Source organism: Brassica napus, chromosome C2 (genome assembly GCF_020379485.1).
Source record: "Brassica napus cultivar Da-Ae chromosome C2, Da-Ae, whole genome shotgun sequence".
NCBI classification, from domain to species: Eukaryota; Viridiplantae; Streptophyta; class Magnoliopsida; order Brassicales; family Brassicaceae; genus Brassica; species Brassica napus.
The window spans coordinates 7,931,968-7,989,130 of record NC_063445.1 but is presented as its reverse complement, the minus strand read 5'-3'; the positions used below and the strand labels follow the sequence as shown (position 1 = coordinate 7,989,130).

Sequence of the window (57,163 nt, the reverse complement as noted above, 5' to 3'; positions counted from 1 at the left end):
CTTAAACTTAGAGGACGGTCTTTGAGTGGGCCTATGTGTTGCTTCTGAGGAATGGTCTTTGTTCAGATGACATGTTGAATTAGATTCTTGCTCGCGTAGTTCGTCGTTGTTACACTTTTGTCTTTGGATCTCTCATTCAGATGCGTCAATATTGTATCGATGCTTCTACGCATGTTCGCGATACCAAGCTAATAGATAAAGTTTTCGACTATCTTTTGCTTCTACGTTTTTAACATAATTTTCATGGAACCAATTCCATAGGTTATACATTCTATTAATCATTCTTTGTAAACTTCGACATTCATTTCCATGAAATAATGTTTACCTTCTTAGAAAAAAAAATTTTCAAATCCTTCAGAAGTATTATGTAATATGTATGCATTAGGCTTACTACAATTAGGGTTGCAAAAACCATTGGGCCGGGATACAGTACTAATGTTTAAAGTAATCCTTAGATTCCAATGGTTCTGACAAAATATATATTTTTCTCGAAATTTTCATTTTTGGATAAAAAGAGTGGAACACATTCAAAAAAAAATTCACTAATCATGGGAATTAAACAAAGCTGGATAATATACGAATGATAAGTGGTGGGACTTTACACCACATTAGGACAATAATTTGATGGGACTAAACCAATAAATTGGCTCACCATTGAATATGATTGGCGCTGGTCTCTACTTTTGATTCAGAAAATTGATGATTGGATACCCGATTTTAATCTTAAAAAATAAAAATTAAGTTCAACGATTTTAGCCTATTAGAAGAACAAAAAGAGAAAATATTAGGGGGTGTTATTGAATTAGTAAATTCCTTGGAGTTTAAAGGAATTCAAATTTTAAGTGAAATCCATTATTATTGGATTGAGAATTTGTTTGCTGGAATTAGAATCACCTGTTATTCAATATCCACTGAGATTTTATTAGAATCTAGTTTGAATGGAATTTAATGTACTTTTTAATAGAAAACATGAAGAAACAAATCATCGCGTTTTTATCAGGATTTCAAAAATAAAATTTTTCTGCAAATAAAAAAATACAGTCGTCGGTAAAAGCCTATATTTTCCTCTCCTTCTCCTCCTTCTCTCATGACCACTGTAATCGTTTCGCCCAATTCCTAAACAGTCACCGTTTTCTCTCTTTCTCCTCCATCACTCCAATCCTTATCCCAATCGCAGGTCTTTCTCTCTGGGTCCGTGCAGTTTCTTTTCTTAGAGTTAGGCTTTTGGCCAGAGAAATGTTCTTGGTAAAGCTTCATCCTTTTCAGACGATATTGTGTAGGCCAATCTGGAGTACTTATTCAACACACCGAGTCAACTGAGTCGATGCCTTCAGCAATGGCTAATGTAGAATATAAATGATGATGTTTTGGGGAACGATCCAACAGCAATGCGTTCGGAACTTCGGATAGAGAGATGGCTGAGATGTTTGTTCCTTCATGGACAATGGAGAATCAGATCCATTGTGATGAGAGAGAGAGTGAAGTGATTCTTGGAGATGACTATCTCATTCATATTTATGAAAACAATGTAACTTCAAGCTCTGGTGGAGTGCACAGTGCACACCTTAAAACACTGAAAAGTGAAAAAGACAAGACAATGGAGATTCATCCTATTAGAGTTGCTGTGAGGAGTCGTAAAGTTTTAATATCTACACATCATAGATGTTTTTTTTGGTGGGAAGAAACTTTTTTTTTTGTTCTCACATTCCACTAAAATCCATTCGAGAAACCAAAATATACGACAACCAACACCAATAAAATCAATCGTGTATCAAAAAGTTAAACTATAATTCTCTCTAAATACTTCCAGTTACGGTTAAGTTCAATTCCATAACTTTCTCAATCCAATAACACCCCCTTAGAGAAAAGTGAGAGACTTTAATTATACAATAGGTTGTGTAGTTGTGTTTTTACTATGGATATATGGTCAACCTCTTGGAGCGTAATCAAATTACATCACAATTCATGAGCGTTTTTTTTTTTCCTTTGAAAAAAGGCTTATGTTTATTTCTGTATAGTCTTCAAATTTATCAACACATAGGCGACGTTATGATTTTGAATTTCTATTCCCTAGTACTCCTAGTCTGCTTCTAAGAAAACAATATTTTAAAATAAAACTAGATCTTGATTCGCGTTTTGAAAGCGCGGAAATATATTTTTTTGTTGACAAACTTGTTAATCATTTTGGATGTTCTCGATCGTATTTTTAGATATATTTTACATTCCATGCAATATTTAGTAGTTAATATGGTAAACTATAAAAAATAGTCAAATAATGGAAATAGACACGAAGAAAATGATGTATTTAATATATTTAGTTTTAATATGTGTAAACACACAAAAATACATCTAGGAGCAGAGGTAGTATATTTTCTTTAGAGTGTCTTACAAAGTTTTGCTAGATTATAAATTTTCTAATGTATTCGACTACAAACATTGATTAAACTTTTCTCAGAGAGTGAGACACTTGCTCAATTTTTTGAGTTTTTTCTTTTGACCGGATAACTGTTCACTTATTGTGAAGCTATGATCGTATATATCGCAGTATATGGCTTTTTATAAAATATTTTGAAATTTATTTTCAGGTTGCATTTGACATTTACAATTATAACACAACTTACATGTGTTAAAAAAACACAACTTACTATTAAATTTTGTTTAATATTCTAAAGATCGTGGGTCATTGGGAAAATATACACGTTAATATAAAATAGATACAAACGTAAACGCAATAGGAGCCTAAATGAAATGGAAGCGTACATTGAAAAGTATCCTACAACATCTTATTATCTTAATATAATCCAAAAGGTTAATTTAGTTGTTATTACTTCTTTTTTTTTTGTCACTAAGTTGTTATTACTTCTAACTACTAAAATTCAAGAAATTGGTCTTCCGACCACAATGACAACATTAAGTGAATCAACCGTATGTGTATTATAGTAACAAACATTTCAATTACCACAACCATCTAAAAACTTTTATCAGACATAAATGCTTTACCCTCAACTATGAGACTGTCATTGCATAGGAAAAAAAAACAATGATAATGGCCCAACTAACTCTGGCATATATACGTGTATGCAGTGACTTGCAAATTGTTAAGATCAAAATAGTGACGTACAAAAGGATGGACAAATTCAAGTAAATTCTGACACGTCTTTCAAAGAGAAACTTTAGGCTCACATATGGTCTGCAAACGTTAAAACGAAAAGAAACTATTTTTAAAACAAAATGGAGTGGTGTACGTGTAGCATCAAATGAAAATACCAATTCGCTTACAAGCTATGTTCCGTTTTGAGAGAGGGCAACAATTTGCTATGGATCAAATTTCCAAGGCTTTTCCTCTCATTATTTGGATTAGTAATTGAATTTGGAGAATGAAATAAGAACATAAGAGGTATACCGAGATCACGTTGAACAGAGACATATATAAAATAACAAAGTCACGTGTTACATGCAAATATATACTATATATTTTACATTTATTTAATATGTTGCGCATTCTCAAAGACATTATAATAACAGAGAAATATGGCGAAACAATGCCATGCAGACTAGAATTAAGTTATTTGAAGATCCATTTTTTTTCGTTTATATACACATCGTTCCACCTTCAATAATTCATGTTGCCACACAAAAAAAAAGTGAAAAAAGTAAATAGAAGTTCTGAAAAGAGAAAAAGGAACCCATAAAGCCATTAACACAAAGAGTTGGTACTGTCAGATCCCCGCCAAATTCTTGGTCAGTAGACAAGCATAAAAGTGAAAACAAAAAACTTGAAAATATCTTTAAGAAAACTATTTAAATAATCTAACAAGAGCGTCCATTTCAAACAACGCCGTTCTTTATTATCCTACAACCTTTTCTTTGGTACTCACTAAGATAAGTTTAGGAGCTCATTCCAATCCAAAAACCGGAGTTTGCAAGACGGAGAGATTTGACTTGGCAGTTTGGTAAGAATTTGGAGTGTTGTTACTTATCCAATTTATGTTCCCACCATATCCTGCGTTACCGTCATCTACCGCTGAGGGCAGAGGAATTGCTGAGACAGGACTTGATGCAGCTGAATGATTGTTATACCCTTCTGACTCAACAAACCCACCACCAAAGTTGTTTCCTTCGTCTTGCATTACCGGCATTATAGGAAATCCCGAAGAGAAGTTGTGAAGATCTGACCCAAAGGTTGCTACTGGTCGGGTCTCGGTTTTCAGGTTTGGCGGGAATCCAAAAACGTTAGACCAGTAATGAGCAGCTGGGTCTTGTTTGATCGGTATTCCGATGTGGAAAAAAGTTCCTTCATGGTCATGGACCGGTGTTGCCACGTTGAAGGTGAGTGATGGTGTGGTCAGAGATGGAGGATCAGACGGAGATATATCAACTTGTTTGTCAAGGGCTGGGGTTACCGGAGATGGTTTAGAGTTTAGTCCACCCACGGGAAGGTTACAGCTAGCGATCGACTTGACATCATAGCGGCTGATATCAAAGTTTGTTACTGCATTTAGCCCACGGAACTTAATAGCCGCTATATCATAAGCCTCTGCAGCCTCCTCTTGAGTGCCTGAAGATGCGAGTTAGATTATAGCTACACCAACCTTTTTTTTTATCAGACTCATGAATATACTGAAATGGGACTCACTGAATGTGCCAAGGTAAAGGTCTTTGTTTCCTGCAACCCTTCCAATTCGTGCCTGCCATCGACCATGCTGATGATGTCTGCATTATTGTTATAATAAAATCTAATTATCTTATGAATATATCAATTAAATTGGTGGAACTGATTATACATGAAGAACGAAAATCTACAGATTATAATTTAAACGGACCTAGTAACACCTCTGTACATGGAGGCACCCCTAGAGAACCCACTGCTTTTCCTTTAATTGAATAAAAAAGTACCTTGGTTACAAAATATATCTAATTTTCTTTTAACAATAATAAGAAAAACATATCTCAAATGAATTGTTACCGTCTCAGAGAAGCAACAAACTCTTGTCGAGTCATGTGTTTCATCTCTTCAAGTTCAAGCTCATAATTCGATATCTAATTACAAGTATTTCTTGAGAAACTTAGCAAAACATATAATACAATATCAAAAATTCCTATAAATCTATAAAAATATGAGAGATTTACTGGGAAATTCGTAGTAGTTGTAGGACCCCAATACTTAAGAGCTGCAAGATCATAAGCTCTAGCAGCTTTGTCTTCCTTGTCATAACCACCTGAACATAACATAAAATATGTTTTCAAATTTATATAATCTTGAATGAGAATGATAACATTTCAGAAGAGAATTTAATTGAAAAGGGTGAAAAGCGGTATATATATCTGATGACGAAATAAATTAGTCATGAGAATTTAATGAAACTCACCTAAATAAACTGCAGAACATTTAAGAATCATTACAAATTTCAGATCGTCCACGGTTGGGTAATGATTCCAAGTCAAAGATGCAATGCAAACACACAAAATTAAAAGCGATCTTAGATTCTGGCCTTGACATCATAGGTAAAAAGTAAAAGTACATATTCGAAAAACAGCGCATTATAGTAAACATCAACTTAGCGCATTATAGACAAAAGTGTACCTTGTCTTCCTTTTCTGCTTTGGCCTTCTCTTCGGCAACTGTTATCCCATAGATGAGCTTCGTATCTTCCAGTCCATCTATGCCTGTTACATTACTTCACTAGTTAGTTAAACATAATCATTGTAATAAAGTCATGCATTTACGCATTTTAGCACATACTTACGTACGAAGAATGTTAGATTATCGTTCATTATTTAAAGACCGCAAATAATTGGTCAAACGCACCTTGTGACCCCTCTATAAATCGAAGTACGTTGTCCGAAACTCTCTACATTCTTCTTTGGCGTCGGGGAAACCTCTGTGGCAGTTGGAGAGTTTTGTTGTTTTTGTCCGCTAGATACTTCCGATGAGTGTCCACCTGAATAGTTCCCGAGAAAGCTAGCAGCTATGGATTTGAGCTCATAGTCATAGATCTCGGCGGCCGACGGAGGATGACGTGGCTGCTCTACGTTCGAAGAGAAGACAACGTCGCCGAGAGATTGACCTTGTTGCATTTGTCCTGTCGTCGTTGAGGCTCCACCGCCGAGGAAATTCTCGAGTTTTGGACCGCCAGGGTACATGGAAAGAACCGCTGTGGCATCGCCGCTGGAAGCTCCGGGTGACTCATCTTGCCGGTGAACTGAAAATTGATTTCATTTACGAGGGTATTGTTGTAAATAATGTTCTACTTTGAAGGGGACAAAATCTAGGGAAAGATTATATACAAAATAAATAGGTATTAATTTTTTTTCTTTTGTGAGGTAGATCTAATAGACTGGAGGAGATATTAGATTTGATTTGACTCATCCACACATAACAAAAAGGTAAAACAGATAAATATAAGGAGTGGGTTAGATATGCAACAACGTCTAAATAAGTAAAAAGAGTTCTATTTAATCAAAAAGGGTAAGAAACTGGTCTAAGTGCAATGGAACACAAAGTTGGTCTGTCCTAATTCACACAAACTTTTAAAAGACAATAAACACAAAACAAAACCCTGTTTAGATTGAGATAGAGGGAGGACCTGGAGTTGGGGAGAAAGCTTGAAAGAGAGAGAGGTGAGAAGGGTGAGGATGATCAGATGTGGAGGTGGCGAGATTAGGGTTTGAGGAAGAGTTGAAGTTATTGTTGTTGGAGAGAGAAAATGAGAGCCAATTCTGGTGGGAAGAAGATGAAGAAGAAGGAGACAAAGAAGAATCATAGCTAGAAGAAGATTTGTTGTTATTGTTCTTCATCTTTGGAAATAGAGTTTTTTTCTTCCTCGGGGACTCGTGAAGTTTTTTGGATGTGTGAGAGAGAAAAATAAAGAGATAATCTCTGCTGATTTCACGACTTTGGAAATAGTGGAAGGTTTCTCGTCTTTTAACACTTCCCTCTAGCTAGGGTTTGAGACTTGAGAGATAGATAGGGAAAGAGAGAGGACAAGACACAGATATAGAGGTCAAGTTGAGAGAGACGAGTGAGGAAATTTATGAGAGAGAAAGCACGAGCGTCGAGACTATGTGCTCTATATTCGGAAGCTAAAAACTAATATTTTTTTTTATAAATCTTTTGGTTAGGAAATCACATGCAGAGACCACGTATCATATAAAAATTTCGCACGTATGATGTTTCCAATTAATATACTAGTTATAGTATCAACACAAAAACACATACTTTATATCTACACATCTTGCAATTAAAATGAAAAAGATTTCGATCTTCACAACATAACGTTTTCACTAAAAGGAATATCGGTACATATTTTAGATTGATAAAACATTAGAAAATGAGTCCCTTAGTGTTGTCACCAAAAGCTGCAATTAGAAGAGTCATTGAGTCACATATCTATACATCATAACAATATAATGTAATGATAAAATTAAAATGTTAGTAATGAGGCAAAGAGAGAGAGAGAGAGAGGAAGACAGCAAAAGGGCAAGTGGAAGCTTTTGATGGGATGAACTGGGCGGCGACTGATCTCACGTCACTTTCCATCTTTTAATTTTCAATTTTAGTCGTTTTCATTTATTTTATTTCTCTTTTGTGTTTCGTTAAAATTTGTGTCGTGGAAGTGGAAGGACGAACGGTCTACGTATTAACATACACATACGGTGAATGTTTGAGAAAATGTATAATTAATTATTATATATATTAATAAATGTATGCAAGTTGGGAAGCACTTCCAAAATAAATTTCAGATGTTATTTTATTTTTAAAACGGAGCATTATTATTATCGATCAAAAAAAGAAAAAAACGGAGCATTATTACAATTTCATCTTTATCAAGATCAAGCAGTCATTATATACGCATAGAAAACCAAATAATTTAAGGAATTTAAATAAGAAGATAATATTTTGCGATTTTATCAACCGATAATTCAAAACTAGTAATCTTGATGAAAATTTGATAGATTAATGAGGTTTAGTAATCTTAGCTAAATATTTTAATAATTTTGAGTCAGTTTATTTTATCCAAAATTAGTATAATGATATTTTCTCATGCGATTTGCAATATCTTCTCATGACAACAACACATAGACTTATGTAATGAATGGGTGACATCGGAAGTGCGGTTTTCTGTGCGGTTTTTGCAAAAACAGAATTGTGTCACAAATCACAAATATATACAATTTGCGGGACGTAATTACTCAAAAACGCACTTCGCAAAAACGCACAATAATTTTTTTTTGTTTCTTCTCTTTTCCTCAAAACCGCAAATGTTGGAGTTGAGTGTCAATTATGGTGCGGTCGGTATGGTCATGTGCGTTTTTTTTGTTTTTTGTTTTACTTATTATTTTATTTATTATTGATCATTGTATTTGCCCCTTTCTAATATTATTACCAATTGTCTAAATAGTGCTTATGTTTATTTATCCGTTGATAAAATTCTATAATAATTTTTTTTTCAAAATATTCTAACTAATATAATTATAGATGTAAGTTATACCGCATAAGCCTAAAAACTAAACAAAAAGTTTTTTTGTTTATTCAACATTTTTATAATAACGCACCTCTAGGGGAGTTTGTTCAGTTAATATTTTTTTTCTATTCCAAAACGTATGTATTTTTATTATTAATATCTAATTTTAAAAGTGGAATCTATTAGGCATGGGCATTTTTTAATATCTTATTTTATTAAAACCGCACTTATCAAACGCATTTCACTTTAAAACATTTTTATTTCTAATATATTTATTATGTTAATACATTAATTATATTATTTAATATATTATATAATCTATATCATTATTATTTTATCTATTAAATAATCATTCAATAATACCGCAAATGTGTATTGTCACCTATCAAACAATATTCCGCACTGTTTTTTACTTAAAACCACAGTTGTCCCGTACCGCACTTTAATTCCACATGAACCGCAATTGTACCGTCCCGTATTTCAATTCCGCATCGCTTTTATTACCAAATCCGCCGTCACCATTCAAAGCCTATGACTAAGCGAGAGTATCACGATTACAACACTAACATTAAATTTGAATTTGAATTATTACAATATAGATATAACCTTTGTAAAAACGGTACTATAATATAATCGAAACATTTAAAAATGTCTTACATAAGTATAAAATTTTATTATTTAATTAATTTTTGTTCGTTTTAGAAAATAATAAAATTTTACATTTTCTGAAAAAGTATTTTTATAGTTAGAATAATTTTTTAAAATTTATTGTAAATAAAGCATCTTCGTTAGCAAAAATATATGACACATTAGCAAAATTAAACGATGTTGCAGTTAATATGATAGCTGGTGTATATTTTCGCTAAAAAAATAAACAACATATATGTTATTTGAAAATTTTGAAATACATATTTATTTTCTATGGATACGTTAGAAACGAATTGAATATACTGTGATATATTGGATATGAATTAATGACCGTTTTTTCTTTTGTTTTGATAACAAATAACATTGATTCATTGATAACAAATAAAAAAGTGTAAACAACGACCATGTTCAAAGTTTTCTTGTCTATAGCTATAGAAATCAAGTCACACGATATCAATGCCTCACGAACACAAGCTATGAACTCAACTTATATAAGAAACTCTTTTTATTAATCTCTCAAGGAAAACTATCTCAAAAACCTTAAGCTCTCGATCTCATAAGTTATGCAACATACTTTGCATCTCCTTATATATAATTCAATCTTTCCTAAACTCATTAGGTTTAACATATTAATATATTTCCTAATCTATAACTCTATACGATTAGGTAGCTTGACTCTCAAGCTAAATTTGAGTTTAGTCCAACATTCTCTCTTTTAAACTCAAAGTTCTTCATCTCAACATTCTTCATGCCAATGTAGTCTTTCATCTCCTTGACCAAACTCGATCCAAAGCTTTATTTAGTATGTCTGCCTTCTGCTTATCTCCTTGTACATACTCAACTTCCACTTGCCCGTTTTCCACGCATTCTCGAATAAAATGATATCTTCTATGTATATGCTTACTTTTCCCATGAAACACTGGATTTCTTGTCAAAAAAATTGCAGATTGATTATCAATACGAATTACCACCTTCTCACTTTGCTGGCCGGTTACTTCACTCAACAGATCTTGGAGCCATATTGCTTGTCTTGTTGCTTCCGTGCCCGCCATGAATTCAACTTCACATGATGATAAGGCGACTGTCTCTTGTTTCTGCGAGCACCACGTAATGGGAATTTCTCCTATGTAAAATATGTGACCAGTTGTGCTCTTCCCATCGTCTGGATCGATGTTGTAACTGTTGTCACTATAACCCACAAGCTTGGGTATCTTCATCTTTGAGCTCTTGAGCACTAACCCGTACGTGATGCTTCCTTGGAGATAGCGTAAGACGTGTTTCATCGCGATTCCATGTGATTCCCTCGGATTCTGCATATAACGACTCAAAACACCAACACTGAATGATAGATCAGGTCTCGTGTGCAACAAATAACGCACGCACCTAATGTTTTTTCTATATGTTGTTGCGTCGATCTCTCCTTCATGCTCTGCTTTTGACATCTTTAATCCCAGTTCCATCGGCGTATGGACGGGATTTCATCTGATCATCTCGGCATCCTCCAAAATCTTAGACGCATAACGTCTTTGATTCAGATGAATTTCGTTCTCGTACTGACATACCTCCATTCCTAGATAGTATGTAAGCTTCCCAAGGTCACTCATGTCAAATTTACTTGACATATTCTTCTTAAACTTATCGATCATCTTCTTATTGGTTCCGGTCACAAAGAGATCGTCTACATATACCGCGACTATAAGAAGATCTCCGTTAAGTGCTTTGCGATACACTAATGCCTCCTTGGCGCACTTTCTGAATCCAAGCTCGCAGAGTATCTCATTCAACTTGTTGTTCCATGCCCTTGGTGCTTGTCTCAATCCGTACAAAGGTTTGTTCAGCTTATAGACCTTATTCTCACATCATTTTATCTCATAATCTTCAGGTTGCGTAACATAAACGGTTTCCTTTAATTTTCCATGAAGGAATGCGGTCTTAACGTCTAGGTGATGCACTTCCCATCCATTGGTTGCAGCTAGATTGATAAGGAGTCATATTGTTTCGATCCTTGCTACACGAGCAAACACCTCATCGAAATCAATTCCATGACGTTGTACATATCTTTTTACAATGACCCGAGCTTTGAATTTGTTTATGCTTCCGTCAGAGTTACGTTTGATCTTAAAAAACCCACTTAAGACCTATTGGTTTCGCCCCACATGGAAGATCGACTAGAATCCATGTTTTATTCTTCTCAATGGATTTGATCTCTTCTTCACATGCTTTCGTCCACTCTCTGGATTCCTTTGCTTCTCCAAAGTTTCTAGGCTCGCCGTTTAGATATAATAGTATCTCCTCTCCAAGTTTTTGAGCCAGAAGGATGTAGTCCTCGAGGTACTTTGGTCTCGACTTTTGTCTCTCTGATCTTTGCAAATTTTGTGTCTCTGTTATTTCTCCTTCGATCTCTTCTTCTTCTTGGCCGGTCTCTACTTCTTCATCATCATGGATCGCTTCTACATTCTCGCTGTTGACCAACGTCGACGCTGGTGACGCTCCGTACTCAAACATACCATGATTTCCATGTCTGCCAAAAATAATGGAGAAGCTTCCATCGTTGTTCTTTTCTGAACTTTCTTTGCTCCAGTCCCATCCTTTTGTTTCATCAAAAACGACATCACGACTCACCTTTATCCTTTTCGTTGTTGGATCAAATAAACAGTATGCTTTCGATCCAGGCTCTGTTCCTAGATGTACTAACGTAAGTGATCTATCGTCAAGTTTCTTCAGCTTCGTTCCCTCGATCTTTGCGTACCCGAATCACCCAAAAGCTCTTAGGATATTAGGTCTCCTGCTCCGATAGAGCTCATATGGCGTTATCTCTTTCAATGCTCGAGTAGCCACACGGTTCAGAAGATAAGTAGAATGGCGTATTGCTTCTCCCCACAAGTAATTTGGCATATGAATATGTTTAAGTATACTCATTCCCATCTCCATTAAAGTTTTATTCCTTCCCTCAACTACTCTGTTCTGTTGAGGTGTATATGGTGCAGTGAGATGCCGTTTTATACTCGTGTTCTCGCAGTAAGCATTGAATTCTGTTGATACGAACTCGCCTCCTCTATCAGTTCTCAGTGTTTGAACCTTCTCTCCGGTTTCTTGTTCCACAAGAATTCTCAGTTTCTTGAATTCGCTAAAAGCCTCGCTCTTCTCTTTCAACAACATTGTCCACATATACCTGGTGTGATCGTCAATAACCACAAAAACATACTTATTCCCGCTCAAAGTGCTTGGTGTTATTGGTCTGCAAAGGTCTCCATGTAGGAGCTCTAATGTCTTAGTGGCTCGATACATTGTAGCTTTAGGGAAGGCTTGTCGTGCTTGCTTTCGGAGCAGACACGATCCGCATACTTCCCTCTCAATATGCACACTTGGAAGGCCAAGAACAACTTCTTTTTGTATCGTTGATCGTAACGTCTCGAAGTTCACATGTCCTAGGCGTGCATGCCATTTACTTGACTCAACTTTGTTGGTTAGAAGTAGGCATGGCGTGCGTGTGATCCCCATACAGACTTTGTATAGCCTGTTCCTCGACCTCTTAGTCGTGACTAGTAGTTTCCCGTGTTGGTCATGCATTTAAGTTGCTCCCCTCGCATTCTTATATCACAACCTGCTTCTGTAGCTTGTCCCAAGCTGATAATGTTACTTTTTAAATCTGGGATATAGTAAACATCCGTCATTCGTCTTGATTTTCCTTTCATATCAGTGAAAGAAATCGTTCATTTGCCTTTGATGTCTATATGAGAGTCATCACCAAAACGCACCTACCCCGTAATAGTATTATCAAGTTTAGAAAAGTATCTTCGATCTCCCGTCATATGATTGCTAGCCCCGTTATCAAGATACCAGATATTGTTTCCTCCGGAATTTGTTTCATACTTCTCTGGCAAAACGTTCTTCTCGTTCAAGAAGACCACTTCATGCATCATAAGTTTATCGGCCTCTTGTGTCTCAGTGTTGTCTCCTTCGTGAGTCTCCTGCAACTTGAGTAACCTGTCGGGACACAACGCTGCGAAGTGGCCAATTTTATCGCAAATAAAACACGTGATTCGTGATGCATCTCTCTCACTATAACGCCCGCGTCCTCTTCCTCTATAGTAGCCACGGCCTCTGTGACCCCTACCTTTATATGACTCTGAGTTATAGTCACGATTATAGCCGCGGTTGTAGTCTCGACTGTTCTGCTCTGAGCGGTTTCCTTGATCTTATTGCTGGCGATTTGTTTGATTCTCATAATTAACATACATGAGTTTTCTCTGACCTTCTTCGGTCTCTTCTTCTTCAAAAATCCTCTCCTCATACGCCTTTAATCTTCCTAGGATGTCTTCAAAACTCGTAGTGTTAAGATCAAGTACTTGCTCGAGAGATGCAACAATATGGATATACTTCTTCCTCGGCAAACTCATGAGAAATTTCTTGACAATTTTTGCTTCTTCAATGGTAACTCCTAGAGCAGCCGACTTGGAAGCTAGTTCCGACAATTTCCCACCAAAGCCATCAATATTCTCTGTCTCCTTCATCTTATGACGATCAAACTCAGTCATCAGAGTTTGTAGTCTGGCTTCCTTTACTCGTTCCGCTCCTACATGTCTCGTCTTTATGGCCTCCCATACTTGCTTAGCTTTGTCAAGTTCTCCGGCCTGCAGGATGAGAGTTTCCGGTATCGACTGGAATAACAGAGCTAGCGCCATATCGTTCTTCTCTCTATTTGTTGTCACATCCTCAACTGCCTCCCAAACCTTATGAACTTTTAGGGTAATCTTCATTCTCATAGCCTATACGGTGTAGTTGGTTGAGTTAAGCATTGGACACTTGATTGACGAGGACCCTCCTCCTTCTCTTACTTTTCCCGTCACGGGGATAAGATCACTCATGATTCCTTGTGGCTCTGATACCAAATATAGAAATCAAGTCACACGATATCAATGCCACATGAACACAAGCTATGAACTCAACTTGTATAAGAAAATCTTCTTATTAACCTCATAAGGAAAACTATCTCAAAAACATTAAGCTTTCAATCTCATAAGTTATGCAACATACTTTGCATCTCCTTATATATAATTCAATCTTTCCTAAACTCATTAGGTTTAACATATCAATATATTTCCTAATCTATAATTCTATAGGATTAGGTAGTTTGACTCTCAAGCTAACTTTGAGCTTAGTCCAACAAGTGCCTCCTAAAATTTCATCGATGAAACAATGATCCTAACTGAACAACTCTATTTTTTTAGCTGGTTTCTACGGGCTCTGATTTGTTTGCTACTTGTTATTGTCTCATTAACTTTGCAAGTTCCTTTTAGTACTGAGACTATTAGATCATTAGCATCAAGGATATCTTGATGAGTTTCTGAACATTTTAATAATCAAATAAATAGAAAATAGAAAAGATACGGAGATAAAAAGAAAAGAGCATGAAAGAAAGGTTTCTGGTACGAGAGACCAAAAATAAAACTTGAGAAACTTTCGTAAAATATGTCTTATGATCATTATTTGTTTTGTTTTATTTATGTTTATAATTTAATTGTGAAATAAATAATATATTAATATTATATTTTTAAATTTTTTGATAGAGACCATGACCATTGCAGATGCTCTTAAGGTTGTTGACAAAAAAAAGACCGTTAAGGTTGGTATTCTATTTTTTTTTTCTCTGGTGATTTATTAAACAAGAACAAGAAATACAAGAAAAGGTCCAAAAAAAACAAACATAAAAGCTAAGGGCCAAAACACGAAGACCCAACTAGATAAAAAAGCCTAAGAGGTTCACAAACATTACAACTTGCAGCCAGCAAGAGGAACCGTCGAGGAAGGGATGAAGAGTCACCCACCATGTGTTCAATCGACACACGATTTGAGAACACGCGTCAAGGAAAACAGTCACCGTCTTCCCCCGGTGCCAGAGAGAGGCGCACAACGACGGAACTCCACAACCAGTAGAGACGAGTCGGGAAAGAAGCCACTCAAACAGAGCAACACTCACCAAGATCTGAATCGTTAGCCTAGACTGACGAATCAAACGTTCCGTAAAAGAAATTAACCATCTTCAATCGAGCCTATCAACTTCAATTATCAATCAAAGGATTAGCCCAAGAGTCGGTTGAAACGAAGAACAACGCGAAACGTCGATCAAACTTAACCGGAGAAAAAACTCCGGGAGAAAGCCGGCGAAGATGATGCTACGGAAGTCATCACTTCCCGGAGGCAAAAGCCGGCGAAGACGGTGCAAAAGTGCCACCGCTTCCCAGAGCCAGAGCCCAAAGATCGGGAGTCTATGCAGGAAGAAACCATCGGCAATCAGAAAGAAGATCGCTCTCTCTCTCCCCTGTAAAAGATTTTAGAGAGAGAACAGAGATGAGAGAGAAAGCCGTCCTTACCCAACCTCGCAAATCTTTTGAGTCCAGTCCTTGGTATTCTATTTAATTAAGCTGAAAAATCATTAGAAAAAATTAATGCAAGGAAGATGGAATAATTGGTGATGGTCCAAAAAGATGACGCGTGTCCCATGTTCTGTATCCAATTATTACAAACTCTGGCTGAGTTCCTAATCTTTTCGTCATTCTTTGACCACTCCAATACCATTTCATTTCTTTTATCTTAATTTCTAGATTATTTAATTTACTTAAAGCGAAAAGAGAGACACAACTCGAGCGTCTTGTGGACTCACTGTTCATGTCAATGCTTTGGCGCCATTTCCATCCTTTTGATTACAATTTGCTTTGTTCTTTTTATTTGTAATGATGTTGTATTCTTCCTTTTGATGATATTGTATTCATAACGTAATACGTATATCGAATTGAAGAGATTACATTAGTTTTAAAAGTAACTACTTCCGGAATACTTTGCTAATCACACCCAACTTTTGGAGTGATGATCTACAAACAATATGCTCATAAAGTAGTATAAGCATGTCGGTGAGGCTTGAATCTCCGGCGACTAAGAATCAAAGCTGCGCGGAATTGAAACCAATCTAATGGAGCAGTATTGCGGACAAACCGATATCTACCAAAGCGTGGTTTCATGTGGCAATGCTTCTTTGGTTAAGTTTATGCTCTCATTTTCTGATTACTTTATTATTAGTTTAATCGTCTGTTAGCATTTGGAATATTTTCTGTCAGAAATTTTAAAATATAGTATAAAATTTAACATTTAAACCAAAAAATCAAAAGATCTAGTCGGCACTGGATATTAACGTGTATGTGATTTTATAAGGAAAAACGGTCATAATCTACTGAAATATAATAACATATTCAATATATATATGGGAGAATTGCCAAGTGTGACTCAAAACTTGGAGTCAAACCCAAAACAATACCCCAACTTGGGTCAAAGGCAAAAGTAACCTAAAAGGCTATTGAAATTACAACTATCCCCTTGTGACCAAACAAAAAAACGAAATTTTTTTTACGTTTCTACCCCTCGCAAGTCGTCTGTTTAGACGACTTGAAAATAAGTCGTCCAGACGACTTAACTGAAAGTCGTCTGGACAGTTAGTCTTAAACATAATTTAAAAATTTTGTAAAAAATATTTTGATAAGTGAAAAATGGGAATTATGTAATTAACATATGTCTTAGGAGGTATAAATTAAGATATAACAAATTTCAATTGTTTTCAGCATAGATGAGTGAAAGTAGTGAGTCATGATATTCTTTAGTTTATGTTTCATCAACATATGTTGTAGTATTGTATGTGTTCTTAGGGTTAGATTTTGGAAAGCATTAAAACCGTTTTTGAAAATTTTTAAAATTACTTATGCGTGTTCATTTCTGTGTATAGTAAACACTATTTAAGTATAATTTGATTTTATAACGTGGTTAGTTAGTTAATCTAGTCATTTTAGTTTAGGGGTTCATTTTAGGGTCTAGGACGACTTAATATTTTGTCGTCTGAAAACAGACGACTAAATATTAAGTCGTCTGTTGTACATTATCAGCCAGAATAAGTCGTCTAAACCGGACCAAACCTTAAAGTTTACCAATGTACTTTTAAAGCTAACCGGATTATTTACCCAATATATAAGGTGATTTTTATTTTTTTTGTTTCATTTTTCACGAAATTCAGAAACCCTAACAGTTCTCTCTCAAAGGCGATTTCGAATTCCCACGATTTCCGAACAAACCATCGTTCTCAACGTCAGCTATCTATCTCACTTCATTCTCACCGTTGTCGCCGCAGCTTCTTCTAACCCTAGCGCCGCCGATTCCTCTAAACCCTAGCGCCGCCGATTCCTCTAAACCCTAGCGCCGCCGCTTCCACTATTTCCGAACAAACCGTCGCCCTCGCCACCGTGGTCACCAACGTTCTCACCGCCGCTTCCTCTAAACACTAGCGCCGCCGCTTCTTCTAAACCCTAGCGCCGCCGCTTCTTCTCTGTAAACCTTAGCGCCGTTTCTCTGTAAACCCTAACGCCGCTAAGTCATCAATCTCGAGGAAAAGATGAACATAAAACGTTGTCTCTATCAATTTACTCATTCTCACCGTTTCACGTTTATTTTTTCAGATCTATAACCGCAATGACGAGTACTCCAACTCCTTCTGCGACTGGAAGACTTGTAAGTAATTTAAGTCGTCTACTAAGTCGTCTGGACTTATATTGTTGTCTTTGATTATTTTGCAGACAAAAAGGATGGATATTCCAGAACTCCCCCGTAGGTTATACACATCAGGGGAAGAGCCAGAAGCCCACAATAGCATTTCGTATCATACGGATAACAGCAAGTTGCATACTGCTCTTAGGAAAGCTCTTACTGATGACGAATTTGAAGAGCTCAAGGAGTCGAGTTTGGGAGTTTTCATCAAGTTCAAGGAGCAGGGATTTGGTTGGGCTTCAAGGCTGGTTCACTACATGCTCAGTTTCAAGCTGGACATTAAGAAGAAGTATGAGATGTGGTCTCTCGTTGGTCCAGAACCTTTGAGGTTTTCACTGTTAGAGTTTGAAAACCTCACTGGTCTAAACTGCGAGTACATCGAGGACCTTGAGACACCAAAATGTGACGTTACCCCAGAGATGGTTTCTTTCTGGGGGATGCTGGGAGTTCATCTGGAAGCTGGGCCAACTACTGATCAGATAATAGCAGCACTGAAGAGATGCGGGGATTGGTCCAGGGAAGATCGCAAGCGGCTCGCGTACCTCTCCATCTTCACTGGATTCATTGAAGGGAGAAAGTTTTCAACCGCTACACGATCTACTCTGGCAAGGCTAGTGATGGATTTAGAACGGTTTGAGAATTATCCATGGGGGAGAGTCGCGTTTAAGGTGCTGATGGACTCTTTGTGGAACAAAGAAATTGCTGGCTGTTACACCGTGGATGGGTTTATACAAGTTCTTCAAGTCTGGACGTACACAGCTATGCCGGAATTGGGTGCTAGTATTGGTGGTCCCAGAGCAGACAGTCCGTCTCCACCGATACTGGCTTACGAGGGCAGCAGAGGCCGCAGATCAATGAAAGCTGCTATCTTGAGTCAGGTATTTACTTCAATCCAAAAGACTGCGCAGACGACTTATTATAAGTCGTCTGGAAGGTCGTCCAGCTTGACGACTTATCGGACGACTTATAATAAGTCGTCTGGAAAGTCTTCCCAGCTGGACGACTTATCGGACGACTTAATTAAGTCGTCTGGAAAGTCTTCCATCTGGACGACTTATTAGACGACTTATAATAAGGCGTCTGGAAAGTCTTCCCAGCTGGACGACTTATCGGACGACTTAATTAAGTCGTCTGGAAAGTCTTCCATCTGGACGACTTATTAGACGACTTATTATAAGTCGTCTGGAAGGTCTTCCATCTGGACGACTTATTAGACGACTTATAATAAGGCGTCTGGAAAGTCTTCCCAGCTGGACGACTTATCGGACGACTTAATTAAGTCGTCTGGAAAGTCTTCCATCTGGACGACTTATTAGACGACTTATTATAAGTCGTCTGGAAGGTCTTCCAGCTGGACGACTTAGTAGACGACTTATAATTAAGTCGTCTATTTAGTATTTTTTTTCAAATATCTAACTCGATTCTTCTATTTACTGCAGACCCGCGTGATCAACTTTGTTGAGAAGGACATTAGTGAAATGTGGCCAAAATGGGACTCTGAGGTTGAGGACCTGCCCGCGGAGAACATCATTAAAGTCATGTATGAGCGGAGACCGTGGAAGTGGACCATGGATTGCTGGGAAGTCACTGGTACTAAGGTCAATACAAAACCTAAGGTTGTGACTCCATCGAAGAAGGCCAAAGAGATGGTTGTGTTGGAGGAGGAGGAGGAGGAGGAAGACAATCCAAGACCTCGGAAGAAAGCTCGTAAAGAGGCTCCTGAAGAGGCTAGAGAAGAGGCTAGAGAAGAGGCTAGAGGGGTGACCAGAGAGGAGTTGGAAATTATGTTCAAGGGCGTAGCTGAGGCTATGAAAAAAGGGTTTAATAAGTGCATGAGGGAGTTTAGGAAGTTGTCTGATAGATTGGAAGCTGTGGAGAAGAAGGTTGGTGTCACCAATCAGGCTACCCCTCCACCTCTAACCAATCAGGCTACCCCTCAAGATAAACAGCCTACCCCTCTTGCCAAAGAAACCGGGGGTAGAAACAAACAGGCTACCCCTCATGCCAATGAAACCGTGGTTAGTAACCAGCCTCCTCCTCATCAAACCAAACAGCAGCCTCCTCCTCCTCAAAAGAAACAGCAGCAGCCTCCTCCTCTTCAAAAGAAACAGCCTCCTCCTCAAAAGAAACAGCCTCCTCAAATCAAAGATGTTAGTATCAAATCCAGGGTTAACTAGTTGTCCAGACGACTGTAAAAGTTGTCTGGACGACTAGTTGACCCTGGACGACTTAAACGTAAGTTGTCTGGACGACTAGTTGACCACGGAAGACTTAATTTTAAGTCGTCCAGGGTCAACTAGTCGTCCAGACAACTTTTATTTAAGTCGTCCAGGGTCAACTAGTCGTCCAGACAACTTTTATTTAAGTCGTCCAGGGTTAACTTGTGTGCAACTTTTATTGCAGAGATGGTTGCCGGAGGATACAGCAACCGAGGCGAACTCGGTAAATAAAGCAGATGGTGTCACCTCCAAAGAGATTGTTGCTGTCACTTCCACCGATCACCAACCGAGCCTCGCTTCCACAGATCAACAACCGAGCCTCGCTTCCACCGAGCCAAGCGATCCAGTTTCACAACCGAGCCTGGTTGTATTGGACAAGCGTGCAAAGAGTAAACGAGCGAAGAAACCTGCTCCTACTGTGAGATCTCCTTATATGGCAGAGAAAAAAAAAGATAAAGTGGCAGCCTATAATCCATTTCCGCCAGTAAACAAAGAAAAGTTGAAGGAACTCGCTGATTGGTTGAAAACTGATCCGTAAGTGATTGCTTTACCCATAATAGCTTGATTTAGTCGTCCAAAACTGATTGCTTTTTTGTTTGCAGTCATTATTTAACTAAGATCGAGGACAAACCACGTACATCACCAACAAGGTGGTACCACTTCCTCCGGACAGCCAGAGGATGGCTGGAAGACTGCGTAAGTCTTCTGCACACGATTTAAGTCGTCTACAAAGTCGTCCAAGTAGACTACTTTCCAGACGACTTAAAGATAAATCGTCTGGAAAGTCGTCTACTTGGACGACCACGTAGACGACTTAAATATAAGTCGTCTTCGTCTGGTAACTTCTAACTTGTTATATTTAATATGCAGCATATAGATGCTTGGATTAATGTGCTAAGGCAGAGGTATCAGGAGAACCCACAAGCTTTCAGGAGCGAGCGAATGTGCTTCCTGGATCACAACTTTTCTCAGTCTTGGAGAGAGCAGTATCAGCTCTTCAAAACATCGGAACCTGATCACAAAGGTTTAGGAAGAGTTCTACCTGGTGGGGCGTCGTATTTTTATGACGGATCAATACCTTCATTTTGCCAATCAAACAAGAAGTGGGGGGAGGACATTGATGATATCTATGCGCCAGTGAACTTGGACGACAAGCATTGGGTTGCTATTTGGATATCGATCCCTAAGAGGCACATAGTCGTCTGGGACAGCATACCTTCATCTAGTGTACCAGACGCATGGGATGCGATAATGGAGCCTTTTCTCCAGATGGTCCCTTATCTGCTTGTTGAGTGCGCAGCCACCGACGAAATGCGGGTCAAATACGGGTTGGAGCCATACACATATGAGAGACCGCTGAAAGGTGTACCCACGGCCAACAATGGTGATTGTGGCGTGTACACTGTAAAGTACATTGAATGTCATGCGCTCGGGGGCTCCTTTGACCCTAAAGACTTTGCTAGGTGCAACGCGAAGAAAATGAGGGATAATATGGCGGTGGATATATGGAAGGAGCTTGTTGATCAGCATCTGAAAGAAAATGTGGATGGTGATAAGTTCGTGGGCATGTATGATTAGATTTGTATTTGAACATGATTTTTTAACATGATTTTTGTATTTGAACATGATTTTTTAACATGATTTTTGTATTTGAACATGATTTTTTAACATGATTTTTGTATTTGAACATGATATAAGTTGTCTGGAAGAAATAAGTCGTCTGGAAGGTTTTCCAACTGGACGACTTACAAATAAGTCGTCTGGAAGGTTTTCCAACTGGACGACTTACAAATAAGTCGTCTAGAAGGTTTGGACGACTTATTATAAGTCGTCTGGAAGGTTTTCCAACTGGACGACTTACAAATAAGTCGTCTAGAAGGTTTGGACGACTTATTATAAGTCGTCTGGAAGGTTTTCCAACTGGACGACTTACAAATAAGTCGTCTAGAAGGTTTGGACGACTTGAAGGGATAGTAGAAGGTAGTCTAAAAATAAAATACACTTGAAGGGATAGTAGAAGGTCGTCTAAAAATAAAATACACTGGACGACTTAGTAGAAGGTCGTCTAAAAATAAAATACACTTGAAGGGATAGTAGAAGGTCGTCTAAAAATAAAATACACTGGACGACTTAGTAGAAGGTCGTCTAAAAATAAAATACACTGGACGACTAAATATTTAGTCGTCTGGACGGGTAATCAAGACGGGACGACTTAAATTTAGGTCGTCTGGACAACTAGTCAACTGGTTGTGTACATTGTGGTTTCGTATGGCCAGTTTCCTTGCAGTTTGAGCATCTCCGTGCCCTGTGTTTCTTCCTGGGTTTGTGTCCTCTCATCCTAGATAGCTCCAACCAAGATTGCCATCTTGATTTCTTCGGTCTCCCCCGACCACGCTTTAGTTCTGGAGGAAAGCATTCTCGTTCCTCAATATGTTGTGACACGATAGGATATATATTCTCTGAGTATCCTGCATACAGATAATTCTTTGAGTACAGTGGACATACAAGTGTGGAGATATGCAAACCAGCATGTATTCCAGCAGCTATAGCATGAGAGCAAGGTATTTTCTCCACTCCATAGACACCACAATCACACTTTGCATGTTCCAAATCAACCACACAGTCCATTTTGCCACCTTTGACAAAGAAATGCCATCCATCAATTGGTTCGACCGTCATCATACCCGCTATCTCTTCTCGAACAGCAAGCAAGTATTCAACAGCCCGGCTATGTTCAGTTGTGAGACTCAAAGCATCTTGTCTCCTTTTCCAATACCATTTTCCTAACTTCTGCCTTATGAACTCCAGCAGGAACGTAATCGGAAATCCTCTTGCTCGCTTCAGTGCGGAATTAATAGATTCAGCAATGTTGCTTGTTTTTATGTTGAACCTGTTCCCCTTACAATAAACCCTTGACCATAGCCTGACGTCGGCTTTCTCCAAATACGTTGCAAGTTCCGGGTTTGCACTCCGTATCTCAGCCATGTACCGGTCAAAATCGTAAACCGTGTGAGCATAAGCAGCCCCTTTCACCAAGTACATGAGATGTTTCCCTTTAAACTTTTTGACAATGTTATCTTGAAGGTGATAATAACATATTCCTCGGGTTGCCCAAGGAAACACCTTATCACACGCACTTTTAATGGCCTTGTGCCGGTCGGAGACTATCACCAGAGGCTTGTCATGAGATATACAACTAGCCAATTTTGTGAAAAACCATTCCCAAGAAGGTATATCTTCCTCATCCACGATCCCAAAAGCCAATGGGAATATCTGAAAATTGCCATCTTGTGCGGCTGCAACTAACATAGTTCCTCCATACTTTCCACTTAGGTGAGTTCCATCCACCACAATGACCCTTCTCTGATACTTAAAACCTTTGATAGAAGCTCCAAAAGAGAGAAATAGATACTTAAATCTTTTCATAGAATCAAGTTCTATCGCCGTGATAGAATCAGGATTTGCAATGGAGATTTGCTCGAGATATGATGCCAGACGCGAATACCCTTCTTCTGCTGATCCTCTCACCAATCTTTGTGCATATAACAGTGCTCTGTATGAAGTGGTGTAATCAAGCGCCATGCCAAACATGTTCCTCATTGCATCAGTGATATGCTGCGGAGTTATCCCATCAATGATTCCAACACGATCAATGAAAAGACTACCTACATACTTCGGAGTACAGTGTCTCCGCTGAGCGATTCGGTCTCCCGCTGAGCATAAATGTTTTTCCACATACTTTGTTACCCAAAACGTGTTTGTCCCATGTTTGACACTCGCTCTGACCTTCCATCCACAATAGCTAACCGGACATGTTGCCACAACGAGAGTTTTCGTTGATTTGTATAATCTGAAAGAAAACTTACCCCTCACTGCTGCCAACCGCAGCTCTGAAAGCAGTGCACCCTTGCTAACAAAACTCTGGTTGACATAGATGGTACCATTCGATTTTCCTCCTTCAATAGCATTTGTCTTAGCATATGCCTTTTGGATTTCTTCAAAACAAATATTATCATCATCTTCCTCGTCCTCATCTGGAACCTTTCCATAAAGACTGTAATCCCCACCATTCTGATCCGTTTCACCAACAATAGAATTATCAGCATCCTCCTCCCCATTTTCCTCCTCCCCATCTTGATTTTCATCTTCAACAAACTCATTATCACCAACATCTTCATCATCACCACCAACATCTTCTTCCCATTCACCAGCTTCATCATTATCACCAACATCTTTTTCCCATTCACCAGCTTCATCAATATCCCTTTTCTCTGAAACCGTTTCGACCTTGCTGCGGCTTGATACACAAAGACATACTCTATGGGTTTTGAGTATCTCCAGCAAGTTTCGAACTTGTCTATCACTTGTAACATGAATGGGAAGACTGCCTGGAGCCATCATCATTTCTGCTGGTAATGAGTAGCTAATCTCCACACTCACTGTTCTCATGTCCAGGTTATAATCTTCTTGAGCCATTGCAACAAGTTCAGCATGTGTTGAATCTTCATTCAATAAAAACAATCTTGCTCCTTTGAGATCATCAACCACAAAATCCCAACGGAAATCTCTCAACAACCATTCTCCATACACTGCATGTAACTGAAAAATCATCTGCAAATATTCAAAATAAAACACATTAGTAAACATAGAGAAAATGAAGAAGTTCAATAAACATTGCCGCAGACGACTTAGCATTAAGTCGTCCAGAAGACTTAAAGGTAAGTCGTCTAAAGAGGTCACTTTTGCAATTGAAAATTAAAAGGGACGACTTAATTCTAAGTCGTCCGGCTTTGTTTGTTAAAAAAAAAACTTCAGACGACTTATATATAAGTCGTCTACGAGAAACGGGCTAGTTTTGCATTTGACCGAATCGTGTCAGATCTTTGACTATTTCTGGACGACTTATAATTCAGTCGTCTCTGGGAAAGTTAAAATTTCAATATTTTATGAAAACTTGACGACTTACGTGTAAGTCGTCCTAGGTTAGTTTTGTAATTGAAAAATAAAACTTGAAATTTAACTTTCTCCAGACGACTTAGATGAAAGTCGTCCAGCTAAACGACTTAATTTAAGGTCGTCCGGGATAAGCAAGGTTTGACCAGAAAATTGGGAAAAATTCTGGACGACTTTGCTTTCCCCGGACGACTTTAAATTAAGTCTTCTGGAGGGACGACTTTATATTAAGTCGTCTGGTTAAAGTTAAATTATGAAGTTTTATTTTTCAATTACAAAACTAACCTAGGACGACTTACACGTAAGTCGTCAAGTTTTCATAAAATATTAAAATTTTAACTTTCCCAGAGACGACTGAATTATAAGTCGTCCAGAAATAGTCAAAGATCTGACACGATTCGGTCAAATGCAAAACTAGCCCGTTTCTCGTAGACGACGTATATATAAGTCGTCTGGAGTGTTTTTTTTAACAAACAAAGCTGGACGACTTAATTTAAGTCGTCCGTTTGACCAGAAGACTCATCAGTAAGTCTTCTACATACAGATGACTTACTAGTAAGTCTTCTACGCGAACAGATCTTGAAAAAAAATTCAAATTCGTACCTTAAACTAGGTGAGATGACTTCGTTTGCACACAGGGTCTTCTCCAACCACCCAGAACCTCAAACGAAAGCAACCGTAAGTAAAAACGAAAGAAATATGGCTCTGTCAACCATAGCCCATATTTTGAATCAAAAGCTTGAGTTTTTTGGATGAATATAGAGAGAAAGTGAAAGAAATGTTGTTTTTAGTTCATAACAATTGAAACAGAGAGAGTGTAAAGAGATTTACGTGCATTAAAGGGCATTAAAAGCTCCAAACAGTTCGTACAAGGTTGTTGCCACTATTCATTGCAGTGGCAATATTGTAAATACTTGAAGAAGATGAGGTTGAGACAGTAAAGAAGCCATTTTCGAAAAAAAACACAAAAACAAAATGTTAATGGCATTTTCGTAGATAAAATGCAGGTGTGGGGTTAAAATCTCAAAAAAAAAAGGAGTCAAAAGAAAAAAGTTAGTTTTCTGTTTGACTTCAAGTTTTGAGTCACTTTTGCAAAAAGCCCATATATATATGGTTTATATGGCGGTAAAAAGACACATCCCACCTCTGTAAATTTTAAATTACATATATAACTTATTAGTTTTGTCCAAATTATGTTATTTCCGTTTTGGTTACTATTCCATCAAAATTTTATATACATCAGATTTGGTGTGGTTTCATCTCCAATAGGACACAAAAATGACACAATTCTACCAAATTTGGTGTAGAGTGAATAGTATTACACTAAATTTGATGTAATACTATTCATCACGCTAAATATTAAATATTCATATTTTATTATGTTTCATTTAATGATATAGTTCAACAATTATTATTAATCAGTTCAAATTTGTAATTAAACATAAATATATTGTATATTTGCTTTTTAAAATTATTTTACATAATTAAAATATTTTTATTTTATTTTAAAATAAGAAACCACAAAGTGATTATTATCATTTTTCTATTGTAAAAAAATAAAATATCATAGAACTTTTATATTTTATTTTATTTTATTTTCAAATAAGAAATCACTAAATGAATATTATAATTTACTCTAGCTTATAATTTATTTTTATTTTAAAATATCGATTATAATCTTTATTCCAGTTATATTTAATCAGTAATGAAAAAAATAATAATATTACATTGTATTTAGAAAAAAAATGTTAGATTTAATAGTAAATAATTAAAACTTTATGTAATACTATTAAATTCACCAAACAATAAAATAACATTCTTATTTTTATTTTATAATATATTTAAACTTGTATTACTAACTAATACAAATTTTATTAAAATAATTATATTATTTTGTTACATGCATTTCATAATTAATAGTTTGCAATTTTTAATATAATATTATATATAAAATAATTGTTACATGCTTTTCATAGTTAATAGTTTGTAATTTTTAATATAATATTATATGTAAAATAAATATATTAAATGTATAATATTGTTGAACCAAAAGTATAAATGTAAATTAATTAAACATATAATTACAAAATTTTAATAGACATAATATCTAAGTGTGATACACAATTTTTATCAGTTTCAAATAATAAAAATATAAAAGTTATTAAAACTGAAAATAATAAATAATATATATTATTAATTTTGGTGTAATCTTTGGTGTCATGGTTGGAGACGACAAAAAGAGTTTGACATCAAAACACCAAATTTGGTGTATTACACCAAATTTGGTGTAATTTCAACATCAAATTTGATATTATTGTTGGAAATGCCCTTGGCTAAAATCAATATAATTTGCATTTGGAGAGAATTTACCATATGACCCATTCCAAATCACAACATTTCCATCCACTACACTACTTACATTTTAATTTTTTTGTTTACAACACAACAATTATTATAACAAAAGCAACATGTGGTTCGGTAAAACTGAAAATGGTTCATGTATATCTGATTCGTTTAAGAAAAAGATCAAGACATTTAGGGTTCAGTTTAATTCACATCCATTCATCATTCATTGCTCTCCACTAAGAGAGGAAGCAACATACAAAAACTAAAACACTTCACACGTCTCTCTATGGAGAGCTTCGCAATTAAACTCTCTTTCCACCACCACCACTTTCGCTTCATCATCCATCATCCCTCACACTCATCTCTGCTCTCCCTTCTCTCTCCATTCTCTTTGATTTCAAGTCGTCCAATTGATATCACTCAAATTACCCTAATGAGTGATTTATACTTTCTCAAATAGGAGGTCGAATTGTAGTACTTAGGGATCGAATCCACAAGGAGCTAGAGAACCAATTAGATCTAATAGTTATGTGATTTAGCTAGGCTAATAGGTTTAAAGTAGTAAATAAAAATAGCAAAGCAGTAAATAAAGCAGAAAACAAGTTGAACAAGACAATTGTTCAGCTTGGCAGAGAGTTGTTTGATGGAAAGATGATTTGCTAGATCTAGGGTTTCTATTCATGTAATCAGGATTATAATGATATAGAGGCTAATTGTTGCTTGCAAGATATTATAGAACTCAACTGGAGTACAAATCTAACAACTTCCGTTGTATAGACAGTCTAATATACAGATCTTGGATCTCAACTCTCATTTATTGATCACAAGAAAGTGTCGATCGATTATTCTATAGGAATATCGATCAATAGACCTTTCACAATATCGATCGATTAATCTATTGGATCATCGATCGATATCGCTTCTAGCAAGCTTTACGATCAGGTTGAATATGTGTTCACTAGGGTTCCTAAATCAACTCTCGTATGTTTCTAGCAATCCTAGATCAATAGAATTAAATTCAGAGAAAAGACCAAGCATTCGCAATTGTGCCTAATGATTTTAAGATCAGGGTTCTAGTTCATGACTCTAGAACAGAAGCAGTAAGAACAATCCTATGATGAATATCACAACTTAGCAGTTCTATATTTTGGGCTAATCCTTCATAACCTATATGAACCCTAAACCTAACAGGTGGATCTATTCAGACATGAAGTTTGTCACAGAAATCATAGATGAATAGATGAAAAGCATAAATAATATAAAACCAAAACCAAAGGAGTTCCAGGAGGACTCTGATGGAGTTCCTCCCTTCTCTCCTCACTAAAAACAAGAATCAAAGAAAGCTTAAAGAGCGTGTAGCCGTCAACAATGGCTTAGAAATACATAAATAGGGTTTTAGGTCGTCCAAAGGTATTCTGGTAATTTGTGGTTGCTTCTGGGCTTCAGTCGGTCATTAAATATGCTCATCCCACATTCTGGCATCCATGTCGATCGATGTCAAGATTTCTTCATCGATCGACGTACGTTCATCTTCTCGACAGCTTCCTCTCGCGAGGCAGACTAACCACTCTTCAGTAAAACGGGCATAACTTCTGCTACAAGATGCTGATTGATCTCAGACCGGCGTCATTGGAAAGCTAACTCAAAGCTCTATCATGTATCAAAATATGGGCTCAATATAACGGTGGGAATGTCTCCATACATAGCTAAATATCTGACCCGCCTGTGCAGTTCTGCATCTCAAAAGGCTCTAAAATCACCCTATTTCTCCAGAACTTACTTAAACCTGTAAATACTCTAAATAAACTCTATATAGTAGTAAATACATATTAAAACACTTATAGACCATGGTTTAAAATGGGTAAAATCCATAGTCTATCACCAATCTATCGCCTTTCCTCTCCTCTAACTTTGTGATGTTGATCTTAACTACACATTTAGACTAGAGAAAATCATCGACCTGAAAAATACAATCATATTAGCTTAAGCACAATGTCAACATAAATAAATAAATATATATATATATATTATTTTTATTATAATAATTATTGTGCTGTAACAATTACGTTAAAACGTAAGTAGCATATTGGATGAAATATGTGATTTGGAATAATATAGTTTCAACTCTATGCAATCATAATTTATATTGTTTTTAACTAGGCATCAAAATGACGTTGTTTCAACATAATCAATTTATACATAAATTCGGCATGTGTTATTTATTGGTGTAGATAAGGATTATCTATAATTCATATTTATCTAAGATATTGATTAGTTAGAGTTATCATTATCTTGTAGAGATTCTCTACAAATCTCTTGTAAAAATACACATCATAGTTGTTAATGAAAGATAACAAGTTACATATTCTTATATGGTATCAGAGCCTCTGATCCAACCCTAAATTCTTCCTCTTCCTCTCGAAATTTTTCTAAAGTCTCATCTTCTTTTCTTCTCATACACCCTTCCCCTCAAATAATGTATACATAGTCTACAACCACAGCAGTATCGGCCCCTGTCTTTAATATGGCCAAAAGCACTCTCATCTCTCTCAATATATCTAACATAATGAAGCTCACTGTGACTAACTTCATAACATGGCGCCTCCAAGTTCGTGCTCTTCTCGAAGCACATGAATTACACTGCTTCATTGACGATGAAGATAAATCTCCTCCTTCTACTATTACGAAGGAAACAAACATAGTTGAACCAAATCCAGACCATGTCGCTTGGAATCAGCAAGAAAAGATGCTCTACAGTGCACTTCTTGGATCTATATCCGTCGCTGTTCAACCCATTGTTGCACGAGCCACCACTGCTCTTGAAGTTTGGCAAATTATCTACCGTACTTATGGAAAACCAATGAGAGGACACATCAAACAACTAAAACAACAAATCAAGATCACCAAGGACAGCAAATCCATCGATGAATACATGCGTAGCATCATGGATAAAGCAGACAAGTTAGCTCTTCTTGGAGCTGCGTATGAACATGAAGATCTTTTGGACATCATTACTGATGATGGACTATGAGAGGATTATCGTGTTGTTGACATGGTCAATGGAAGAGGTACTGCAATATCCATTGATGAACTTCATGAAAATCTGATTGTTCGTGAACACACATCAAGCATCACAAACTCCAACAATCTTCCTTCTCCAGTCACAGCCAATGCAGCACAATTTCGTCCTCAACAAAACCAAAAATCCTCTGCTCCTCATGGTGGCTATCAAGGGTCCTCTCGTGGTGGTTGTAGACAATCTCGTTCGTACCTAGGTAAGTGCCAAATCTGTAGTGTTTATGGACATGGTGCACGAAGGTGTCCTCACCTTCAACACACTACAAGAAAAACGCGTTTTTATAGCGGACGAATAACGCTATCTAACGATAGGATAGCGGTTTGTTAAGCGCTGTATCATCGCCCGTCATAATAGGTCGAGGACATTAAATAGCGGTATTTCGTTGTGCTATCTTTTCTTCCGCTACGATAGCGCTTTTATTTCTGCAATTAAATATTATTTAATAGCGTCTTTTTACTGCTATTACTAATTTTATAAATAGCGTTTTCTGTTTGTTTTAGTTAATTCTACTATAGCAGTTACCAAAGTGCAATGTATATATGTACTACTATAGCAGTTTCATTTGTGCTGTATATATAATGTTAATATATTTATATATTTTAAATTTTAATTTTTATATATTTATATTTTTAAATTTACACAAATTCGTTTTCTGGGATTTTGAAACAAAATATCAACTTATATAAATAAACATAAATTTCATAGATTCAACATAAACAGATTACATAGTTGTTCACACATCCTTAGAGATTACATTATAAGTTCACACTAAAGCAACATTGTAATCCTTAGAGATACACAATGTTATCATTTGGCCAAGCCACGGTGCTTCCTACTGCATCACCCATGAATTCGATTTCAGAGTTTGGCCTCCACACTCGAGCCCCATCGAACTCGGAAACCTCTACCCAAACCTTCGTAGCATTGGGACCTAAAGGAACGAAATGCACTTTCTCTGCTGGATCAGTTGAGAACACACGACCTAAAGCAACTCTCTGTCCTAAGTTATGACAGTCCAAGAGAGCAACCTTATGTTTGCCACCTTTGTTGCTACTACTAGTGCTGTTACCACCACTCTAAAACCAAAAAAGACAAACACATTCACCACAATATCAACACCGGCAACCTAACAATTCAATATCTAATCACCTTCTAAGAATTTACAAACTTACCTGATTGGATATCTTGTTTGATTCAGTAGGTGAATGTTGATCAGTAGGCGAATTTTGATCGGGTAGTCTTATCTTATCTAGAGGCCACGCTATTGTCCCATGTACTGCATCACCCATCTTTGTCATTTCAGGTGTAGGTCTCCAGATATAGGCATTAGGTTTAAAAACCATTTCGACTCTAAGAACTGCTGCATTCGGTCCCAGTGGAATTTGGTTGACGAGGTGAGTAGGTTCGGTTGTCAACAAGACACCCTCAGCTATCAACTCCTCTTCTATTTTCCAGTAATCAAATATTTTAACATTTCCTAAAGATGCAGCTACATCCTGAATCATGTAAAATATATTCACACATTTCAGGAGTACATTAATGAATGATTATCAAGATTTGGAGGACGGAATTTATTTACCTCCGACTCGTCGTTGTTGCCATTGTTTGAAATGTCAATGCCATCATCCAAGATGAGCTTCTCAGATGGCCATGCAATTTTGACTCCAACAGCCTGACTAAGCGATACACAAGTTGGAGTAGGTCTCCATATAGGCGCTGTTACGACTGATACAGACTTCACTATAACAGCAGCCGCATTAGGACCCAGTGGAATGCGACCAATCTTATATGTGGGCTCACTAGAGTAGAATTCTCCTTCAGCAACAACCAAATCATCATTCGAAACCCAATCCAGTATTTGGCACCTTATTCCTCCGCCCTTGCTCACATCGCTTCTCTCAGAATTAGAATCAAATCCGTTTTTTTCCTATACCCAACAACCACAATCATTTTTGTTACAACCTTATACATATCAGAAGTTTGAATAATAAAACAAGAAGAATAACGAAGTTACCTTTTTACCAGCCAAGTCTTTAACCACATTTTGCAAATCTTGAACCTTGTTGATTAGTTCTGCTTGAGCTGCTTCAAGTTGCTTGACATGTGAATCTCTAGCATGTAAGAATGCCAACTTGGTTACAGTAACCCCTCGTCCCAACCCCCTAATTCTTCCTGGCTTATCTTTTCCTAGAACCTGAGTGACAGCATCTTCACCGATATTATCTGCTGAACTTGATTCCATTTCACTGTCAATTCTCTTTATCTTCTCCTGCAATTAAAAATTACACAAGTTATGTAAATTGTATTCTATAGCCAACAATATTATTGTTACAAGTAATCTTACTATTGTATCTGCAAATTCTTGACGAACGGGTGTTCCATCAGAATGTGTATGACCAGCGACCCAAACCTTAGTTCTAGTGACTAGCTTAGGATCAGAACTGTTTTTTTTCTACAAGTTAAATAAAGTAGTAGTCATCAGATCTCATAAACCCAATAACACACCAATTATTATTTCAAATTGTAAAACATACCATCTCCTCTTCAAGCCGATTCATGCCTTTTCGACTAGTGGTGTGGGGAATTTGAGCCTTTCTGAGTTCCCTGTACTTATTACTTTGTTCCTACATAAACCAAATACCATTTTGTAATAAATGTTACTTACATAACCCAAATGTAAATACGCAAGACACAAAATGTTACCTGAAAAGCTGCAGTACATCTTCCTTTCACCCAATTGTTCCAAGCTGTTACCGATTGTATGTTGCTGGGTTTAATTATCTGTAGTTGCGCCTTGTGTTTTGCTGCTCTAACTATGGAAGAGAGTCTAGATTTAGAGGCCCTCCACAAACAACCCATCTGCTTAAAGACTACATCCTTTTGCTAGTCTTCTGTCAAGTTGAATCGTCCTTGTACATAATATTCATATTAATACTGAACTCGTGTGTATGTATATACATAGGTAACAGAATTACCTGTATTTCCTCCCACAGAGCGTCTTTTGTTTTCTCTTCCAGATGTCTCCAGTCATCTAGCAATACGGGCACATGCTCTCTCACAAGAGGACCAAGGAATGAGGACAGTGTCACTGATCCACGACCAACATGCTCTCCCAAAGAATTGAACTCCACATCTACCTTGTCCTCTATATGTTTCGCCACTTTTCGCATTTTAGTTGGACCTCTAGTCTTCTTCACTTGGTTATCAGATTGTTGTGTTTGTGTCTCAGAGCTAGGAATGACTTCTTCTTCTTCGTCTTGTACATTTTCCTCGTCATGTTCTTCTTCAGCTGGTTGTGTTTCGTACTGATCATGTTCTTCGGGTGGTTGTGTTTCATCATCATCATTTTCTTCTTCGGCTTCTACAGTTTCTGGTTCTTGTTCCACTTCTTCTGAACTGGTATGTTGCTCGAGTTCGTCGTGCTGTGACTCCTGTTCCACATTCTTCTTCGGGCAATTCTTCTTCTGTTTCTTGGTAGATAAAGACACCACAGGACTAACAGCAAGGCCTGCTTGACGTTTACTGCGACGCGCCTTCTCAGTAACAGCATTCTCGTTCATTGTATCAGTTTACCTGTTACAACAACCAACTTATTATTAATCTCAAAGAATAATACCCTCACAATCATTCCTAACACAAAAACTCTCGTCATCTGAAGCGTGATCTCCGATATCTTCATCATGTTGGACTGTTAACGTTGCAGGGAAAATTTCCTCTTCAGTCTCTAACTCATGATATCCTCTCGGAGGTGCTCTCATAACAACATACCAAGGAGAGCTGTCATCCTCTCTTGAGTAAAAAACTTGTTTAGCTTGAGAAGGCAGAATGTATGGATCATCAACAAATGCTGACTGGTTCGTGTGGAGATTCACAAGTGTAAAACCGTCTTCCTCTTTAACACCTTTCCCTTTATGTGCCCAACTACACTTAAATAGAGGCACCTGAAACATGTGGTAATCAAGCAATATGATCTCCTTTATGACTCCATAGTATGCTACCATGTCCGCCATTTGATTAGAATCTTTCGCACTAGCTCTGCACATGGAGAATGCTTCATTTGAAACCCCACAGTTCTGAGTCTTCCTTTTGACATCGTCTGTCTGGTATCGATGTCCATTAACTATATATCCCTTGTAGGTGTGTGCGACATTCCTTGGTCCAAACGCAAGCCATCTGAGCCGCTGAGAATGATCCTTTGAGTTATTTGGTATCTAGCATGAACAGATCACATATCAATATCATTACCAGATCACATATCAATATCATTACCATGACCAGATCACATACCTTATCTTTTATCCATGTCGAAAACCTTTCTGTATGAGTTTTCCATAATATGGTACCATTTCTTGCACATCTTCCATCTTTTGCTTGAAGTTCCTCTAAATGCATCCTGTAAAGGCAAAAATATCTTCATCTACAGTTATCTACACTGATAGTAAAACATAAAATATCTATATCCACACTTACTGAACATAAGGATCCATCACTGCAGTATTCATGAGGACATAACGATGAGCTACATCTCTCTCCTTATCAGTAAGTTTCACTTCTGTAGCTTTTTGCAAAGGGCGCCCTTCAAGTACATTATCATGTGCCTCTAAATCTTCATTTCTTGTCATTGGTTCCTCAACTGGTACCGATTTCTGTAAGAACTCCATACAAAATGCAAGACATTCACCAGCTAGATAACCCTCTGCCATACAAGCTTCAGGTCTTGCAAAATTCTTCACAAAAGCTTTCAGTGTCTTCATATACCTGCAAATCAAGATGGTTAAAATATTGAAATTCGCTTCATATAATAATTAAGCTTCTAATGAAAACAATATACTTACCTCTCAAATGGATACATCCACCTGAAGTGTACAGGGCCACCCAATCGTGCTTCTCTCGCCAGATGCAGTGGAAGGTGGAACATGATATCAAACAATGAAGGTGGAAAGAATCTCTCTAACTGGCACATTGTCTCCACAATCTCTGTTTCTAGAGCAAGTAGCTTCTCAGGATCAAGAACGCGTTGACAGATTCTGTTGAAGTAATTGCACATACGACTCACTGCAATCCGAGGTCCTTTTGGGAGTAAACCTCTCAACGCAACCGGAAACAGATTCTGCATAAGAACATGATGGTCATGTGACTTCATGCCGCCAATAGAAGGAGGATCCAGTGAGACACAATTGGATATATTTGCACAATATCCATCAGGGCCTCTGAAGTTGGATAATCTTCTGCAGAATATTTTTTTTTCTTCTTTAGAGAGCCAATACGCAGCTGGAGGCAGATAAGTTCTCTTCCCCCTTACTTGTGTATGTAAGCTGCTTCGAATACCCATATCTTCTAAATCCTTTCTCGCTTTCAGGCCATCCTTTGATTTGCAACTATTCATCAGAATAGACAACAGGGCATCGCTCACATTCTTCTCCACGTGCATCACGTCGATGTTATGCCTCACAGGCATATCCTACAAGAAATTTTACAAGTATTTAGCATAAATAATATTAACAATTTCAGACTAATAAGGTAGGTTAAAGAAGGTAAATCAAATAAAATACCTTCCAATAAGGTAAGTCAAAGAAAATAGATTTTTTCTTCCACCGCCACATATCATGATCTTCTTCGTACTCCTCAGCTGAAACAACATCATCCTCATCTCCTTCACTCCTCTTTCTCTTACTCTTCTTAGGTAAGAGTTTTCCAAAATCGTTTTAAAGTCCCTTATACTGTCTAATATTTCTGAACCGCTCTGAATCCTTTTTGCAGAACCAACCTCAACCGTATTGTCAAACCATCCTTTCTTTCGTCTGTATGGATGACTAGGCATGAGCCGCCTCCTGTTCTTCATGTATACATGTTTACGATTGAACTTTAGCCACCTATGTGGTGTATCCTTCCCACAGACATTACACGCTTGCTTGCCCTTCACTTTACAACCAGCTAAAGTTCCTAAACCAGGGTAATCTGTGATACTCCACAGCAACATGGCTCTAAGAGTGAAACTCTCCTTCTTAAAGGCGTCATAAACTTGTATACCTTCTGTCCACAGTTCCTGCAAGTCTTCCATCAATGGTTGTAGGTATACATCAATATTGTTGCTAGGTGCGGTTGGGCCATGAATTAGCATGGTCAACATAATGTTCTCGGACCTCATACACTGCGTTGGAGACATATTGTAGTTGACCAAGAGAACAGGCCATGTGCTGTGGTTGGTGTTCTGGATGGAGAATGGATTCATGCCATCGGTTGAAATACCTAGTCTTAGGTTTCTTGCCTCAGCTGCGAACTCCGGCCATTTGTTGTTTATCTGCACCCAAGTCAACGAATCCACTGGATGTCGCATAGTTCCATCTTCAGAAGCATTAGTGGAGTGCCAACACAACTCCTCAGCCAACCGCTTTGATCTAAACATTCTCCTGAACCTGTCTTTGATCGGGAAATACCTAAGCACCTTAGCAGGAACCCCTTTCTTCTCCTCACCAGATTGCTTATCCTTCTCCCATCTTGATTCACTACATCTTGGACAGCTGACCGCATCTTCATACTGTTTTCTATATAAAATACAGTCATTCTTGCAGGCGTGGATGACGTCGTAGCCAAAACCAAACTGTTTCAGAAACTTCTTCATCTCATCAGTAGACTTAGGTAGCACATTTTCAACGGGAAGCATGTCATGAACCAAGGACAGTAGCTGATCAAAATAGTTCTCAGACATCCCACTCTTCACCTTTATCCTGTAAAGTCCCATGATTGCAGCAACTTTTGAAAATTTCTCACACTCCGGGTACAACGGAGTTTCTGCATCCTCTAACTTCTTTCTGAACTCAGCCTCTTCTGGACTGTCAGGCCCCTCAAACGCTCCTGCATTCTCTTGTTCAGCAGTCTCATTGCCTTCACTTGCCAAGAAAGTCGTTCTGAACAACTCGTAAGCCTCATTTTCAGATGAGTACACATCAGCTGACTTATCTGGTCTTGTCTCCCCGTGTTTTGTCCAAAACACACAACTCTTGTACTTCTGATCCATTCCTCTAATCACCAGGTGCTCCAAAACTGTCTCACAAGCTTGATGGCAGACATTGCGACAATCAACACAAGGGCAGAACATTTCAGCTGGATCTCCTAAACGTCTTGATGAAGAAGACACAAATTCACTAGCTCCTTTCTCATACTCAAGGCTATTCCTGTCATGTAGAACAAATGAGAATACAACATTCAGTCTTCCAAATAAATGAGATCAACACAAAACAATTTCTAAAAGATAGTGAAGTGAAGTTAATACCTTGGTAACCAGACCCACGATTTATCCATGTTACCGCTCCGAGCAATTGTACATACAAGACGCTCACTTTATCAACCCAGAAAACCAAAACAGAACGAGTTTTGTAAATAAAAGATGATAGTGTCACTTGTTTTTACCTTTCGATAAAATCTCTTCAATTTTGCTTCGAGTCAGCTACAAAATAAGAGAATTGTGTTAAAATAGAAAGAAAAAAACTAAGTAAAAGAGAGATGAAAAGAAGAAAATGGACCTTAATCCGAAGATCTACAAACGAAATCCTTCCTGCAAAATAGTATACAGAAACGCATCAATTGACAATGCAATAACACTAGAACATATATAAGAAAAAGAAAATCGAAATATAATCTGATGGGTTAGTAAAAGCGAACTCACCTTCGACGGATTGGGAATGGATTACGACAAGAGAAGAGGAATTGAAAATGGATTCGACATTACGAGAAAGTGGATTCGAGATGAGAAAAGGTAAGAGCTTAGGAATTAAAAATGAAATTAGAAGTGATAGAGATTGAGATTGATTCTTTCCAGCACAAAAGAGGCAAGGAGATACGAGAGAGAGGGAAGATCGTAACCCTAATAATTTGGGTTTTTTTTTCCGACACTAATCTTGTTTAGGAGCCAAAATTTTACCAAGTGTCCCGGGTATAACCGCGAAACTCAACCATAACACTTTTAATCATTTATTGCTATTATTACACTCCTATTTCTTCTTTAACATACACTTAATTTTTTTTTTCAGTTCACAACTCTAACATAACGTTTCGAAATATACAAACGCTATCTTTAAAACCCGCGTATATCAAGCATAACACAATTGAAAAAAACGCTATTCCGGTCTGCTATTAAAACCCATTTTTCTTGTAGTGACAACATCATCAACATCATACAATGCCTCAACCAGAAGCATATCCAGCGCCTTCGTACAGAGGATCTCCTCAATGGATGGCTCCACATCTTCCTCATCCAACACCACAATGGCAACAACAAGCTCACCATAATACCACTACAAGTACTCCAGACATGTCGCAGTGGTTGCTCGATAGTGGAGCCTCTCATCACATCGCCAACAATCTCAGTAACCTTTCACTGCACACTCCATACACTGGCAGTGAAAATGTGATGATTGGAAACGGTGCTACTCTTCCAATCACACATACAGGTTCAAATCTTCTTCCCTCTCATTACAGAGACTTGAAACTGACAACTGTTCTTTGTGTACCCTCTATGCACAAAAATCTTATCTCTGTTAACAAGCTCTGCAAGACTAATAATGTTGATGTTCAACTTTGTCCTTCTGACTTTCAGGTGAAGGATCTACAAACGGGGACAACGCTATTAACCGGCAAGGCTAACAGCGGTGTGTACGAATGGCTGATCCTCTCTTCTTCCTCTTCAAATTCTCCGCTGTTTTTTTCAACTTCTAAGTCTTCTTCGTTGGATTGGCACTCATGTCTTGGTCATCCAAATTATCAAACTCTTCGTCATATGATTTCTCAGTTTTTTTTGCCTTTATCTTCTTCATTGTCGTCTGATTTTAACTGCAATTTTTGCTCTATCAATAAAAGTCACAAGCTTCCGTTTTCAAATTCATCTCTTATATCCAAAGCTCCTCTTGAAATTATTTTTTCTGATGTCTGGACCTCTCCAGTACTCTCTATTGATGGTTTAAAGTATTTTGTAATCTTTGTTGACCATTTTACCAGGTACATCTGGTTTTATCCTCTCATAACAAAATCACAAGTTGCTCAGATCTTTCCTATCTATAAAGCACTTGTTGAAAACCGATTCAAGTCCAAAATTGTCATTTTGTTTTCAGACAATGGAGAAGAGTTTGTGGCTCTTAAAAACTTTCTATCCTCCAATGGCATCTCTCATATGACCACTCCTCCACACACTCCATAACATAATGGAATTGCCGAGAGACGCAACAGACATATCGTAGAAACAAGACTTGCACTTCTCTCTCACGCCAGCATTCCTCAGATGTATTGGACATATGCTTTCGCAGCAGGAGTCTACCTCATCAACAGACTTACAACACCTATCCTCCAAAACACTTCTCCTTATCAGAAGTTGTTCAATGTTGAGCCTAACTATATGAAGCTGCTGACCTTTGGATGTCTATGTTATCCATGGATCAAACCGTATGGAAACAACAAATTCAGTCCGAAACCAACACCATGTGTCTTCATGGGCTACTCTCTCACTCAAAGTACGTTTCTATGTCTTGATGTGGTCAGTTCATGGGTCTTTGTGTCTCGGCATGTGGAGTTTAAAGAGTCGATTTTCCCTTTTCAATCCCTCAGTAAAAATTCCTCTAGCTTTGTTTCCTATGTTTCTCTAACTTCTGATACTTCCTCAGCTTCTTTTGTTCTTGTTTTTCATAGGCCCGCAGTCACAACTCAGTCCATGTGCATACCTACTTCACATGCAACAGTCATTGTAACGGTACCAACACAGCTGAGCATCAACATGTCTCTGCAACAGAACAGTCGGAGAACAAAGCATTATCTCTACCTCAACCGCCACACGGCTGAGCATCAACATGTCTCTGCAATAGAACAGTCGGAGAACACAGCATTATCTCTACCTCAACCGCCACCTCCACCAAATAAGCATGGAATGACAACTCGGAGCAAAAGCAACATTCATAAGCCTAAGCCCACATATGGCTTAACAACGCTTCTTCATGAAGTTGAACCTGCAAACTTTACTGAAGCTCTTGAGGATGAAAAGTGGAAGAACTCCATGAGTACTCAATATGATGCATTTATTCGTAATGGCACTTTTGAGTTGGTTGACAGGTCACAACCATCAAACATTGTTGGAACAAGATGGTTGTATCGAATCAAAAGACTTCCTGGTGATAAAACTGACAAACGCAAGTCAAGACTGGTCGCCAAAGGCAATCACCATCGGCCTGGTATTGACTACTTTGAAACGTTTAGTCCAGTGATCAAGCATGCTACAGTTCGGATCATCTTTGGTACTGCAGTCTCACGAAACTGGCTGTTGATGCTACTGGATGTCAACAATGCATTTCTCCAAGATCATTTAAATGATGAAATGTATATGTTGCAGCCTCTTGGGTTTGTTGACAAGGACAAACCTAATCATGTACTTCGCTTAAAGAAAGTCATCTATGGCCTTAAACAGGCTCCCCGAGCTTGGTACAATGCTCTCAACGACTTCCTTCTCAGTATTGGCTTTAAAAATTCTCTGGCTGATGAGTCATTGTTTATCCTAAGAACGGGCACTCACATCATCTATATACTTGTGTACGTTGATGATATAATAATTACAGGCTCGTCAATGATGGAGATCACTCGTGTTACTAATCTTCTGGCTGCCAAATTTCTCTCAAAAAGCTTGGCGAACTGTCTTATTTCTTGGGATTGGAAACTACCCAAACATCAGCTGGTCTTTACTTGACTCAGACGAAATACATAGTTGATCTTCTTCACCGCGCAAAGATAGAGAATGCGAAACCAACTGCTACGCACATGTTATCTTCTGATACGTTAACTCTAAGGAGTGGTGACAAGCTTATTAATCGAACAGAATATAGAACTCTTGTTGGTGCATTGCAGTACTTGGGACTTATTCGCCCTGATATAGCCTTTGTAGTCAATCGCCTGTCTCAGTTCATGCATCAACCAACAAACACTCATTGGAAAGCTGTGAAAAGTGTTCTTAGATATATGGCTGGTACAATTGATAAATGAATTTTCTTCTCATCCTCTACTCTTCCTCCAACTCTCCATGCATATTCAGACGCTGATTGGGCAGGAGACAAGGGTGATTACATCTCCACAGGTGCGTAGATAGTAGACCTTGGAAAACAACCTCTGTCGTGGTCTGCAAGGAAACAAGAAAGTGTGGCTCGATCCTCAACAGAAGCTGGGTATAGAGCTGTTTATGATGCAACTTCAGAAGTCTAATGGATTGCGTCGCTAATGGATGAACTCGACATTTCTTCAGCTTCTATTCCAACAATCTATGTGATAATGTTGGTGCCACTTATCTTTCAGCTAATCCAATCTTTCATTCTCGAATGACGCACATGGCGCTTGCATATCATTTTGTTCGTGAAAAAGTTCAAGCGAAAAAGTTATGTGTGGCACATATCAGTACACATGATCAGTTAACAGATGCATTAACAAAGCCGCTTCCGCGTGCTCGGTTTCACAACTTAACATCCAAGATTGGACTCTGTAGTCGACGTCCATCTTGAGGGAGCGTATTGATATAGATAAGTATTATTTATAATTCATATTTATCTAAGATGTTGATTAGTTAGAGTTATCATTATCTCGTACAGATTCTCTACTAATCTCTTGTATAAATGCACTTCATAGTTGTTAATGAAAGATAACAAGTTACATATTTCTATATTATCTTCATATAAAGTTTAAACGGAATAGTAACATATATTTTTAATTTAACGTTAAGGTTATGATAATTTTTTTCGCTTTTGATGATCAAAACCTAGTTCAGATTTTAAACCTTCGTTAGACTAACCATGGCACAGACTACATCATTAGATATTTGGCATTATTATTCCTGATATATTGTTCTATTTTACCTCTAAATATAATAACTCTAAAATACAAATGTGATTCTTTTCAATGCATTACGTTATTTTGTTTACAGCAAGTAATTTATATTTAGGAAAGTTGAAATTTTTTTTTTACTTTTAATTTTTACGAAGGTCTTATAAAATTATAAATTTTCAAAATTAAAATTTATTTAAAATATTATTATGTATATAAAAATGTGATTTTATATTCTTATAAAAGCTATATTTCTATAAAGAATATCTGTTTTAGCTATAATAATGAAAGGTAAAGTTAAAAGATTATTTTGAAGAAAATACTTTATAATAGAGAAATATTATTTTGCTTATGTTATTAGAAAATAAAATAAGAATCTCTGTTTTAGAAGAATAAATAAATTTAAACTATATATTATTTTTTAAATATACTTTTCTTTATTGTAGCATTTAAATCTAAAAATAATAAAAAATAGCAATAGAATTAAAATGCTCTTAGGGCATCTCCAACTGTACTCAATTTTCTACGCTAAACATCATTTTGGAGTAAAATCTTCTTCAACTCCACTCCATTTTCAACCCAAAATAGAGTAATAGCTAGGGTTACTCCATTTATGGAGTAATCTTACCCATTACACTATTTTGGCGTTGAACTTTTTTTATTTGTGAAATGGTCCTTTAAATCTTTAATATTTTTATTTCTTACTTAAATAATATTTTAAATGATACCATAACATAAATCAACAAATATTCCATTATTTAATAATTTTACATAAAAATATATACTATAATTAAAAAATAATAGTATAAAATAAAGATAACATAAAATGATCTACAATTGCTTTTCGCTATTGTGAAAGGACTTGTTCGGTTTTGGAAAAAGATATGTTACATGACATCATGACTACATGTATAATTTTATATAACATGATAGTTGAGGATGAATATGAATTCGATGCACCAACTGAACTTGGAAGAGAAGCTCCACCTCCGGATATCAAAATTGGAGAAGATGAAAATGTCTGATTTCAAAATTTTCTTTTTCGATTTAAAATATCAAAGATAAAGAAGCTTATGCTTCATTACGAAATGCATTAGTTTATCATTTGTGAAAAAAATATTCTAATGTCATTATTAAACCAACTTATATATTATCTTTTATTTTATTTTTATCATTTCTTGTATTTTTTAATAATAAATAATTAATTTAAATAAATTATATTTTAAGGAATTTTTGTAAACCTGAAATAGTTGGGGTTAATTAGTAAATTTTTATAAGTATAAGGTATTATTAATGATTATTAATAAAATATATTATTTAAAGAGTATAAAATAGCGTAATACATTTAAGTAAAATCTTACTTCATTTTGGAGTTGTATAATTTTGAAGTAAAATATGGAGTAATACATTGGAGATGGTCTTAGAACAAAAACGTTCGTGCTAAAGAGCGGTACTATTTTCTTTTGTCAACTTCGGGCCACAACGGACCGCCCTTTAGCCCATTAATCCCATGAAAGAAAGGTTCTTTACTTTGGAGCAGATTAGAGATTGAATCCTTGATGCCAAGGTGAACTTTGCCACAAGGCATGGCTACCGGACCATGACCATCTCGGCAAAGAGCGGTACTACAAAAGGGAAGTTTGAGATCTGCTAAACCTTTTAAGTTAAATTATATATAGGCGTGGGCAAAATAGCTGGAATCGAAGAATCGAACCGGAACCGAACCAAAATACCCGAAACCAGAACCGGACCAATACCCTCAAATATCCGAACGGTTCCTATATTTTTATATCCAAAATAACTGAACCGAACCGAAAACTGAACGGGTACCCGAATATATAAAAATATTAATTATATATACATATAACATCACTAAATATATATTTTTAATTTAAAATTCTATCAAAAGTATTTAAAAATAGTTAGGATAACTAAATTATTATAAAGTATCCAAAATATCCGAATATATCCGAAAGTAACCGGATAGTTTTATCCGAAATATCCAAAGTAATCCGAAATGTCTAATTTTTTTATCTAAAGCATTTTAATTATTTGATATTTTACCCTAAATAACCAATATTTTATCCAAATTATCCGAACTACCCGAACTATCCGAACCCGAACTGGATCCAAATGAGAACCGAACTTTTTACGAATATTTTCTGGTTCCTTCATTTACTATCCGAACTGAACTGAACCCGAAACTATCCGAACCGAACCGAACCGAAAATAAGTCAAGTACTAAATGGATCCTCTAGCCCCTATCCGAATTATCCGAAACTCGAAATACCCGAACCGAACCGAACCGAACCGAACCGATATCCGAAATGCCCAGGTCTAATTATATACATGTTCTGGTGGCTGCACATGGTTGCATGTTAACCTCCCACACGTGTCAGCCACTATGGACACGTGTCTTCTGCATGCTGCGTTATCCCATTGCCTATCTTCTTCACCCTTCACCGTTATCGTCAACAATTATATGTTCCTTCAATTATTGTTTCTACGCATTAACATTATTTTATTCAATTAACCTTCTTATTTTTTCTAGCCTAGGGTGTTCTGAGTCGAAATCCAAATAATCTCTGCATATAAACTTTTTTCTGAATATTGAAATAAAATCCAAAACATGGTTCACATCCGCGTGACTACACGGATTGATAATCCGAGTTAGCGAAAATTTGAATCCAGATTCTTTAAAAATACTGAGACACCGTTCGTCACCCGACCACGTCTTCACGGTTTACCAATTAACTTTTATATATGTATGTTCTATTGTTGTCTAATCTTTGAGAAATATTTAATATTTAATTTAATATTGTAGACTATATTATTAAACTGCATGTATAAGATCATGACATCATAATGTGTTCAAGGATACGATTTCATTTTGACATTTTCTTTTTAACAGGAATTATTACAGGTGCATTTCGTGTATATATACGATATTAATAAAACCCATTATTTATGTTTTAGCTTTTATATATGTAAGTTTATCTAATTACAACAATCCAAGTCGTTGATCAAATAGTTTGAAATGTAAAGATATGCCAGCTTTTGATGAAGCACGTATTGGTCTCCAGGGTCACGTCATGAATTCGGTGCATCACGTGTTCAATTATCATAGCATTTTTCCTTATTAGTAATATATTAAGTACACTATTATTTGTTCTATTATCTCATTGTAGTATATGACCTTCTCCACTGAAAGCGGCCGAGGCCTGTAGTTTATCAAAAAGGAAGAAATATCTAATACAATGTGCGGTCAAAGAATGTGAAACCACAAGTTTATTTTATAATTTTAGAGCAACATAAATATAATATAACATATTATTTAGAGCAATATTCCAACAAAGGAGATCACGGTGTCGTTTACTTTCCGACTAAGCGACTCACACTATACGATTTATTATGATGTTAAGGTTTTTTTTTGTAAACTGTTATAATGTTAAGTTCCCTAATAAAAAAATATTATGTCAACTTCCTACTTTTAACTCATGTTATAAAATGGAAACGTAGTAAATCTTTACGTGTTCGTAATTTTTATCAGCGAGCTTGAGATTCTATTTTCATTAATCGTAATATCAGTTTACTCAATAGTAAATATTACACCGATCTTTCGGATATTGGATTTCATGATGTCATGTGTGATATGGTGAAGAAGTAAGATATCAAACAACACAATGTACTTTATGAAGATGTGCATTTCATATTTTTCTTATAGTTTTAGACTTTTAGTTATCTAATAAAACAAAAATTGTGATCAGTTTTCAGTTCCGACTTGCGATAGATGTAGGAAGGGAAAAGGAATATACGAGGTGTGATAAAAGCAAATTAAAAAGTTATAAGAAAAAGAAGAAAAAGAAAAAGTGGACAAGAAAAAATAAATGTTTTGCCTTCGGCGCCGAAACATTTAATTATTTTATTTACAATACATGTTTTTAAATGTTGTAAAAAATACATGTTTTTAAATTTTATTTCTCTCGTGACTATTTCCTGAAGAAGATATCTGCAGCTAATTTATTCAACCGAGCCATTAAAACAGACCTTACTACCGGACCCAGAATCATAGCGGGTTTCATACCATGCAATTTAATTTTCCAAAAAATGCAATCTCGATTATTTTCTTTGAGATATAACGAAATAAAAAGTGGATATAAAATGGGTCGGATTTCGAAAAGCTACATCAAATCATTCCCCACGTTCGCTTTGTTATCCTACTATTTCGTTATAATTGCAAATAATCGTATGATACGTTCAGTTTTGTCTTTTTTGACTTGGAAATATTTCTATAATGCATTCGCTTTTGCCTTTTGCTGCTTATTGGACAATAATATAGGCGTTTGTTTTCTTCTGATCAAATTCGTTTGGAGTACTCTCATCAAATATGATGAGTCTTTTGTTGGCTGTCTATCCGACGGCTCCAGGCTCCTGTACGTTTGGTCTGCCATACCATAGTACTCATGAGGTAATAGAAGCAGAGCCCAACGACATTCAGTCGTTATTGCGTTGTTACATTGCAACATCTATTTCTAATTCAAACCGGTTTATTATAAGCTTATCCGATTAGAGAGGCACTGCATGATATTTTATAATCTCTGACCTCTCCATCTCATATGGCCTAAATAAAAAGTAGCCCATCGTTACAGTGCCAATAGATTTGCTCTCTCCAGTATTGACAAAAAATACTCTAAATCATCTTCATGTATATTCGTTGTGTCTGGTGATCTAAATAAGCTTAGAGCAGCTCAATGGTTGGAGATATTCTCATGGGTATTTTTTTTTTACCGTCTAAAATTTATTTGATTAAAGGGTCAAGCCCAAAATATTACAAAGCCCAAATCTTTCAATTTAGACCCACATGCATACATCAGGCGCACCCAAGAAAACTCTAGAAACAACACAAAACGAGGCGCGCCGCTTCGATCCACGGCCTCACCCTCGCTTCAAGTCACCGCCGGTGAACCAACCGAAGATTCACCGGGACACATCAACACTCACTAGCTCCACAAACTCATCACCGCGAACGCTTTCAACCCAAGTGTGTCCAATATCGGAGAGAATCAATCGGTAAACCGAGATCTCATCCGCCTCCATGCATCACCAGAACTAGAAAGAAAGCTTCGCCGAAACATCACCCTTAAACACCAGAGAGCTTCGATCGTCCTCAGACGAGAGCTCCTCCATCAAATCCAGCCCAAAACCACATAAACAAAGATAACAAAAAACCAAACCCTAAAACGGAACTAGGGAACCCAGAGCCGGCGACGCAAGGTAAGGAACACCTTCACCCCCCGGAGACTAGAGCCGGCGATAGTAGAGCTTAAGAAGCCTCCACCTTCCGGAAACCAAGCCGGCGGCGATGGAACTGTAGAAGCCTCCACCTCCCGGAAACGAAACCTAATATGGCAAGCCAATTTCACCACGCCAAACCCTCCACACGATCGCGTCGTTACTCCAGCCGCAGCGCCACCAATGATGACGGTTCACTCCCCAAGTTGTCGACGGCGGATGGGGACTGGACCAAAGCTCCGATAAGACGGCCAGGAAGAGAAGGCGGAAGAGAAGCAGGAGGATTATCTCTATCGGAAGAACGAAGGGCTCCGGCGACGGCACGCTCGCTCACGCGCCGGCCGTACGCCGGACTCAAAGGCAGATCTACTTTCTTTCTCTCACTCTCACTGCTTTGATTCTCATGGGTATCTATCAATATAGTTTTGATAGATCAAATATAAATTGATTAATTAAATGAGAAAAATTGAAAACACTCATGACATATTAGATGCCAATTTTATAAAATACATGGGCGGATGCATGATGCAACTAGTCATATTTTTTCCATTATGATTAGTTTTAGAGTGGAAGCATTCAATAAACTCTGTAGTATTTAGCGAAAAAGTTTTAAAACAATTGGGGCACGTGTCTCTTAGCCGTTGTTCTGTGTCCGCCCCTAAAAATATAGGCAACTATTGAATTTTCTAAATTTCGTCAAATAAATAAAAAATTTCTTCTTTCATATTTCTTTTGTTTTCATTAAAACTAGGCTTTATGCGCATTGCGCAATATAATAACTTTCATAAAATTATTTTTTTAATTTTAATCTATATTACATATAATTGATTTTAGACTTTAATTTTATTGGTTTAAAAATAAAACTATAAAAACAATTATTTGTAATTTTATTTAACTAATTCAATAGAAATTTATTTAGATTTAGTTGAATATCAATAAAAAATTTAATTTGTATTTCCTAAAAAATAACAATCATAGTACATTTAATGGCTATATTATTTTGATATCTAAATATAGTAAATATGATTTTTTTTTACTTTATATAAGATTCATTAAAATGATAGAAAATCAATCTAGTAAATAAACAGTCAATCGTTCAACTTTGATACTTTATAACGATTAAATGTGAATAAATTGATAGAAACTTAAATTAATTTTTACACCATTTAATTGACATTGGTTAAAATTTCAAACATTTAAGTATCTAAATATTTTTGACTTGATTAATAATGAGATATGCATTATTATCACACTTTAGAAAACTTCCCAAAGATATGAATTTACATCGATGAAATTGTTTGTTACATTAAACTTGATGACATGTCGTATTTTTAGAAATTATGTCATTTTTGTGAGAATAAATGTGATAGTGATATATAAGCAAATTACTTATCAAATAATATTATGATTTTTTTTATATTTTCAAGTTGTGAAAATGTTGTTATATTTTTAAATAATATTAGTTTACTTTTATTAATGTTAATATGAGTGATTATCATATTTTATAAAATTTAACAAAATATAAATTTATTGCTGTCAAAAAAAAAAAAAAAAAATGCTGTCAAAAAAAAAAAATAACAAAATATAAATTTACATAAATGAAACTGGTCATGTTATAACTAGCTTGAATAATAATAACTTGACTACGTAGAAACTAAAATATCCATGATGTTATCCGTAAGATAAAGAGAAATTCTCTAGGATAGTTTTTTTAGTTTATTTTCACAAAAATAATCTTCAATAAAAAAATGGCCAAAATAAGTTTTATTAAAAGGTAAAAATATATTTTTATCCTAGGGTTAACTAATCTAAACTTAGGGTTTAGAGTTTCAAATTTTAAAAAATTAAAAGTTAAAAATTAAAAGTCTCAAAATAAAAAAATTATTTTAATCATTTTATTTTTTAAAACCTATTTTTCTGACAAAAACTTAAAAATAGATATCTGAAAGAATTGCTTTAATAATCTTAATATTTACATCCAAACAACTCTATTAATAAATAGTAATTTTGTTCGGGTCGATTACCTCATCTCGTCTTTAATGGCTGAGACTTGAGCAATTAGATCGGATCTTCTAACAGCACCAGATTTTGACATGTTCAACTTCAAATCTACTCCGACTGTCTAACGTTCATCGGAATAATCTCAAACAAACTTCAAATCAAAGAAATCTTTGGTATCATCGCTGATATCAAGTAGATCTCTTCGGCATTTGACTTTATCATTTTCTCTCATATCTCTCGTTCTAGAAATCCCAGAACCGATTTTCTAGCAACACGGATTTTAAAACTTTATATACTTCTGTAATGGACTCAGGTTTGGGCCAATTTTAAGCCTAATCTCTTTTTAATTTTAAAATAATGGTTGCACAAAAAGAAAATAGTAACAAGAAAAACTAATGTTGAAAAATAAGAATGTTTATACAATAGTCTGATCATTTCCGACGTAATCTATATAATTTTTCATTTTTATCCTTGTAATCTAACTTCTAATTTGGTACAATACGATAATTCAAGAGAAGAACTCTAACGAAAACCGGTACTACTCTTTAAATTTCGAGGTGGACCACCGCTAAACCATTGACGTGGTGATGCCTTGACCAATCTTCGATCTTTTGAGGAAGATGACGATGAAGAAGAAGAAGAAGAGCTCGACCTGTAATCCTCAGACTCCTCAACTCTCTCTGATTCACCGGAAGAGCTCGAATCAACGTGACGAGCATTCTTATAGTCTGATATATGGATAATACATGCAAATGTTTATCTATAATATGATTTACATATATATAGATGATAAAAACATGATTTTACATGAATTTTAAAAAGACAAAAGGATCACATTGAGTATCTAGTAACAATAAGTTATGATTTACAGAGTAGATTCAATAGGAAAATGATTAACTTAAGAGTTTTACCAATTATACAAATTTTTTTTGTATTACTTGATTCTGCAAGATTAGTTGACAAAGATACATAACATTACACAATTAATATGTGATTCCGCTTTTTAACAGGATTATTTTGTTTGCCACATTCCTTTCATATTGCTATCAATCAAAACTTAATTTCAAAGATAATAAATATTTGGCTTGCACTTAATTATAAAAGCAATATACTATTTACTTTGCGAAGTATTCATGTAATATATAAAAGTTGTAATAAACGTAACGATTAATTACCTCGACTAAGCATGCTTTGGCTTGACCATTTAGAGAAATATCTATTACGAAGATTCTTCCATTTCCAAAGCTTAAGATTCGCCGGAAAAAGAGAATGTTTATTAGATTCTCCGAAGGAGGGTTTAGTGAGGCTACGGCTGAGAAGCGCCGGAGGAGGAGTAAGCGGAGGAACTATTTCTTCCGGCTGGGGATTGATCGGCGTTCCTGGCTGCATCTCCCACTTGAATGGAACACCACCGTCGAGACCCCGATGATGGTAATAATAAAAGATTCTAGAAGAGACTCCGACCGAGGAGGTTCTTGAAATGACTGATCCTCTCTTGCATAGATTATCTTCCATCAATAATAACGAAGCTTTTGGTGTTGGAGCTGTGTTATTGTGTTCTTGATTCATGATGAATGTTAGTTTGTATAGATAGAGAGAAAAGCTATGAGATATGTGAGAAGTTTATTGTTCTATGATCGATAAATCACAGAAGATATGAGACGTGAGATATACGGAGATGATATAGAATGAAAATAAATGTATATACAATTAAGGAAAGAATATATTTAAATTGATATTAAGGTTAGTCGAGTTGACTATGTGAATCTTAGACGCATATTACATGTAATGAGTTTGATGATTATGTCTTTTTTTATCAATTTAATAATTAAGGGTTTGACTTTATATCATACAAACAAGCTCTATTGCTTATTTCTTTGGTGACTTGGTTGCTTGTGCACATGAAAATGTAAATACACGATGAATTTAATTTCTTATCATTAACATCGAAGTTAATCAAAAGATGTGTGGTTTAGTGGTTTCATCGATTGAGTTGGAGGATAAGATTCATAAGAATATCGATGTTCATACACATTTAGTTATTGCAGCATTTATGTAGCAAAACCCAATATTTATTCTAAACAAACATTTTAAGAAACTCAATTAGCCAAAAGAAGAAACAACCATTACAATCGAAAACATTTATTGTGTATCTTTTTCAACCGGGGAAATACTGCGGTAAATCGTTTAACAAGGAAAGCGTTTAATGTTTTATAATTGGTAATTGTATCATCCAAATAAATATTTGAGTTCCTTATATGTTATACTAGTTTTTTTTTTGTGTGCGTGTAAGTGTTAAACTCTTTATATGCATATGTATATGGTTGTTTAAAGAAAAAAAAACTATTCCTTTATTCCTCATTTCCAATCTATAGCTAGACTACATTTATAATATGAAGCGCACGTCAGTGCAGTCTAAGAACGGTGTCATTTCATATGCGCATGTGAGGCAAATAAACATCCCTTAAGAGACGCCAAACTTTGCGTACTCCTCAATTTCATCAAAAAAGAGATTATTTTCTCGTTAAGCGTTTGACCCATTTGGATTAATTATTTCAGTAATCACGCAATTACTATAACAGAGTCCGTTTATTACGGAAAATATACGGATTAATTATGCCTAATCCAACAGAAGTTATAATCACGTAACCACGCAGCCGAGTAGGTAATTTAACGTACATAACTTATGTTACAAACATGAAATTGTTATGGTTGGCAGGAGAACAAAAATACTACTCTCTCTCTAATTCAGATTAGTTGTTGTTTAAGGTTGTTGCACACTTATATTAAGAAGTGTTCAATTGCCGCCAGGAAAAGAAGTTTCCAATTTTCATCAGTTTTTTTAAAACCGGCCCGATAATTGAACCGAGTTTGACCATGAACCGGTCAAATAGCCGGATTGAATCTCAAAGTTATTAAACTGATAAAAATCACTAACAGTATCAAAAATCTATAAACCATTCGCATCCCTTATATATTAATTGAGAAACATTACAACATTGTTTTGTAGCCACGTGTCACCATGAGAATGAAATTCAGAATTCTTAGAGAAATTGGTTGGTCCATCTTAACTTATAGTATACTTTTTATTAAATTAACTATTAAATTGATAAATAGTGTACAAAAGAATATTCTATCACTTTCCTTAAATAAAAGCTACAGAATTGCCTAATATAATTAACGTATATATGACAATCAATGATTATGAATAATAAATATTTGATAATACTTTTTGTATCTTAGCTCTTTTTGTTTAATTTTATATCATTAAAAGATATTAAACAACCACATTAATCATATAATACAAAAAATAATTTTTTCCTTATATGTTATATTTTGAATTTTTAAAACTCTCGAGAACCAAAACCTTCTCCTAGACATTCCTCGGGGGCAGAGGCAGACCACACCACCTCGGAAAGTGATCAATGGTTTAATTTTTTTTGGTAATAACAAAATACAAATTACTATAAATCGTATGAATATGAAGTCTCATTTACTACACATCTATATTATTAAAACTGAAGTACATAATAGGATTCTGCCATTGGTTTTGAGAGTTATTTACAAGAGACTGCCATTACCTATTTTTGCTTTTTGTTTTAAGAAAACGTCAACATTAATTATCACCAATCGAATCTACAAAACAATTACATAAAAGCATTAACTAATATACTTCTATTTTTGGCCCGATTTTTTTCAAACCAATTACAATAAATATTAAGTTGTGATTCTCCTAAAATCTAGGAACCAAATTTCGATATTATCACTAAATGCAGCCATAATATTAGGCATGTGCCATATTCACCAAGCAAAATCAGTGCATAATAAAAACTTAAAACAATTTATATACTCCCTCCGTTTTTTTATATATGACGCTTTAGGATTGTGCACATAGATTAAGAAACATTTAATTTTTATACAAAAATATCACTAATTGTTTACCTAACCACAATTTAACCAATAATAAAATAGAAACTATAATATCATTGGTCATCTAGCTTTAATTAGTAATAAATTTTACATAGAAAATTGAAAACGTCAAATAATTTGGAACAAAAAAATTCTTCTAAAACGTCATATATAAAAAAACGGAGGGAGTATATGCAAATGGTCTATAAGACCAAAGATAAGTACTCCCTCCGTTTTTTTATATATGACGTTTTAGAGAAATTTTTTTGTTCCAAATTATTTGGCGTTTTCAATTTTCTATGTAAAATTTATTACTAATTAATGCTAGATGACCAATGATATTATAGTTTCTATTTTATTATCTATATTATTAAAACTGAAGTACATAATAGGATTCTGCCATTGGTTTTGAGAGTTATTTACAAGAGAGTGCCATTACCTATTTTTGCTTTTTGTTTTAAGAAAACGTCAACATTAATTATCACCAATCGAATCTACAAAACAATTACATAAAAGCATTAACTAATATACTTCTACTTTTGGCCCGATTTTTTTCAAACCAATTACAATAAATATTAAGTTGTGATTCTCCTAAAATCTAGGAACCAAATTTCGATATTATCACTAAATGCAGCCATAATATTAGGCATGTGCCATATTCACCAAGCAAAATCAGTGCATAATAAAAACTTAAAACAATTTATATATATGCAAATGGTCTATAAGACCAAAGATAAGTACTCCGTATTAGTTTTATTGGGCTATAAACGACAACAACAAATTTGTTGGGGGCCCATTCGAATTATATTTATCAAACAACCTTTAATTATATAGACTTTGAATTAATTATTTCAATATTTTAATTTTGAGGTTAACAAAACAATTAAACATATTTCTGATATTACATTAAAATATCACCTTTACAATTAATAAACATAAAAATGTATTTACAATATGGTTTTACATTATATTGCTAGACATTCTTAATTTAAATTATATTACAAGTATTTTAAAATTTTAATAGTATTACATGTCATTGTAAAATTAATTATATTGCAAATAATTTTGAAGTTAATTTCTTACTAAAGTTTGCAACAATAAATTTCACAGCATTAATATTTAATAGATAAAATGGATCACATACACATATAAAAACAAACTGATAATCAAAATGATAAAAACAGTTGATATAAATTTTATGAAGAAACACATTTGTTATAATAATAATAGATATGTATAAATAAACAATCTCGTGCTTTAAAAGCGCGGATCAAAATCTAGTTCATATTATATATTAATATAGTTTAAAATTAAACTATATAACATAGGAAAATACTTAAATATGATAATTTTTAAATTTGTATTGAAAAAGTATTGAAACCTTAATATTTTAATTTTGAAATTTGCATTCAAAAAATCGCACATTAGAAATTTTGTGTTATCATATGAGTATGAATTCTCAATAATAAATATTTATATTAAAATATACTATATATCTATGTCCATGTCATTGAAATTTAGTTATATACCATATAAAATAAATAAAATGATTGTTTTGATTAATTTACCAAAAAATATCGTAAATAAACAAGATGTATTGTTTTGATTTATGTCTTTACTCTAAATTAATTATATACATAATACTTAAATGAATACAAATAAATAATAATAGATAAAAATTAGTTATATATATAACATTCATCCCGCGCAATTGCGCGAGTCTTAAACTAGTAAACATTAAACTATAATGTTTTACTAGGTGTTTTGTCCGCACATGCGGGCATACGTATCTTACGATTTGTGGATATTTATTAATACAAACGTATTAATTCAAAGATCATCATAATAAATTACTATATTTGTTATCAAAAAATTAAAACGAACATCAAACCTATTTATATATGACAATTTTTTTATAAAAATAAATATGATTTTATTGCATTTAGAAAAAATAGAAACCCAAACATAATACTTTTTCAAAAATCTCTTTATATACTATATTCATTTTATTTTGTTTTTTTTATTCATCGGTTATCAAAATTTTCAATTTCGTCTTTGTTTTGGGGGAAAAAAAATCCTTTTTGTAACATGTGACATTAAATTTCACTAATATTAATCAGAAAACATAAAAAATAAACAAAATGAAATTACATTCATCTTGAATAATGAAAAGATAAATTTTGGTTGCAAAAAAAAAAATTATGGGAATAACAAAACGTTTGCCCGTTTTTACTGGTAGTAAATCTAAATATATAAAAATTTATTATTTAAACATTTCAACTATTTTCAAAGAATTTTAGTAATTATTTAAATCTAAATATATACACTGTTGATGTGGGGTGTATATAAATACATATATCTAGGATATTTTAAATGTATAACTAAAATGGGTGAAATCAATAATCAACAGTGTTTTACAAGGTGAACGTTAAAGTGAGTTCTATTGATTTTGATAATTAATAATGGTAAAAACAATTATGGTTTTTCCATGGACTCGATGGTAATATGTGGGCAATCGATGTGGTCTTTCCGTGGCTCGCTGCTCAATGTGGTCTTTCAATGGACTCGATGGTAATATGTGTAATCATATTTACTAACCTCACTTTTAAATTTATATACTAAAAATGTATTAAACTAGATTATTAAACCATATTTGACCCGATCAAACTATATTAAACTGTAATCAAAATAATTATCTGGTTCAGCTTCTCGTCTAGTTTTAAAAATTATTCATTTACCTTCCTTTATATCAAATTGGATTAATTAAAAAAAATCAAAGCAATAAAGAATCATACTATATAATACAAATGGTCAAAAACACCAAATAAAAAAAATATTTTTTCATAAAATTTTTAAAGCATCATTTAAATTGAAGTAAGATTAAAAATGTAAAACATTAATTAAAATAAAACAGAGAGAGAGAGTTATTTAGGTCTCTTAGATTGAGTCTCTTAGCGTAATATAAGATACAGTCTCTTACCTTTTAACTAAAAAAACTATAAAAACGGTCTCTTTAACTTTTATCTTATATTACGCTAAGAGACCCAACCTAAGAGAACTCAGTACATTCTACATTGGTTTTAGTGAGATATCAATCTCTCATGATTAAGCAATCAAGACAATCACACTTGCGACGAACAGTCACAATTGATGACAACCAAGATTGCCTTGTTTAATTGTGTAATTTCTATAGTTTAAGGAACTCCATCAAAGTATATAAATATCGATGTTTTGGTATGATAAAAATCAATCAATCAACACAGAGAATGACATATTTTTTTGTGTTCTATAAAACCTTAAGTTCTTAACACTAAGTTAACGTTTAAGCTAGAGTATCGGCATTGAAAAGAAATTTTGTGTGTCAAGTTAAGCAAGTCTTCATTTCTACGAATCCTCCTAGAGCTTTATTCATTTGTACAAATTACTAGAGTGGACCATACAATATGATGATAATAAGATTTGATATCCAAAAGGATAAATGATCCCTATTACTGACACAACTAAAAGCTGAATATACATATCTAGATATCCAAGAAGAGGTTTGTTGACGGTGAATAAAATACACATGTAGTGACAATCTCTTCAGCAAAGTTCCTTCACTTGGATCCATCGGTTTTGAGTTACAACATTTTCATACTCCACCTGTAGATTCATTATATAAATAGATCAAAAAGAAGAAAGGATTTTCTGCAACAAGTTTGACAATTGTTATTTGTTTCTCACTTATCATCTTTGTTTAAGCCATAGTTATCTCCTATTTTCAGACACAATAACTTTAGCTGCTTTGATTTGGGGAGACGTGTATACATTATGGACTCCTG

General features: G+C 35.5%; 4 protein-coding genes and 1 long non-coding RNA gene across 9 annotated transcripts in view; all 5 read right to left on the bottom strand.

The window, feature by feature from the left end:
* Positions 1–3,671: 3,671 nt before the first annotated feature.
* LOC111202950 (AP2-like ethylene-responsive transcription factor AIL5) lies at positions 3,672–7,033 on the bottom strand. 3 transcript variants are annotated; one of them, XM_022696222.2, is made up of 9 exons: positions 6,588–7,033; positions 5,810–6,203; positions 5,585–5,667; positions 5,370–5,378; positions 5,131–5,219; positions 4,967–5,040; positions 4,824–4,874; positions 4,637–4,713; positions 3,672–4,558 (listed from the first exon to the last, which is right to left on the bottom strand). In XM_022696222.2, exons 1-9 carry the CDS (start codon positions 6,796–6,798, stop codon positions 3,897–3,899), a joined length of 1,650 nt encoding a protein of 549 aa, XP_022551943.2. In that variant the 5' UTR covers positions 6,799–7,033; the 3' UTR covers positions 3,672–3,896. The 3 variants fall into 3 exon arrangements, with proteins under 3 accessions (XP_022551943.2, XP_048603053.1, XP_022551944.2); XM_048747096.1 differs by lacking the exon at positions 4,824–4,874; XM_022696223.2 differs by lacking the exon at positions 5,370–5,378.
* Positions 7,034–12,871: 5,838 nt separating this feature from the next.
* LOC106408105 lies at positions 12,872–13,879 on the bottom strand. Its single transcript, XM_048748680.1, has 2 exons — positions 13,369–13,879; positions 12,872–13,116 (listed from the first exon to the last, which is right to left on the bottom strand). The coding sequence occupies exons 1-2, from the start codon at positions 13,877–13,879 to the stop codon at positions 12,872–12,874; spliced, it is 756 nt and encodes a 251-aa protein (XP_048604637.1).
* A 20,019-nt stretch (positions 13,880–33,898) lies between these two features.
* Positions 33,899–37,598, bottom strand: LOC106383178. Its single transcript, XM_048748679.1, has 7 exons — positions 37,570–37,598; positions 36,064–37,471; positions 35,849–35,974; positions 35,132–35,757; positions 34,767–35,054; positions 34,584–34,689; positions 33,899–34,507 (listed from the first exon to the last, which is right to left on the bottom strand). The coding sequence occupies exons 1-7, from the start codon at positions 37,596–37,598 to the stop codon at positions 33,899–33,901; spliced, it is 3,192 nt and encodes a 1,063-aa protein (XP_048604636.1).
* Positions 37,599–49,027: 11,429 nt separating this feature from the next.
* Positions 49,028–51,047, bottom strand: LOC106408092 (the record flags this gene model as incomplete). Its single annotated transcript, XM_048748678.1, has 1 exon — positions 49,028–51,047. A coding segment is annotated over one exon (447 nt), but the record flags the coding sequence as incomplete, so codon positions are not given.
* A 5,676-nt stretch (positions 51,048–56,723) lies between these two features.
* Positions 56,724–57,163, bottom strand: part of LOC106417851 — a 1,567-nt gene continuing 1,127 nt past the window's right edge. For 2 of the 3 annotated variants that reach the window (XR_002655510.2, XR_001283479.3), the window contains exon 5: positions 56,724–57,163. This exon is cut by the window's right edge and continues 238 nt beyond it. This is a non-coding gene — a long non-coding RNA (uncharacterized LOC106417851). The other variant, XR_007319132.1, reaches the window with a different exon arrangement.

Bases quoted from the DNA above. Each gene is read 5' to 3' on its own strand.
- LOC111202950 (XM_022696222.2), bottom strand. From the start codon at position 6,798: ATGAAGAACAATAACAACAAATCTTCTTCTAGCTATGATTCTTCTTTG. The intron at 5,668-5,809 runs GTGCGTTTGACC...GTAATGTAACAG, and splicing joins ATTTATAGAGGGGTCACAAG to GCATAGATGGACTGGAAGAT. The intron at 4,714-4,823 runs GTCCGTTTAAAT...ACAATAATGCAG, and splicing joins ATGTACAGAGGTGTTACTAG to ACATCATCAGCATGGTCGAT.
- LOC106408105 (XM_048748680.1), bottom strand. From the start codon at position 13,879: ATGAGAATGAAGATTACCCTAAAAGTTCATAAGGTTTGGGAGGCAGTT. The intron at 13,117-13,368 runs GTCAGAGAAAAC...GCCACTTCGCAG, and splicing joins AGAAGAAGAGACCGAAGAAG to CGTTGTGTCCCGACAGGTTA.
- LOC106383178 (XM_048748679.1), bottom strand. From the start codon at position 37,598: ATGGATAAATCGTGGGTCTGGTTACCAAG. The intron at 34,690-34,766 runs GTAAGTGTGGAT...TTGCCTTTACAG, and splicing joins GTGATGGATCCTTATGTTCA to GATGCATTTAGAGGAACTTC. The intron at 34,508-34,583 runs GTATGTGATCTG...TGTTCATGCTAG, and splicing joins CGACATGGATAAAAGATAAG to ATACCAAATAACTCAAAGGA.